A 72,089-nucleotide genomic window follows, 5' to 3' on the forward strand; every position below is an offset into this window, starting at 1 on the left:
CTAAAGTTGTGCGTGTATTACTGATATAAAATCCATCATTGTGGAAGCATATCCGTTTCAGCCTTTTAGGTTGCTGGAGAGCATCAGTAAATGCGCTTAACCAGTCCTAGAGACTTTTCCACAACATGTTTGGTAATCTATGATTTCTCACCACTTTTATAAAAGCTCATTTTACCTTTTCCCCATATTATTATCATTGTGGCCATCATCATCATGCACTACTGGCCCATTCACCATCGGGACCAGGGATCAGGGACCAAAAAAAAAACCAGAGAGAAAAGAAAAGAAAAGAATAGTAGGAGCATACTCAAATCTAAAATTCTTAACATATTGGATTTAACAATTAAATGTATAGCTTAAGAGATAAAGAAACATAATTAAAGATAGAGGAAAAGAATTAAATTCTCACGATATTTTAATATTAAAATCATTTTTATTCACCTATATAAAAATAATCATTGTTATTTACCAATAGGCTTTGGTTCAAGCAAAAAGATTTTGGCTACTTAAATACAAAGTCTTGAGTTTGAGTTTGTTTGAATGCAGAAAACACATTTGGGAGACTTGTTTCCAATTTGACTCGATAATACTTGAATCTATCTTAATTAGAAAAAGATCATTTTTACTCATAAATGAACAATATATTGGTACAGACAATCATAATGCAATGAATTGGAAGGAGATGCCTTTTAATTCTTTATAAATTTTTAACGTGTGTAGTATATATTTCTTATTGGCATTGCTGGCAAAAAAATCTGTTACTAGTATTACTTAAATTAATAAATAAATTTGAAGTAAATTGTTTCCAATAAAGTGGAAGGAGGATGCCTTTTAATTATATTCATTGATGAAAAAATAAAGCGAGGTGGAAGAGGGATTTTTTGTTTTCATATGCACACACATACATACATGGGCCTATTTTCTTTATTTTTTTTTAATTTTCTATAGAGTACTCCCTTTGGTTTCTAATATAAGAAATCAATTAAAAGAAATTTTTAATTTAAAATACTACCTTCGGTCCTAATTACAAAAGCTGATTGATTAATTTGAGAAGATTAAGAAAATAAGTTAAGTTAGTTATTTGTAATAAATAGATGTTGTCTTTTCTAAAATATCCTTACTAATCAAATATATTAGCTAGAACTGTCATTATTAGAAGAACTATATTAGGAAAAATATATAAATAGGAGAGACAAAATGGATTAGGATCTTATATTTAAGACCAAAATAAAAGTCAAACAAAATCTTATATTAAAAACCGCAGGTAGTATAAGAGATTGACGGGATAATTAATACTCCTCCGGTCCTTAATATAAGACCTATTTAATTAATTTGATTAGATTAAGGAAATTAGGTAAGTTAGTTAATTATAAGAAATGTGACATGTTTTTCCTAAAATATCACAATCATCTTTCTTAATACCCTATCTTTCTCTTCTACTTGATTATGGTTGAGGGAGTATCCATAGGTGTAATTTAGAGAAAACTGATAAATATGATAAATGGGTCTTATATTAGAACCAAAACTAATATTAGAACCAAAACTAACTTAATAATTAGATTATATATTAAGTACCGGGGGAGTAATAAATTTTCACTTTTCACCCTCGTTACAAGAAAGTGATAGTTTTAAATGCAGGAGAGATGAGATTCAATCGCATTATTTGATATTATTTGATGAGAGTAAAATATGCAGTGCTAGCCAAAAAAAAAATGTAGTACTCATTCCGGTCCTATATATAAGTTTTATTTTTAGAGAGAGATCTGATCCAAAATATAAACTTTATTTTTGAGTTTTTCTGAGCATTTATTATTATTTTTTCTAGTTTACACTTAGTTGACTGTATTTAATACTCCCTTTCTCTCAATAATATTATCCCACATATTCTCTTTGATTATTTTTTTTATTGCCTCTCTCATTTATTCTTTTAATAAATAAGGACAAATTTGGAGGAAAAATATATTTCTAACTTATTTATTATTTTTAACTAATTTCAAGTGATAGTTCGTTAAATATGATACAGTTATTTGAAGCTTATATATAGGACTGGAGGGAGTAACTTTTTATCAACTTGAAAAAAAATATAATGACTTAATTAACATTTTTGGTTTGTAAAAAAATTTAATTAATTTTTTACTACCTCCAGTCATAATTATAACAGCTAGTTGACTAATTTGAGGAGATTAAGGAAATAATTTAAGTTAGTTATTTGTAATAAATAGGTGTTGTGTTTCCTAAAATACCCTTGTTAATCAAGTATATTAGTTAAAACTATCATTGTTAGAAGGATTATTTTGAAAAAAATATTTAAATATGAGAAACAAAACGGATTGGGGTCTTATATTTAAGATTAAAATAAAAATCAAATAATATCTTATATTAAGGATCGGAGGTAATATATTATAAATCCGAAGGAGTATTAAATAAGAAAAATTTAAAAAAACAAAACATTACAAAAGACAAGGAAGCAATATTCCTGTCGAGCAACAGACTGGGATGAAAGCGCAAACTTCCTACAAGACAAGGATGTATGAGTTGGGACGTTAAAGGCAATTGAATGAATACGCAGTGGAATCACACGTAGACTTTTAAGCTGTCATTAATTAATTGAACTTTTTTTGAAAAAATGATAATTAAAATTTTCATGTGGACGTAAAAATAAAATTTAAAAAAGTTGTTAATGACATTGGGTCCAAAATAAAAAAGTTGTCAAACCATTTGTGGTCCACTTGGCCACCGACAGCGGCACATTGCTCAATCAGTGTTTTCATAAATAAGAAGTCACTAATCCGAAATTAAGAAAAGTACATGGTACCTTACAATTTCTTTATTGACGGTTAAATATGGAATAAAAGGAAGACGTGGGGACCAACAGTTTGGGAAAATTACATCTATGAACCCATATTGAGTTGAAAAGTACTACATTCCTCCAATCCAATTTCAAAGTCTATATATATATATATATAATATATAACATTATTAAATTTTTTATCATAAATGTGTTAATTTTTCTCTTCATTTATTATTATTATTTTTTAGATTTTTGTTAGAAAGTGTATTAGAATCTGAAACATTTTAAATAGGATTAAAGTTATAAAGTCATTAAACTTTGAGATAGGAGTGTTTAACTGTGTTTTGTCTTAGTATTTTGTCTTGATCCTGCTTATTTTAGGGCAAGATTTTCTCGTCCTAATAACTTTCAAAACAGGACATGGGTAAGGGTGTCCAGTTCCAATATCATCTTGATATATAATTTTTTTAATTTATTTTATTTATCAGTATAATAACACTATTGTATTAATATTCATCAATAGTTGTTTTGATTACGCTGTTTATAAGTTGTTTTGCATGTATTATATGATGTTGATTTTAGTGGACATTTTAATTTTATTTGCTTTTGTGTTCCTCAAAATTAAAAGAAACATTTTTTTCTTTACCAATTTTTAATCACTACAAACTTTTTTTCCTAAGTTTAATCTATTTTCTTTGTATAATTATTATCATAAATTTTATGCTTCATGTGTACTTGGTTTTCCAATCAAGAAAGTAAAAAAAAAAAATTTAAGAAAATATGGGACGTCCTGTCAAGTCCCAATCAGGACTGCATGTCATTAGGATGGAGCAGAACACATGATGAAAAAGCTGTCTTGTTTAACCTCATCCCATGAACACCCCATTTTAGGCAGAATTAATAATATTTAAAGTTTTTTTAGGCTTTAATGAAACACGTCGGCAGTAATTTAAAAATCAAATAATTTTGGTCCTTAAAAATAATTTGAATTTTTAAAATATTTTCATCTAAATTTCTATTAAAAAGTTACAGTTAAACATGTAGCACTTAAAAAAATAAAGTAGGTTAAGCAGGTCAAAAAAGAAGCTAGGTTAATACCTTAAAATTTTATTTAATTTTAAAAGCTAACTACAAGAGACTACACAAAATATTATATTTTTTAAAATAATATCGAATTTTTAGAAACTTACAATTACAATTAATAGAAATTTCTAAAATTTAATACTTCTCCGGTCCTTAATATAAGACCCATTTAACTAATTTGATTAGATTAAAGAAGTTAGGTAAGTTAGTTAATTATAAGAAATGTGATATATTTTTCCTAAACCACCACAATCATCTTTCTTAATATCTCATCTCCCTCTTTTACTTAATTATGGTTGAAAGAGTATCTACCAGGATAATTTAGAAAAAATTGATAAATATAATAAATAAATCTTATATTTAGGACTAAAACTAACTCAAAAATTGGGTTTTATATTAAAGACTGGAGGAGTATATTTTTAATGTATGATTACATATTTATTTGTAGACCGTGCTTCATAATAGACTTATGTTTAAACATGTCTTGGGGCCGTTTTTTTTTTTTTTTTTTTTAACTTTGCGTTAACTAGGCCATGCCATAGATCATTACAAGCCTTCTATCATATTTCCACTTCTATTAGCAACAAACACACCGGGAGAGCTATCTTCTAATATAACTCAACAATATCTTCTTATTAAATACAATCCAATTTAAAGTACTGTCAAACACTAGCTGTTAATACCTCTTATAATAGAAATTTAAATTTTAGTTCGCGCACGTTACGAGGGATTAGCTCATTTTGTTAAACCCAATCTTTGTTGATAACAATATTTAAATTTGAAAGAGTCAGTATTAGTAAAAGGTAGTTGTGAAAAATAAAACTATTATATTTTTTAGAGGGTTGAGATATAAATTTGCTTTGAAAATTTTTACTTAGGAGTGATAGGCACCTGAAATGCTTTTTTTTTTTGTGTGTGCAAATTTGTCCCAAAAATTTAAAATCATAGTAATGTTGCCCACTACAATAAGATATGTTAATGATCAACGTTAGTTTTTTAACTGTAAGAAATAATGTTGCTATGATTTTAAATTTTCATGGTAAATTTACACCCAGAAAACCTTCCAAGTATTCGGGGTTCCTAAATGAAAGTTTTCAAGATAAATTTGCACATTAACTGTTTTTAAGTCTTGATAAAATGTCATTCAAAATTTAATAATTTTAATCCTTAAAAATAATTTAAATTAATAATATATGAAAATAAAAAAAATACAAAGTGAAGTGAAATAAAAAGATATGAAAATATTATTTAAAAATGATGGTGGTGCTTGGTATGACTTTAGAGACAACAATTTACAATAAATAACATAATATATCTACTTCAAAAAAAAAAAAAGTGCAGATACGTAATTATATAAATATTCCTTGAAATATAATTTTGCTCAATCATATTTGGCATTTACAACTCATTCACAACTGAATGCGGCTCATGATGTGGTTGTGGCAGAAAGGCGTTGCACTTATTCAACGGGTTGTTGGCAATGTTATGAATGACAGCACATGAGCACGTGGTCCTTTTGGGAAACGGGAAATTGTGTGTGTATAGGCCGCACAAAGAATGCCCAAAAAAAAACCAAAAAACGTTGTGTCTCTGTGCGCGCGCATGGGGTCTGGGGTGTAATTTTAGTCAACTGGGGTACTGTGACTTTGAAATGGTAGTAAATCAGAGTGATTGTTTCTTTAAAACCTGTACACTGTGATTAAAGAATCATCACAATCTAGCTGCTGATTTGATTTAATTAAAAAAAAAAACTTTATGGGTATGGCGTGATCATGTACTAAAACCTAACTTTGATTTGTTGGTTAAATCAGTGAAAGGGTAAATTAATTTTTTGATTGGTTTGATCAAGAGTTTTAGAATTTCAATGAATTGATTAAGTTTGATTTTATATATTTTTCTCTTCTTGTTAAGCTTAAAATAACATTGTTTTATGTTAGAAAAATAGAAACAAATCCGTTAGGTTGTGTTTTTAGCACTTATTGGATTTTATGTGAATTATACATAGATGTTTCGTTTAATTGTGGATTAACGCCTTTAAAGATCATATATGAATATTTTTATATACTTTAATTAAATTAAATTATTTTAATTATAATTGGGTTGATCACAATTTAACTATAATTAAACATTTGAGCTTTTAACTATTAACCTACTATCTCAATTGATTTAATGAACAATTGGATTTATACTACACTTCTTTTTTTGTCTAGCAATAGCAACGAGCTTATGGAATTTATATTGAATTTTCAACAATTTAGACTGAATTTAGTGAAATCACAAGAGAGTAGAATTTTTTTTTCCAAATAGAAATTTTCTTTATTTACACATTACCAGTAACTAGACTTGATATCTCAAAAATAATAAAACGTGATCCACTTGATCTAAACCGGTGTGTGTGAATTGTGCACAATGACTGAAAATGATGGTAAAATTTACAGTGATAAATTATTTACAAGTAGTGGGAACTATGATTTAAAGATGATTACATAATGTTTTTTAAAAGTATTTTTTTATAAATCAAAACAAACAACTCGATATATTTACTTTATATATCATAAAATTATTTTCAAAATTATAATTTAGTTTCTATTTAAATAAATATAGCTGCCGATTAGAAGCTTTAGTCTCAATGGAGTCCAGTGAGTTCGCATTTCAATCTCAGTGCAACTACTTTACAAGCTTCTTGACGTTACGTGCGTCCTATTTTAAGAATAAAGTAGTAATAGTAATCCCTCCTTTCGATTCTTTCAATTCCCTTTATCGTCTCTTTTCATTAAACAACTAATATGCGTATCCACTTTCTCCCATATTTGAAGTTTGTTATTTATAGCTTTTATAAATAATAGTAGTAGTACCGCTTTTTTGTATATCATATTTAGATTAGATATACACACGCATATTACCTTTTGATATGTAATTTGAAGATTTGGTAATAAGAAAAGGCTAATATTTTCGCCCCTGTAATTTAAAACTACTAATTTTGATACCTGAAATTTGATTTTATTAGATAATCAGCCTAAGATATTTTGGTTCTTGAAATGAGGTTTTAAAATCTAAAATCACTGCTTCAAAATTTCAGAGAATAAAACCAAAATAAAGTCAAATTTTAAAATTAAAAATGTTATTAATTCTTAAAAAAAGCATATAATTCTAAGAGGGATTAGAAATGCTAGAAAAACTTGATTACAGCAAAAAGCCCTGAAGCTAGTGATATTGGCGGCCTTTTGTACTACAGGTTGTGGATTCTGTCCCGTTTGTAATATTAAACCATTAGTTCTTGCCTCGTTAATTAATTTTAAAAAAAAAAAGAAAAATTTGATCACTTAACCAACTTAGATTTAGATTTAAGAGTGATAAGGAGGACTCATTTATTTAAAAAAATGATGGAGGGTTTGAATGCTAGATGTTATAAATTTAAGAATCTAATTTGAGGACTATGTCCTTTAGCTTGGATAGAATTTTAACAAGTAGACCTGTAGTTTGGATGGAACCAAAAGTAAATAGATAAGAATACTAAGGGCTTGTTTGGGTGACCCTCAAAACTAAACCATGGTTTTGGTGAGATGTCACCCAAACAGCATTAATTTTGGACCAATAATCTGAAACCATGGTTTGGGCCAAAATCATGGTTTTAGAATCCAAAATCATGGTTTCAAGAGAAGTGAATTTATTCTGCTTTTGACTCAAATTGGAGAGATGATTGTACCTATCAGAGTAGATCTCAACAATAATATGACTTTAACATTTCTCAATTATTTTTTTATAAACATATTTAACATTATATCTTATAAACATGTATACACATATTAATTATTTATTAATTACATTATCTTATGTATTATTAATTATGTTGGTAAAAATATATTATTAACAATTTTATTCTTTCAAATTAAAATATATCATAAAATTTATCTTTTATATAATTATCATATTAACTTATGTTTTTTTAGTAATTTGTATATATAAAAAGTAATTCTGATAACAACTATCCAAACACTCTCACTTCTTAGAATCACTTTTTTACAAAATCTATTCTTTATAGAATCTATTCTTTCCAGAATCTATTCTCCAAAAGCTATTCTCCAAACCATAATTTAGTTTCATCCAAACACACCCTAAGAACGACAGAGAGATTTGACTCATTGAAAACTTGAAATATATTCCCTACGAATAATAAAGATTTTCTATTTTTTTATTAATAATGATACTCAAAATAAATTACTTTTGCTGTTAAAAAAATGAGGTGAGAGACATTTTTGCCAACCTGGCAGAGAATACTTGAGATTCTATATCCATAAATTAACAGCAATTCTCTTTAAATTAAATAGATCTCTATATTAATTTTAATAATAATAAAGAAGGGGGGGGGGGGGGGGAAGCGCCACCGTGAGGTTCACGTAGAGACAGGTTTCGCCCCTTTCTTTTTTCGCTCAAATTAAATTATTATAGAGGGATCTTTTTTGACCAGCATTATAGAGGGATCTGAATCGCACTTAAAGCTCATTAAAAATATATCGTTCGCCTTGATTCAGACTCATATGTGTTTGGTCAATCTTGTAATTTGAAATTTCTCTCCCTGTTCCTTCCTTGTCCTTTGCGTTACGAACCCAAAAGCTTCCAATAATGCGATTGAATTCCGCAGTTTTTCTTTGGAGCAAGTAATCCATGATGATTCAAAAAGTCTTACGAAGAACCTTCTAATCAGACTGTTCTGCTCTGAATCAGGTTCATTTTTTTTGTTTTTTGCTTTTGTTTTTTTTAAAAAAAATTTGAAGTCTAAATTTAGTTTGCTAATCAGCCGCAGGTTCAGTGTTGGATCAAGTCTCGGACAAGAAATGGGTACAATCTGCTGACTTCACAATGCTCGGTGCTTTCAGAACATCCGGATATTACCGACTACCGACTTTGTTAAATTAAAGGTTTTGAAATTAGCGAGTCGGACAAAATTATGACGGCGTCACAATGAGATTCAGCTTGTAGGAGGATTTTCAGGCATTTGAACTGCTAATCGGCCGGGAAAAATGTTTAAGTCATGGAGCAAGAAGAACAAGATCAAAGCTGTATTCAAATTGCAGTTTCAGGCAACTCAGGTAAGGCGAAGAAAACTAAACTCCCCCCTCCCTTTTGCCTCGTTCTGTTACTGAATCTAAATTATGGCCGGTGAAGCGGTTATGATTGACACATAATGGCCTAAAATTTTGAAACTCGATTGGTATAAGAGAAGTATAAAAGTTATATGGCAGTATACAGATTCCTGAAGAGACTCACCTTATGGTGCATCTCGTTTGTTTCAGGTGCCGAAAATGAAGAAGTCGGCGCTGATGATATCTCTGGTTCCGGATGATGTCGGGAAGCCGACGGTGAAACTGGAGAAAACGGCGGTGCAGGAAGGAACCTGTGTGTGGGAGAACCCGGTTTTCGAATCAGTTAAACTTGTTCAGGATTCAAAATCCGGGAAAATACATGAGAAAATCTACCATTTCGTTGTTGCAACTGTAAGCAACACCTGTATTTGTTTTTTTTTCCCCCTTACTTTCATTTTAATTGGGCCTCTGCCTGATGAAGAGTTGGTTGGAAAATTTAATCGTCCTGGTCTCTTGCAGGGATCTTCAAAATCTGGTTATCTTGGAGAAGCTTCAGTCGATTTTGCAGATTTTATAGCAGAAACTGAGCCGCTGACTGTTTCACTCCCGTTGAAGTTTGCTAATTCAGGTGCAATTTTACATGTCAGTATACTCTCTCCCTTGCTCATTATCTCACTCGTTGCGACACTCTTAACGTGCACAATCACAATCTTGCATTATTCATTATCTTAATATATGGCATACATATAAACGTTGTGGGCTTCTTAACTCTCAAATCTAATAACACTAGTGACATCAGATTGCTAACATGAATAGTGATTTCTCACATGCAAAATCATTGTTGAGACAGGTGACGATTCAGAATGTAGAAGGGTGTACTGAACAAAGGTGAACATAAACCAGAAGAGCTTGTTGATTCAATTTCACATTCAGCTGTTAGTTACAAATTTAGAAACCATATATCTTGATTTCAGAAACATGGAAGATGGAGCTCTGGAGCTTTACAATGATGGAAGCTTGAATCATCAGCTCAGCTTTCACAGCACAGATGACAGTTCTTATAATGTTGAAGTAGTGTTTCTTACGATGCTTTATAGCTAGCACTTTCTTGAACTGAAAGCATAGTTGAATGGCCATTCCATAAAATTCACATTTGTTACCTGATTGTTTTACAGGATTGTCGCTTAGGCAACACCAGATCTGGTTATAGTGAAGAAAATGCCAATTCTGAGCTAGCTTCATCGTTCAGACTGAATTATGGAACTGTTCAGGCCAGTACTAAAGAAACCCATATGCGTAGGAGGTCGAACACTGACTGGTCACCGGGCTCCACATCAGATGGAAGCTTAGGTGACTGGACGAACAGCCTTGAAGATAATCACCCAAAAGATAGATTACGAGATCATTCAGATAATGCCTCTGAAAAGCTCAAGAGTGAAATTGCTTCTCTAAAGAGGCAGGTAGAAGTATCAGGACTGGAGTTAGAATCACTTCGACGGCAGGTGGCAAAAGAAAGCAGTAGAGGACAGTCTATGTCGGCACAAATAATCAGCCTCAGAGAGGAGAGAGATGTGTTGAAAACTAAATGTGAACAGCTTGAGTCCCAGCGAAACTCCAATGATGAGACCAAAACCACAAAGACCTTACAGTCTGAGGTCAAAGATGTTAGGCTTCAGTTAAAAGCAACAAGGGAAGAGCTTGTTTATGAAAAAGAGTTAAACTCCAACCTTCAAATACAATTGCAGAAGACCCAGAACTCAAACTCTGAGCTACTATTGGCAGTAGAAGACTTGGAAGCAATGCTGGAACAGAAGAACAAAGAAATATCGGATCTCTCTTCCAGTAGAAAGTCCCGAAGTATTACCAATGAGCCTATTGACACCACAGAAGTAGATCTTTTGAAACGGAAGATTGCTGAACTGAATGGCGAAATAGACACCTATAGCAAGCAAAATGAAGAGCTAAACAAGGATATAACAGAGCTCACTTCGGAATATGAGCTTCTGAGGAAGGAAAACCTGGACATTTCTTTGAGGTTGAAGCAAGAAGAAGCACAGCAAATTATGTTACAGAATGAAAACTCTGCTTCTTTGGCTACTATACAAAAACTAGATTCACAAGTGGAGATATTAGAAGGAAAGATACAGCAGCAGACGGATGAGATTTCAGAGTGTTTGGTCTGTATCAATGAACTTGAAAGCCAAGTCAAGAGTTTGGAGAAAGAACTGAAAATGCAGGCTGAGAAATTTGAAGATGATCTGAATGCTATGAAATGTGAAAAAATTGAACAGGAAGAACGGGCAAAACAATTTGAGGAGGCCTTGAAAAAGACAAGACAAAATAATGCTATCGCATCTGAACGCTTTGAGGAGGAATATAGAATGCTTTCAGTTGAAATGTCATCCAAAATTGAGGAAAATGAAAAGACGACAAAGAGAGCAGTTGCAGAAGTTGATGAATTGCGACAGCAGAACAAACTAATGGAAGAAATGCTCCAGAAGTGCAACCAGGAGCTCAGGCTTATCACAGATCAGAATGAGTTGAAACATCAAGAGCTCTTAAACCAAATAAACTTGAAAGAAAAAGAAATGGAACAAATGTCAGAAGAACTAGAAAACAAATCTAAACAGCTTGAAGAAGCACAAAGGCATAGGAAGGAGAAAGATGAGGCTTTCTCTGTTCAAATGCAAATGCTCAGATCTGAAATTAAAAAGCTGATGGCAGGGGAGAATAAATTGTCCAAGTCAATGGAGAATGGGACTGTGATTTCAAAGCAAGAAGAGCACAGAGAAATAAATGATCTGGAGAAGGAGTTCCCGCTTAATGCCTTGCTTTCAGAATTACAAATCTTCAAGATGCAACATGACAAATTAAAACATAACATGCACAATGAGCAGGTAGAGAAAGAGAATATGAAGAACAAGATATCTCAACTACAAGGAGAGATGAAGAAGAAGGAAGCAGAATTAAACATTATGGAAAAGAAGATCAAAAGCAACAAAGGACGAGTTCCGGCTGCACATGTGAATTTGGATTCCAAAGATGAGTGTGCTGCAGCGCCATCTTCCACAAAGGCATCCACCAAGAAGACAAAATCAGAAACACTTAAGGTAATTTTCCAACTTAATTGGCGGACTTTAAATGAACAACTAAAATGAGAAATGTGTGGTAGGAAATCAGATTATATTATGGAGCTATTCTTACGAGTACATGCTACCCATTAAAGAAGAAAGTCAAGCTTATATTGTATCCATAGTCGTCAGATTTTATAAAATCTAAATCATTATACTGCAAAGCAAGAAAAAACTTTTGGTGGGAACTCTTGAAACTTTACTGCAAAAACAAGTTAGAATCGGTTGGGCAGTACTTGAGAACTGATACCGGTATTTGACTAAATTTATCAGCTGCTACTTTATTTAGACTATTTTCTAAGCTAGTGAATCAAGGCTTCTTCCAAGTTAACATTAGCTTTTCATTTCTCACTTATTTTGCGGTCATTCTGTCCTACTTTACAGGACTACATTGTTTTACTAATCTGCAAACAAGGAAATGAAACATCATCTGCATGACTGCATCATAACCACATTGTAGTCTTTCCACAACTAAAAGCATTAGGCTACATTTAACTGAAATATTATTCAACTGGAAGAGATAAATTTTCTGCTTATATTTATGTGATATTATCTATCATATTATGTGTAATCATGTTACAACTAGCATAATTTTAAATCAAAGTGCGTTGAGAATCATTGGCCCAAAAAAAAAAAAAGTGCGTTGAAAATCAGCTCCAAATTAACTTGAAACATACAGCAACTCATATTCAGATAAAAGCTTTCAAATCAGTTATTCGGCCTCTTAAACACTGATACAACTATAGATGAACAGGTAGAGAATGATGATCTCTAGAACTGGAATTAGAGTTGAAAGGAATTATCTGGTTGACGTCTCTTTAACTTTTCTCTACCCTTATCTGTTCAGTAGATTAATTCAGATTGATTTTATTTTCTTAAAGGGAACAAATGCTACAAGCGCCCCTAATGGCAAGTCTGAAGAAAAAGGAACATCTGGCAAGTCAGCAGGCGGTGAAGTTCGTGGAGCACCAAACAGAAGGTAAAAACTAAATTTCTATCTGAATCCCTAGTACCCCTTGTATAACTTACCGTTAATCCTTTACCATTATCACCCACGCAGTAAAATTTGCACACCTTGTGTCCCGAATGTCAAATATATATATATATATATATATACACTCCTCCGGTCCTTAATATAAAACCCATTTAACTAATTTGATTAGATTAAGGAAGTTAGGTAAGTTGGTTAATTATAAGAAAAGTGACACATTTTTCCTAAAACACCATAATCATCTTTCTTAATACTCCCTCTCCCTCTTTTACTTGATTATGGTTGAGGGAGTATTCATAGGGGTAATTTAGAGAAAATTGATAAATATGAGAAAGGGGTCTTATATTTAGAATCAAAACCAACTCAAGAATTGGGTCCTATATTAAAGACCGGAGGAGTATATATATTTATACTAGCATCTCATTGATGCATGTGTTTTTTACTTAATTTCATCTTTTTTTTTTTTTTTTTTTGGGAAACTTTTAACAGTGAATCACAAACTTGCTTCCATGATAATCAAAATGGTGAGTGCAATACGAGTAAACTGATGGATGAAGTAGCGATGCTAAAGGACAGGAACAAAAATATGGAAAAAGAGCTGAAAGAGATGGAAGATAGATACTCAGAGATTAGTCTGAAATTTGCCGAGGTAGAAGGTGAAAGACAACAACTTGTTATGGCTGTACGGAATCTCAAAAATGGAAAGAAGAACTAGGATCCTTTCCAATGTTGTATCCCATAGACATGCATGGGATATGAAAAAGATAGGAAATGAGAGCCAGGGTGGTCGAAGCAACTTTTTAACCAGTACTTTGCTCTCTAGTTAGCTTTTATCCAAGCTGGCTCATATATATTCATGTATGTATGTATTCAAATAGGGAGTGATAAGGAATACAACTGAGTGTACATTGTAACTTTACACTCAATTCCATTTTTTGAATACATTATACTTTCAATATTACGATGTGTGTGTGGGGGTGTTTAAACGTCAACGAATCTCTCACCTATCAAGATTTGTTTAGCCATGATTTTGATTACCTCTAGTCATACTCCATCATGATGAAAGTGTTACAAATCAGCAGGAGTTAAGTCCAGTGAAAGTGACTATTTCTCGTAACGTGATCAATTAATGTTTGAATTCTTATTAGAAGAGATGATGACATTTAATGATTCGAACATAATTATATTTAATAGAAAGATATATATCTTGTCAAAAAAAAAACTGTGTAAACGCCCAACATTGGAGTTTGATATTGACAACATAGTAAATGATTAATCATTTGGTCAAACTGGATTTGGCCAGAAAAAGAATCTGGTCAAATTAAAGACAAATATGATATACCATATTTGAAAGCTCTACTATATAAAAGAGACTGAGCAAATTACTATATTTGTGCATTTCCCTTACGGACCTACGCTGCTCACTTGAAAAGTTTCTCCCTTTATAGTTTTTCTCGGATGACAGAAATGTTAATACATTAAATTATAGATATTAATATTTTTGGAAGGAAGAGACTATAGGAATTAAAAAAAAAACCACGATTTAAAATTATGGGAACGAAAACTAAAATTCGACTAAATTGTAAGGAAAATAATAGTATTAATTCTAATTCGGATGTTGTCCCTGAAATGTTACTATTTGAATTAGTTTTAGGTGGCTATACTTTAACCTTTTTTTTTTAAAAACAAATTGTATGTGTATGGTTAAAACATTTTTCATCTCTTATAAATCCAGTATAAATTTAACAATAAAAACTTAAGTCATACATTTTTTGTGTGCTAAAATTATACATAAAATTTTCTTATTTTTATTCTAAAAAAGTGCCTTTTCTTTTATTAGCAAATTGTTAAACTTTCGCTTTTTGTTTTGACCTCAAGTTCTTTTACTTTTGCTAAAATTTATATTGAAGGTAACGTTTTAAGAGGAAAAATTGTTTAAAAAAAAGGGACTGAAAATTGCAAAATTGTAAATCAGATTTTTGTAAAAAATTTGTTGTCATTTGACATTTTGTCAAAACCTATAAAAGTCTTGTAACGAATCCTGATTTGTAATTTTACAATTTTCATGGTTTTTTTTCCCGCAATTTTCTTTGTTTTAATCAAATTTCACAGGCTACGTTGTTGGTATTGATGCATTTTTTTTTCCAATTAAAGGAAAGTTCTGTCAGATCGTTATAAGACTAACAATTTTTTTTTTGGGCCTGAAATAGATTGGGACATTTTGATTGACAAGTTATTTAAATATTTAGTTATTGATAGATTACAATGGTGTTATGGGATCTACGTACTCAAATCCATTTAGAAGAATAAAGGCTTGCTGTCTTGTTTTTGTTTTTTTTGCTAAACACAAATATTCTTTTATTAGAGACAATCATATTTGAGGTATTGTTAGATATTAAATGTGAGCATCTCTCTTAATAAGGATTCAAACTTTGATTCATCATGTTGTAAGGGATTAATCCTTTCTGCTAGATCTAAACTTGCTAGTTAAAAGCTTGTTATTATTTGGATTTCTTAGTGTTTTGCAACGTGTGTTGCGTGGGAATTAAATGGTTCGTTTTTCCATCTTACTCTCAATTGACTCCAAATCAACTCACACTGCCATGCATGTACCGAATCCGTGCATAAAATGAACCAATCTTAAGGCCTAACTTGATTCTAATGTACCCAAATAAGATCAACTTCGGTTTCACTTCAACCCGGGGCTTGGCCAGTTTCTAGTAGCCTGACCTGATTTTTTTTTTTTGTTAAAGCACGGGTATCCTCCTATTGAAAGCAATCCTATTCGAGGTACTGTCGTGCACTAAATATGAGCACCTCTCCCAGCAGGAATTCGAACCTTGGTTCACCACGTTGTGAGATACTAGTCTCTTCTGCTAGACCCAACTCTCGTTAGTAGCCTGACCTGACTTTGAAGCAGTCTACGATGAACTGGTTTGGCCAACTAGGCAAATATTCAGATGAACAAATTCTTTTTTTGTTTAAAAAAGTTTGAAATTTTTGGTCATATTTTGAATAAATGGGGAAAAGGAACATAGAGGCTCAGATCAAACTGTGATAGCTCGAAGCCAAAACAGACCATATTAAATGTTGAATCAATCTGAATTGCAATTTTTTTTTTTTGCTAAAATTAAGTACAATGTAAAACTTAATAATTTTGAACACTATTTATAAATTAAATCTTATTTATCCCATCCCTCATGTCTTAATAACTTTGAACACTATTTATAAATTAAATCTTATTTATCCCATCCCTCATGTCTTGTCTCAATACTAATAAATGGACCATTAATATAACTTCTAGATAACCAACAATTAATGCCACGTCTTATCTTTAATATATAATGTAGTTTGTAGTTCAATTTAAATTACTATCTTATACTAAAGATCAAAGTAGTATTGAAAAATATTATCAAGATGTAAACATTTCAATAAATTTAAATTAGACTATTAAAACTTAATGATCCAGAATTCTTATGGGAGAGAAAAGACAACCACCAAAAAAAGCACCACGGAATATAGCACTAATTTTAGAAGGCAAATTTCTTATTAAGTCGGCCAAAGCCAAAGGCCATTATAACTAATAACTACATTTTTTTTTCTGGATACATAACTACATGTTGTAGTTGTACGTGTACTCACCAAAAAGTACACCCGTTTCCGCATAATATAAAACCTCCATTTTCCACACGAAGCCTAGATTGACTTTTGTGTCTGATACCGAAACTTCTTGGCTTGACCTTGAGTTTCGTCGTTCCAGACCAACTTAGCTTGTCCTTGACTTTCATTCATAGCAAAAGTCAGCATCTGCGATTGACCGAATGTCAATTTCTAGCAGTAAAAAACGCCAAGCCTTGAACAAGTAATAATAGCTGCTTGAAGAGATTTACATTTGTGTGTAGACAAATATCAGCAGAAAAGTTTCAATCTAAAATACTAATTATTAATCAGAACAATGTGTGAATTCTGACGTTTATTAGAACTACCATGAGGGCCGCGAGGCCTAGAGTACAAATTCATTTATCGAGCGCAGAATTTCGTTATAATATCTGAATTCATATCCCTTTTAGAGGTGTTAATGAATTAATTGCACAGTACCAATTTAACGATTTTACATGAATTACTTTTAGAGGTGTTAATGAAGAACCAATTTAACGATTTTACATGAATTACTTTATTAAACATAATTGGTTGCACAGTTGCACAATTCATGTTATATCAAATTTATTAGAGAATTAACGCTTTTTTTTTTTTTTGCCCAACAATCAAAGCTTATACCATAGGCAGTTTTACAATTCTACATTCTGTGTTTCTTAAGTTTTGACCAAATATGATTAAGGGGAATTGCGTTGCTTGTTTAGAGATCAATTTAGGAATTCCAATATCATACTTTTTAAATATTCATAAGAAATTTCAATGTGCTTTTCGATACTGTTTGATTTAATTTCCCTTCCTGTTCCGTATCAATAACAGCAGAAAGGTAGGAGAAATTGTTTGTTTCTTAACTAATTGAAATCCTCAAATTCTCAGGACTTAGCTGTTAGCCCATAGTTATACATATCTACCAAGGCTACCACACTGCATTATATGTAAGTCTCCCACCTGCAGTGATTCTTTGTTTATTTTTGACCTTGTTTATTGCATTAGTTCAGACATAAGCAAACCATGAAGAATTTTAGTTGCACTGGCGTTTTGCAGTTATGAAATTGAGGATGTAATTTTGCACTTACTTGACCATTACGATGAAGAAGAGAATGTGGACATACCTTTGTTGCTCTCTTATCATTAGGTGTCCATGTAGGAAGCAATGAGGCAGAATGTTTCCGATTCTTGGCTGACTTCAAAGGTTCTGCACATTGCTTCTGTCTCTTCTGTTTGGGAGCGTTTTCAGTTCTACTTCCTTGATATGCAAAGGACTCAGGCGGAGGAGGAGGAGGAGGAGGAGGAGGAGGGTGTCTTCTAGTAGCAACTTCCGATGTACTGCCTGAGTACCCAAAACAAGAGACAGACTTGTCACATGATAATACTTTTTGACGTATTCTGCTCTTTTCTTTGATTCTGTTGATAAATTCTATTGTCCAAGGTGAGTTTTTTAATGGAGTAGTTGAATGAAGAGCACGTGAAAGTGGAGTTCTTCCACCCAATTGTGACATCTCCTCTTGGAAGGGTGATCCATGTAGGGTTCTCTTGTATACCGGAGTCAAATCCACATCAGAATTCTTTCCACGGTACTTGGCATCAAGAGGAGAGATCTTCATTCCAAAATTTGGTTCTGGGTTATTGTTAACTTCACCTCTTGTATCATGTGAAGAATTCCAGATATCTTTAAACCCAGGCTGAGTCATCTGATCAAAGGACAATCTTCTCACAATATTATTCTCTGTCTGAGGCAGGAAATCTGGAGAGTTCATGAAGTCGCCACCAGGAAAATTCCTCGAGTTAGCAATGAAAGAGAATTTTTTATTTAGTAGGAGATCCTCAGTAAAGTCAACAACCTCGCCTGTAATGTCCTCATCCAGCTTCTCGGAAAAATTAAGGCCTTGCCAGGTCAAATTTTTGCTCATCCTAGCAGTATCCAATGTATCATTAGGAATCAACCCTTCATCTTTAAAAGAAAAAGATGGCTGTTGTTTCTGCTCCAATATTAGGGGAGCTTTATAGCTCCAAGGATCACAAGATGGCTGGGATGCTCTGGCTGGGGTTTTCATTGGAGTGGTCATATTGAACCCTTGCCTTGTCGAGTCATTGGATCTTCCAGAATAATTTGATTGATCAGGGATACTAGGTTTGGAAAGATTAGAAGAATCCAAGAAACCATCAGCTTCTTGATGTAGTGGCTCAAACTGCAATAATTCATCTGAAAATGGTCCGAATTCTTCAGAACTCTCTGCGTGCTTTTTCCTTTTTCTTTCATAATCGACTTGATTCAAGTGATATTTATCTGAATCTGGGCCAGAAGATACAGAAGAGGAGCAATCTGTCATTATGGACTTTGAATCCTCCCGCTCCCCATATTTGCAGAGAGCGCCAAATAGCGCAACGCTTTCTTCAGGAACATGATATCTTTCCAAAACATTTATCCTGTGCTCATGCGACCACCCAAGAATCTCGGTTAGTGTGGCCCCTGTAGACAGTATAGCATGTGCCACCAAAGGATTTATTGTTGGAAATTTAGTTAAAAATGACTCAGCCAATGTTAGTGAATCAGACATTTTAGGATACAGACCCCTAGTCAACTTGGTAGCATAATTGATGCAGCTTATTATAATTTCATTTGTGAACTCTGGTGAGTAAGAGAAGAAGATCTGCAAATCAATCCCCAGGCTTGCTGAAGCAGCATAAAGTCCATCTGAGGATTCCATTATGGTTGAAATAAAGTTAATTTCTCCCTCAAAAACCTAAATTGGGAACAATGAGTTGAGATCAATTAACTGCAAAATAATAATAATGATAATAATAATAACAACAACCTGCATGACAACTTGCATATTAGTTAATCATATTTTCATCCATTATTTTGGAGCCATTGTTTGCTTCTTATCATCTACAACATGATCAGCAAAGTTCTTGCATCTTCTCCCGTGTGTTAAGTGCTAATTATCTTCCAAGCATGTAAAATGCCATACTAACCTAGCCTGGCAGGTGTACTGATATGAATAACACCGACAAGAATGTTTATGAAAATAACAGGGGAGCACTCTGGATACATTTAAAGAATTTAATCAAGTTCATAAAGATTAATGACCGAATTGCCTCAGGAAGTAGTATGAAACCAACTTATCACTCAACCAATGAAAAGGACTAAAATATGACAACTTTTCCCAACCCAATAGAACTTGCATAAGAAAAACAGGCTATAGCATGTTAGTGAAGTAGAAGGAAAGGTTTTCCTTTTGTAGACTTAGAGAAATACTGCTGAAGTATCCTAAAAAACAGAAATCCCTTTCTTCCCCATTTTATGAGCTTTAGACTAGGTTGACAAGCTTGCCACATCAAATTTACTAGGAATTCGAATGAAGCATCAAAACGGCTGAGCGGAAGCTAGTCCCCCATTAGTCATGTTTGAAGCAGGTCATAGAGAATCCATATAGCAGACCTCAAGTCCATAATTCTTGAGCTCTTCTACTCGACGCTACAGTACACTGTAGAAAGTTTTTTCCAAAAAAAGACTAGATATTGCTACATTAAATATTAAGAAAATTGTACTTACCAAAAAGCAGCCATCAAAGGAAAAGCTTATCAGTGTCAAAATATCTGCTGCAATATTTTGAGTACATAAAGGCAAGGTAGAAGAAGCTTCAGTTGCTGGAGTTGCTTTCTTCCCAATGTTTTTATAATCATACCATACCAAGCAAATTGCTGAATTGATAATGACATCCACTGGTAAATCTAAATCACGTTCAACAACTTGAATGCCTCGTTTCTCCATTGCAAGAATTGCTTGATAGGTGCTTCTTCTGGACGCTATCATTTCTTTATCAACATTTTGAGTATTCACAATGATAAGTGTTTCAGGTAAAGACTCCATGTTTTTATGACTTTGTTCAGGCTGCCCAGAAGAAAGCGGAGGCACGGAACACTCTACATTATCTGCCTTCTTTGAAAACCCTATACCATAGTTTTTCTCCAAAGGACAAAACTTCAATAGCTTTTCCAGTTTGGGATCCATCATTCTTTTGCTGGGGTTGATGATACTATGGGTCCCATCTTCCTAGGACAATAATCATTTAAGGGTAAAAGATTACTAATATACGCTTAAAAATTGAATATTCCCTGCAATCCTAAATGTAGAGCTAATTCAGGAGCTTATTTAGTCCTGGATGCAAGATCTCAATTTCCTTTGTATCTCATTATTTTTCTTCCAAACTGTCCCTGTTGATTGCACAAAGGTATTTTCTAATGCAAATGATTAAATGAGGGATATTTTAGTGAAAGCACCAACAAAAAATTTTCAGATAACTTAACTGATTTCCTTAATCTGTATAAATTAATTATCTAACTCCTACATTTGGGACTGGAAGGAGTAATGAACAACTTGTGTACTAAGAAATTATGAGCAACAGCAACTGGTACAGCTTAATCCAATGAAAAGGTGAAATGTGCATTTGATTTCCTGATTGGTATCAAGCATGGATAGACTGTATCCTAAAAACTTAGTCACAAATTTGAAGTTATTGGTCATGTTTAGCTATTTAAGCTCAGGCAAAGTAAGCAATGCATGCTCAAGCGTAGACTTACACAATTTTGACAAAATGGTTTGACGTTTGAGAACCCATTTCGCACAATACATGATAATTTGTAGCAAAGCAAGCTACGCAGGGTTAAACATTAACCTACCATTGACATTTCAGCAGGCAGCGGAATTTCAACGCCCTCACAAAGTGCTTTGACAGCAGAATGGACATCCAGCTCCACCTTGAGAAAGTGAAGATGAGGCAACCCAGTAGAGTTTGGTAACAGATTAGATATTCTAGACGAACCAAATGGACCTCCATATTCCAAAATAATGCCAAATTTGTTGAATGGGAAGAATGGAGAAATATGCCTTCAGTTAAAGGGAGAAATTACTATAACGGCATAAAATTGCAAAAATAAAATATCATTTATAATGCATAGACGCTCACAATAAGCATGTGACAAATTAAATTGAAGCAGGCTAATATGAAATCTACGTCAATAAAAAACACCCTCACATTCACATTCCTTTTTGGTTATTGTTGCTCCATAATACATTAGTCACCTGTGTCTTTTTCTAGACGACAAAATTTCTAGCTAACATGTACGTCTGAAGCCCTGGTAACCAATGCTTATACTTTAAACAAGTTATTTATCGTGCAAAACTTCTAAAGCAAAGATGGTTGAGGAAAACAATTAAACAAAGATGGCCAGTAAACCATAGAACAAGGACCAGGATTCTTGCCAATGTTTTTCTTCTATGCTACATTTGAAGAGATATCATGTCTATAAATTCTGTCTCTTACACATATTTTTAAGTATAGGACTATAATATTTTTTATTGTTTTATTATTTTTTCAAGTGGCAAAGTTCAAGTATCTGGGATCCATTATACATAAGGATGGTAAAATTATGGAAACATTTCGCATAGAATACAAGCTATGTGTTTCAAGTGGAGAAAGGTTACTGGAATTATTTATGATAAGAAGATACTTGATAAGCTTAAAGGAAAAATTCTATTGGACGACAATAAAACCAGCCATGTTATATGATAGTAAATGTTGGGCTCTAAAGGGAAAACAAAAGCATAAAGTTGATGTAGTAGAAATGAAGATGTTAAGGTAGAAGTGTGGTCATACAAAGAAAGATATGATTCAAAATCATAATATCAAAGGAAGAGTAGGCATGGCGTCTATTAAAAAGAAAATGGTTGAACATCTTTTGAGATGATATGAACATGTGCAGAGAAGGCCAGTAGAAGTGCCAGTGAAAAGAGCAGATCAGACAGTTTGGAGTCTTTTAAAAAAGGATAAAAGAAGATCGAGAAGAACACTCAATAAGGTCATCAACTGGGACCTTTTGGTTAACAACTTATCTAAAGATTTGATTGTGGATAGAGCATAATGGTGTCATCCGATCTATATAACCGACCCCACTTAGTGGTATAAGGTTTATAGTTGTTGTTGTATTATTTTTCTAAATTTTCTTTTATGTGAACCAATTAATAGCTTTGCATTCCGATTATAAGCCTGACCAATTCCGCTGGTGATTACATTTATTGAACACCTTATTAAAAAAGAATTCAAAAAGAACTCTTACATCTAGAGACATAAAGAGATGTGAATTTCCACATCTTCAAAGCCTGAGGTCTGACAAGACTTAACTTGCTAAAAAAGGCAGTCAATGCCTTCTGAAAGCCATCGGACTAAGGTGGAAGAGCGCTTATAGTTTGTAGATAGGATGTCTACAAGGAAATCAGAACCGAAGTGCTAAAGAATAGCCGGTCAAAGTGGAAAATGAAGATTTCATAGAAGGGAAATTAGGGTGCGTGCATTCCAGCAGTAATTGTAAGTAAAAATATTCTGATTTCAATTATTTTCACCTAAACTTCAAAGCTTGGAAGATGAAAAAAATTAATATTGACAAGGGATCTATCAGTACTAAATAATTTCCCAGAATTACAAGGAAACAAACCATGAGGCCTAGCATTAATTGCAGTTTAGAAAGCCTTAACGATGGCTTCCCCCCCCCCCCCCAATGATACAAAAAGGGTGATGGATCATGTTGACGATATACTGATTTTCACCTTAAGGTATGTCAATTTAAAAAGGATGGAAAGAGTTTGGGAACAAGATTTGAAGACAAAAGGAGAAGAAAAATTAGTTATAAAAACAATCTATAATCCTTAGAGTCATCCAGAAAGAGGTATATTGCTTGGTCAAGGGGATAAAACAGTTTTTAAAAAAAATAAAAGAAAAGAAAAAAGAGGCATATTAGGTCTCATTATTAGAATAAGTTAAAGGGTAACTACCGTCTTTCTTTCAGAGCTATCCAAATTATACAACCCACCCTTCCTTCTTTTTTTTTCCTTTTCAGGGAACAACCCACTCTTCTACTTACTAGAAGTGTTTTCCCAACATCTCACGCAATAAATTTATAATTAACCTAATTTGATCAAAATAACTTCATTTATCATCTATATAATATAGCGAGCATTAAATATTTGTTTGACTAAGATAAATAGTCATTTTTATCAATGCAGAATAAATTAGATTCAAGATTTTCAGCACAAACAATAAGAATGACACGGAAGTTCATAAATAACTTTTTAGTTTGTATTTTTAATATAAGAAAACAATATAATATTTAATTACCATGTCACTTTAACTACTACAAGAGAAGGAAATGGTGTATTTTCTTGCATGCATGCATAATAAATGTTAAGTATTCTGAAAACATAACTTACTTGTATGATACAATCAAGCAGCTGGAATTCACAAGGTTCTTCAATTTTGAATCGGTGTCCTCAACCGTGTCATAAGCAGATGGCTGATTTGCATGAGTATTATGGAGTTCATTAAATGATAATCCTATGGAGATAAGAAGACATTTCAGTGACCACCAGAAAACTTCTTCAGTCACAATCAACACTTTCAAACCATCCTGTTTGATGTTTGACCGCAAAATTTTGTCAAAAACAGCTAGTGCAGGATGTGCTAGAGTAATTTTGTCACCAATCTTCTTGTTTTCATCCTCAATCAAGGATTGGAGGAAGCTAAATCTTAATTTCAAGTAGTCCAAGCTTTGACATAACTCGTCTATGTACAAGCTAGCTGGACGCAGGCCATAGAAACACAAGTACCAAGCAGCCTGTTTTATTGCACATAACACAACAAATGCCATATTTTTGCCATTTTCATGTAATTCCATAAGCTTGTGTTTTGGAAGTTTAATCAATTGAAAATGATCCATGGATGAGTTTTGGTTCAGTTCTGTTTCACTCTGCAAAACGGCCCAGTAAAATTTTTCAAAATTCCCAAGTAAAACTAGAATGCTATCAGATAACAGAACATTGTGGAAATCAATGTTCCATCCTTGAGATTGTAAAGTATTGTTCCTACACGTATGCTTAAAGTCAGTGCAGGTAGCCTTTAAGACACCACCATCTGCATCGCTAGACTCCACTGCTAAGCTACAATTCCTCCTTGCAGTTGCTTTCTGAGGGTTTAAAAAATAATCAAGATGGCTGACTTCTGATGTAGATTTGAACAACAATGAAGCCCTCTCAGCATTTCTTTCAGCTAACTGTTCTCCAATTTCTTGCTTGGGAGATCCACCATCCAATTGATTGCTTGAATCCCATAAGGTATGATTCTCAGACTGATAGGCACGATCAGAAAGCAACTTCTGCAACCTTTCACTTTGTTCTATGCAGCATCCATCCAGGACATCACTCAGAGAAACAAGATCAAAAACTAATTTTTCGTCATTGAAAGATTCTTCCCCAAAGACTCTGATGTTGAGCTCTTTCTTGGCCCACATGTTCTGAAAATAGTGATAGAGATTGAAATTTCTTTTTTCTTCCAGTAAATCCCAGTCCAAGTATATACTGTCAGATGCAGATTGGGGTTGAGTCTTCAAATTGGAAAGCCTTTCTTCAATGAATACATACAGAGATCTCATCTTTCCATGATCAGAGAGAGCAGGTACAGGCAGTGGCTTGAATACATCATCCACTAGTGCTATCTCATTAATAATAATCAATTCATCAAGATTCTTGAAATTAAAATCTTTCTGAAACATAAATTCACTTGTTACCGGATCATCCATCAACTTTGTGTTAAAAAAGCTTTCAAGTATCTGAATCGAATTCTCATCAGTAAACAGGATTTCCTGGAAAGTAATCATATCTGACTGTGATTTCCCTGTCAGGGAAGGATTCCAATGAAAGTTTTCGGTTTCCAACATATTAATAAAGTCTGTTTCGTGAAGTATGTCAGGTAATACTACACTCTGCTGTGATAGACAGTCATCTGAAAAAAAGTTCATAATGTTATAGTTCATACCACCCAAAATCTCCTTGGGCTCAATGACAGGAAGTGTTTCATCCATTTGTTGAGGTCCAATGTCATCAAAATATGAACCCACGTTTTCCTCCATACATGAGATTGTCGAAATTCCCAGACTTTCCTCATCAACTTCCAGAATCGTAAATTTTCTTTGACCTGATTTCGGCGGATTTGGAAGAGACATATAATCATCTGAGGAATACGTATTTTGGACCCCAAAGTACTCTGAACTAATATGCTCAACTACGGATATTGAATGCAGAACCTCATAAGGAAATTGCATTGAGAGCCCAGACTCGAGCATTTCCTGAAAGGAGAACAGACTCGTATATTAAACTTGGTGATAATAATATTATGAAGAGAAATTGCAAAAGGTAAGCTGTAAAATCTACTTTATATAGGGAAGCACTGCAAGATTCCAAACCTACATCAATTTGGCAATTCAAATCAAAGATTTTTATAGGCATGGATCATCTAATTCAATGACCAAATTCCTTCTATGTAACTGCTTCCGATTCAGATCAAAGATTTTAACTCCGCCTATGTTGTATAGCCGGTCCCAAGCCCGGATAAAGGAGGAGGGTTGTGTTAGGCCCTCGACAGCCAACGTAAAAACCCGTCGAATCTCATGAATATGGATCAACGAAGTAATTATGCTAATGCTAGGTCGTTGCCCAGATGTGACGCGCTGTATGGCTCGAGTACAGTGAGAAATGAGCTAGAGCCGCTGCATCGTCGCCCGGATGTAGTGTTAAATGAGCAAGGGCTACCGCACTCTCTTGGACGGAGGCGGCTAAAGAAGTTAGTTCATGAGACTGAGATTAGATTTGGCACTTGGAATATTGGGACGTTAAATGAGAAATCTATGGAAGTAGCAGGAGTTATGAGGGACAGAAGGATTAATATCTTATGCCTCCAAGAAACCAAATGGACTGGAGAAGCTGCCAAGGAACTTGGAGAGTATAAACTTTGGTACACAGGAAAGGTGAGCACAAGGAATGGGGTTGGTATCATCGCTGATGGGACATGGAAAAAGAACGTGGTAGAGGTTAAAAGGTTTGAGGACAGAATAATATCGCTAAGAGTAATTGTTGGAAAGGATACTATCAATATTATTAGTGCCTATGCACCTCAGGTTGGGGCAGAGACACACCTTAAAGATAAGTTTTGGGAAGATATGGAGGGCTTGGTTCAAAGCATACCACTCGAAGAAAAAATTTTTATCGGTGGGGACCTTAATGGACATGTTGGTAAAGAAGCAGGACAATTCAGCGGGGCCCATGGTGGTTTTGGTTTTGGGGAGCTTAATAGTGGAGGACAATCTATTCTCGATTTTTCTCTTGCATACGATCTTAAGATTGTCAACACTTGTTTTAAGAAGCGAGAGGAGCATTTAATCACGTACAAAAGTGGTGTCTCAAAATCACAGATTGATTTCTTTTTGGTTAAGAATCCGGACAGAAGATTGTGTACTAATTGCAAAGTGATTCCAAGAGACGGGGTGAGTGCTCAACATAGAGTACTTATCCTTGATGTATGTTTTAAGAGTACCAGACAAAAGTACCATCAAGTGGCAAAACCCAGGATTAAGTGGTGGCAGTTAAAAGGAGAGAAGCGGGAGTTATTCAAAAGGACTCTTTTGAAGGAAGGGAATTGGGAGTTGCAGGGAAATGCAAACATGATGTGGGAAGAGATAGCTACAAGGGTTCGTTTGGTAGCTAAAGCAATTTTGGGAGAATCCAAAGGTCCTGGTCAAAGAGATAAGGAGACTTGGTGGTGGAATAAAAGTGTGCAAGAGAAAGTCAAACAGAAAAAAGTCTGTTTTAAGGCCATACACTTGTGCAATAGTGTAGAGAACCAAGAAAAGTATCAGTTGGCTAAAAAAGAGACAAAGAGAGCAGTGAGCGAAGCACATACTAAAGCTTATGAAGGGTTTTATCAGGAGTTAGGAACAAAGATGGGAGAAAGAAATATTTACAAGATCGCGAAGCAAAGGGAGAGGAAAAAGAGAGATCTGGACCAGGTAAAGGATGAAGATGGTAAAGTGTTAGTTACTGATGGTGATATTAAGGACAGATGGGAGGCTTACTTTTACAAGTTGTTTAATGAGGGAAGCAATTATGCGACTCAGGACTTGCAGGACTTGCTAATTAACAAAGATGATCGGAATTTGGCTTTCTACCGCAGGATACGTATCGGAGAGGTTAAGGCGGCTCTCAAGAAAATAGACAATGGAAAAGCCGTTGGGCCTGATGGTATCCCTATTGAAGTTTGGAAATGTTTGGGCGATGAGGGAGAGGTATGGCTAACCAAGCTTTTTAATGAAATTCTACGCTCTAAAAATATGCCGGATGAGTGGAGGAAAAGCATTTTAGTTCCTATTTACAAGAATAAAGGAGACATTCAAAACTGTGCAAGCTACAGGGGGATAAAACTTATGAGTCATACAATGAAGTTGTGGGAAAAAGTGATGGAATATAGATTGAGGTTGGAGACTTCTATTTCGGAAAACCAATTTGGATTTATGCCAGGGAGATCCACATCGGAAGCAATCTATTTACTAAGGGGGTTAATGGAGAGATATAGAAGTAAAAGAAGAGATTTACATATGGTTTTTATTGACCTGGAAAAGGCTTATGATCGTGTGCCAAGAGAAGTATTGTGGAAGGCTTTGGAAAAGAAAGGTGTACGGGTTGCGTATATCAAAGTCATACAAGATATGTATGAGGCGGTAACTACCAGTGTAAGGACGCCTGGGGGGGAGACAAAGGACTTCCCTATTAAGATTGGCCTACATCAGGGATCCTCTCTGAGTCCGTACTTGTTCAACATTGTTCTGGATGTTCTAACTAAACCTGTTCAAGAAAGAATCCCTAAGTCCATGCTCTTCGCGGATGATATAGTTCTTATGGCGGAATCAAAAGAAGAGATTAACACTAGTTTGGAGTTATGGAGAAGGACTTTGGAGTCGAAAGGTTTCCGTTTGAGCAGAAACAAAACAGAATATATGCATTGTGATTTTGGAGGGAGGCAAGGTAATAGGGATTTGGAGGTGAGGATGGGAGAGCAAATTATTCCTCAAGTATCAAAGTTTAAATACCTAGGATCCATTATACAGGAGGATGGGAAATTGATGGAGACATTTCTCATAGAATACAAGCTGGCTGGTTAAAGTGGAGGAAAGCTACCGGAGTTATTTGCGATAAGAAGGTACCTGAGAAACTTAAAGGAAAATTTTATCGGACTGCTATAAGACCAGCTATGATGTATGGTAGTGAATGTTGGGCAATAAAGGGAAAACAAGAGCACAAAGTCGGAGTAGCAGAAATGAGGATGTTGAGATGGATGTGTGGTCATACAAGAAAAGATAGGATTCGAAATGAAAAGATCAGGACAAGAGTCGGTGTGGCACCTATCCAAGAGAAAATGGTTGAAAATCGCTTAAGATGGTTTGGACATGTGCAGAGAAGGCCTTTGGAGGCCCCGGTGAGGAGGGTGGATCAAACAAGATGGAGTCCCATAAAAAGAGGCAGGGGAAGACCGAGAAGAACGCTGAATGAGGTCATTGAACGAGACCTCCTAATCAACAACATATCTAAGGATTGGGTTGTTGACAGAGCACGATGGCGTCGTGTGATTCATGTAGCCGACCCCACCTAGTGGGATAAGGCTTGTTATTTGTAACTGCTTCCGATTCAGCTGTTGACTTCGAAAAAGGATACACAAACAGAAAAAAGGCTGATAAATTATTTACATGCTTCAAATGCCATATAAAACCAAAAGGAATTGATTGTTTTTATCGTTATTCCAGAAATGCAGTTGCGACTCCATAACCTAGCATTGAATTGTTCGCACCACCATGCAGAACAGTTCCAAGGTTAGGTTATGGAGTTCCAATAAATAATGTATGCTAGTGAACCCGTTTGTATTGAAGAAGATTGCATTGCTAAAAATCCTAAAATATAGAAACTACCGAGAACACCATCTGTCCAGTAATATATCATCTACATCATGCATCTCATAAGAATAAGAAAATATCTCTGACGTCATTTACCTGTAGCACTGAAGAAACTTCATAGAATTTTTCAATAATATAATTCAAAGGAACTAAATTCGGAATGATACATTCAATTTAAATACATATTGCATTAACATTTGGTTCTTATAAGTTATGATGCGTTATAAAGCATTTACCAGATTATTGTCATTCTCCGATGTTTCATCCAGTATTTGCATCACCACCTCCTCAGGAAAGCAGGTACTTCCCTTTAATACACAAAGGAAAATGGTCAATTTAAAGATTCAATAACAAGATAGATACTCAGGTAGTCAGGTGCTCCATATATCTATCTCACCAGAAGTACATCCAGCTCAGGCGTTTCAAATTGAGTCATATCACATATGCCTTCATTCTTTTCAATAAGAGCAGTGCTTTTCCTCTCCTGAGAACAAATTCACTAAAATTTCAGGAAAGCAACATGCAGGGGCAAAGAACGTAAAACAACACCAGCACTTTGAAGGTAAGTCCTGTACGTTTAAGAATCCAATATCAGCTCCAGAATCCAAAATTCGGCAGTTCTCCATCGCATTCTCTTCGAATACAGCCACCAGTTCCTGCGCCGGCGGAATCAAAATTACCAAAAAGCATTATTCAGGATATACCTTACCAGGTTTTATTTAACAGTAAAAATTCGAAATTAACGAGTAATCCAATAATAACAGAACACGTAAATCTATTTCAACTAAAACAAAACCGAAACTCATTTTTCCACATATGAAACTTTCCGACATCAAAAAGCACGAGAATCCATCAACACCGGTCTTCCAAACGGAAAAGATGATATAAAATGTGGAAATATGATAAAGAGAAGCATCAGTTTCTTACCTGAGAAATCGGAGCTTGAGCAAGTCCAAAGCTGGATAATGATAAACAATTGTGATTGGAAGGCATGTCTGCCTCAAAGTATTGGAAATCAACATCGATTCTGTGAGGAAGTACGCCGGACAGAAACTTGGAGAGAGCACCATCAATCGAAAGTCCCTCGATGTGAAGGGAAGCATGGAGGGTCGAATGGAAGCGGAGGTGGTCTTGAACGGTGGAGGGAGGAGGAAATGAGAGGCAAGGGACAGGGAGATGGAGGAAGGTTAGGGTTTCTCTGGATTCGGATGGAGCGAGACTGAAGTAGTCGATATTGAGGAAGCGAGATCGCATTTCAGGGGGAAGAAGAAGGAAGACTCAGAAAAAAGACTAACGAAATCAAATTTAAATTGGCGCTTTAACAGCTATTTTATCGGGTTGGCGCTTTGGAGCCCCGCTTCTGCGCGGGTAAGAGCCATTGGATTCTCCATTTGACCTTACCACGCGAAAATATTTGTTTTTATTTTTTGATTGAGCTCAAGGCATTCACTGTCAATACTATTAGTAGTAACTCATCCTTTCGCATTTTGACCTCCCAAAAACATTTGCTTTTAATTTTAAATGTAAAACTCCTAAATTTATAATTTTTTAATAAACTCTAGTACCTTAGATTTCATGTAGTTTTTAATTGGACATTTTAGAAATACCAACATACATTTTTTTTACTAATAACTTAACTAATTTTTTTTATCTTTGCAAATTAGTGGATCATCTAACTCTTGTATCTATCATCAGACAAAGTAAAATGAAAGAATTTAAAACTTAAATTATTCTGAAGGCTTAGAAGAATTTTTTTTTAAAAAAAAAGTTTTGAGAGCCCAAAATGAAATTGAAAGTTTTTTTTTTTCAAAAAAATCAGAATATAAAATGGAATGAGAACGAGAGTTGGAAAGGAGTCGTAACTAAATTTTTGTTACCATCCATTGTGTGGGCTTTAGATCTAGAGAATTTGAACTCAACGCTTAAGAGTAACTCAAAAAAAATGTTTGGTGTCATTGGGTTAGAAAGTGCCAATTAAAACTAAGCTTTAGGAGTAGGTTTAGTGCGTGAAAAAAATAATCAATAGAATCACCGGTGAATCTTTATTTGGCATGTAGATTTAATGATGGTAAGAAAATTTCTAGATAAAAAATATTTAGGTCAAGTTTTTTATATATATTATATCAAGATTTTCAATCACACGTGGTCATATGTTTTATTTTTCTCATATATGTTTATAATTAAATGATCATATTTAAAAAATATGACACATAACCAATTGTGATTAAAAAACTTAACACGATGATAAATACAAAAAATTTAACTTAAATATTATCCTTTTAAAATATCATACGACTATAAATAGGTTCAAATTTTAGGTTCTTAAGGTTAGCCTTGAAAAAATTGGAGTCACATAAGTATTTGTAATAATATAATATTTCTCACGGCATACACCCCTTATCCAAATGCTAACAAAATACTCCATTTGTATTAAGAGTTAGATAACTTATTTTATATATATTAAAAATTAAATTAATTATTTATAAGAAATAAGTGTTGATTTTTTTAGAATAATATTTCTAATCATCTGCATATCCCTTGATAGAGTTTTAAAAAAAATTATAAATTTGACAAATAAAACGGTATCTTGTCTTATATTTAAAATCAAAGCAAACATCTTGTCTAATAACTCTTATATTTAATATTGAAGTTAGTGTATTTCCACACTTCATCTGTACCTTCATAACCATGGCCTCTCTACATCTGTCCCTCACACCCATGGCCTCTCTATTCATATCATAAGCATTATACGTACACAAAACAGTTAGTACAGGAATTTTCTTTCTCTAAATTTTTTTTTTCCAAATTCTACATAATTAGCCTTTATATATTGTTAATAACATGGTGTCATAACTGACATGTAAATTCTCCTCTAAATAAAAAGGTCACCGGTTCAAATCTACCGAATGCATGAGCATATAAATATATATAATTGTATTTTAATAACAATTTAAAAAAAAAAATGGCCTACATATATCTTGAGCGAGTGGCATGAAATCGTGAAAAACAGATGAATGAGAGCGACAAGGGTGGGTGATGATAATTGCTTCTTCGTCAACCTTTATTGGCCAAATCTCCTTGAATTTCAATTTTTTATTATAATTTTTTTCTGTTAATAGTTGGGCATAGGGGTGCAGATGGGTAGGGTTGGTCCCTGCCTGAAGTAAGAGGGGGCTGTAACGGCCCTGTCTATAGATGTCCTAATCATTTTGGATAGGGTATGGGCAGGGCTGGGTAGGGCGGGCTTCATTGCCCAAAGAATGATGCCCTGCCCTCATGTCACAAGGGGAAAAAAAAATTCTATACACACCTAAAAATTACATTTTATAATTCTACATTTTAACACATTAAAATCATCCATAAATCATCCAAAATAAATGAAATCATCCATAAATCATCCAGAACAAGTGAAATAATCCAGAAATCATCCATAAATCATCCAAAAGAAGTGAAATAATCCAGAAATCATCCAAAACAAATCTTAACAATTATCCAATTAAATAACATCAATAATCCATTTAAAACAAGACAATGCCAATATTATAATTGAAGCTTTGAAGTTCAAACAGCATCACTCTCCACAATTTCCACAAAAAGATGGAACACCTAAAAAAATACAAATAAAAATAATTATAACTTTAACATATTAGAAACAAAACAATTAAAAAAAATGTAATTCTAAATTTTAAAGAATGAATAGATGCACCTTACCAACATAGCTAGTCATGCTTATAAAATGACCATTCAATCACCAATAGCCATTCAATTATCCCCTCCATGTGTAGTAGCATCTAGGGAAAAAAAATCAAAAAACAATTACATTACAAATTATGAAGTAATATAATAGAGAGATATATATATATATATATATATATATATAAGTTAGAGGTTCAGGCAAGAAAAAAAAGGATTACTAGCAAGTTGAAGGATATTTTCTGTCTCATCAAAATTATCAAAATCGCGAAGCTTTTCAACAAATTCAAACATTGATTGCCCAGGTCGTAGCCAATCTTGGCTACAAATTAGTTCTTTTGTCATTTTAGAAGATAAAGAGCTCCTACTGAGCAACCACACGTCCTCTAGTGCTAAAGGCAGACTCAAAAGCGACCGTAGAAACTGGTATAGCCAATACATCTCGTGCCATGTGAGAGAGAATTCTATATTTTTCTGACTTAGCTTTCCACCATAACAATATGTCAAACTCAGTTGCAGAAGGGATTTCATCTCTCGAGTCAATTGCTATATATCTATCTAACTCAGTTTGAGGATCTGTTGAGGTTCTCTGTTTCATAGATTCCAACCACTTATGACCTAAATCCTCTTCACCACCACCATCATCATCATCAAAAGAAGGCAACAAAGTTGCACCTGATATACTTGTGGAGATAGCCCTTGATTCAACAGAAACCCCAGCAAAATACTCATTAAACAACCGATACAAACAATCTTTAACCCTCTCCTTCATAATTAAACATATTTCAAGATCAGTGTAAAGAATATCAAATATATGATTCACATATACTAGTTTATATCAAGGGTCCAAAATGACAACCACAAAAAGCAAAGGATTCATATTGTCTGCTTGACCCCAATACTTGTCATACTTCACTTGCATGCTAGTGCTCATTTCTCTCAAGAAGTTATTAGCATTATTCATGATATTCCTTTGCAGCATTTTCTGAACACGAGCAATCTGGTGGAAACATTCATTTGATGATATAGAAAGGGATCTTGAAAATTTCAATGTTATCTCATAGAAGACCTTTAAGAACTTGATGAAGATTCAAGCATTATTCCAATCATCAATAACAAGACCAGTAAAGTTATCCCGCTCATGCCTAGCAGAACTAGAAGCATCATGCCTAGAGCTTGTGTTTGAGCTGAAATATGAAATATAATCGTCATCTTCATCACGCATTTGCTCAAATACTTTTTGAACTTTCATTGCAGCTTTTAACATTAGGTATGTTGAATTCCACCGGGTGGTTACATTAAGGCACACAAGGCTTTTGGTGTCTATTTTTTCAGTGTCAGCCCAAGTTTTGAATCTTAACAACCATGAAGGAGAAGAACGAACATATCTAACAGCACTTCGAATGGCTTCAAAGCTGTCTTTCATTTCTTTAATACCTTCATCAACCACCAAATTTAAGATGTGTGAACAACACCTTAATTGTAAATAATCACCATCACAAAGCAAGCCCTTCTAACTCCTTAAACACATTTTAAGATATCACAAAGCTGAGGCATTATCCACAGTTATGGTGAACACTTTCTCAATCTTCCAATCCAACAAGCACTGCTCAATGGTCCTCCCTGTGGTATCACCTCTATGATTTTTAATCATAACAAAATTTAGAATCCTTTTGTGAAGCTTCCATTCATCATCAATAAAATGTGCTATCAAGCATAGGCGGTTAAAATTCTGATTTGATGTCCAGCAAATCTGTGGTGAGACAGACACATTTTGCACTTTGTTTTAAGAATTTCTTCAATATTTTAACTTCTCCAATGTATAATTGCCACACATCTCTTCCAATTGTTGTTCTTGAAGGGATTGGAAAGCGAAGTTCAAACTCATTTAACAATTTCCTAAATACAGGCTTCTCCAGAATTCTGAATGGTTGTTCATCACAAATAATAAATTCAGCCAAAGCTCTTCTACATTGCTTCTCATCATATACATGTGAAACCAAAGATTTTCCTTGCCCAGTTGTCCTACCCGACAAAAGAGTCAACAGATTGTTTTTTATCTGTAGTGGTCTTATATGGATTCTTTGAACACTTTGGGATATGTCTTAGCAAAGAATTTGTCCCATGGCGGTTTGGATCAACCTTATAAGTAGTATGACAATACTCGCAAGCTGTTAAGTGCACTCTATTAGTTTCTTATGTTAGCAATCTCATGAAATATTCCCACACCTCTGATGTGTGCTTAGATTCTCTTTCCTTTCTCTTGAACCCCTCCTTTCAACATTTGTTTCTTGTCTCGTAGAATTTGTTTGTGTGGGAGTGGGAGTAGAAGAAGGAACCACAGGATGAGATAATTGAGCAGGAAGAGTTTGGTTAGGGGCAGGAGCTTTATTGGATCTATTGGGATTTGGTGTTTCATTAGGTCTTGGAAGGGTTGGTGTTTGAAAAGGGGTTGAAGCACCTTGAGACATTCCACTAACTGGTTGGGATGGTGATGTAATAGAAGCTTCTTCATCCATTAAAGTTGCAATACAATAATACTGATACAAAAACAGGAAAAAAGAAAGAAAGAAAGAAAACTTTAGTGATTAGGCAAAAAAAGTCGTTGCAAATCATTAATGTCTTCACATTGTTATTTGTTTATCAACTTCATTATTCCATGTCATGTTATGCCTTCTTTGCACTTTACATCGTTTCTTCCCTCTATATGCATACTCATTAAGATTTATATCCATATGATCATACTGAAGATAATTCATATAACAATTTATCAATTAGATCACCTTTTATTCTCTCTCTTTCTTCTTTATCTGTTGGATATGATAGCTTCATTATTACTTTTGTGATGCATTTGTTTCCTTGTTCAGTTAGGATTCTGTATCAGAGCATTTTTATCTACCTATAATCCAAAATATTTTTGTATTTTGCACATTGAAAGTAATGACTCAAATTTGAACAAAGAAGCAGGACAGAGACGTTCATCTAACAGAAATTATGAAGCTATATATTACAATTCAAGAACACATATGCCTACATAACCTATCATAAACATCTTATTGTACAATATGGTTTGCAATAATGAGCAGAAAGTGAAGGACATCTTAATTTCATCATCCTTTCAAAATTGTAAATAGACAAATCCCAATAGACAAATCAATATAGAAAAATGGAGCAACTGAAATGGAAATGAAGACTGACCTGAGATGGGAGAGACGTACCTTGCTGTGAGCTACTGTTTCTCTTATTCTGTGATGCCCGAGGGAGACTGAGATTGAGGAAAGGGTTGCCGAGAGACTAATGGGTTCAATGGGCTGCGACGGAGGAAAGGGTGGCAAGGAAGTGGAGACCGAGGGAGAATAAGAGGGAGAGGGAGATTGAGATTGAGAAGGAGGGGGAGAGAGTGAGACGAGACTGAGAGGGAGGGGGAGACCAAGAGGGTGACAAAGACGAAGACTGAGACTGAGAGTGAGAGGGAGAGGGAGATGGAGACAGAAACCGAGAGGAAGAAGGAGAGTAGATCGAGATTGAGAGGGAGGAGGAGACGGAGTTGGAGACCGAGAAGGAGAGCCAGAGAGGGAGACTAAGAGACCAAGAGGGAGAGCTAGAGAGGGAGACCAAGAGGCGAGAGAGTCGGGAGAGTAGAGAGTTGGAGACTCTGGCACAGTGTCACTTAGTCTAAGAGTGTGAGAGCAGAGGAGGGAGTCGCGATTAGGGGGGAGGCTAGGCTGGAACTTGGAAGGGAAAGAATGAAAGAATTTAAAAAAAAAAAATATAAATTTATCTCGGGCAGGGCAGGGCACCGTGCCCACGGCCTGGCCCTGCCCATGATAAGCCCTGACCAAAAAATGCCCTTTTTCTTTTGGGCTTCAATTTTTTAGGCTGGGCCAGGCCAGGCTTTTTTTTCTCTGGGCTCGAGCAGGCGCACCAGGCTAACAAGCATTATGAACACCCCTAGTTGGGTGTTAAGCTTGAATATAATTAATTGAAGGAATGCATGGTATAAGAAGAAGAATATAAAAGGATGCGAAAAGTTGTGATAAGTGATAATTTGAAAAGACAAAAATGATTAAAAAAATCATAAAATTGGTCATTTATAAAGGTAAACTTGGAAACAGAGATCCAAAGACACTCAAATTCGTTAGGGAAGAACAAATTTAAATCCAAAATGAATCAAAATGGTGGGGGTCATATGGTGACAATAGTTCGTGAAATTTGAAAAGAGAATTTTGATTTGTACACATTGATTCACAGAAAAACTAAGCCTTAAGTAGAGATTTCAAATTTTAGTCTTTTTTTTTTGCTTTATTGTGTTGAGATATTGTGGGTATTGCAGCACCTCATTTGATTTCTTGATTTTGTTTTGAGTTTCAGGCTCTGCCCCGTCTTGTTCCAAAGCGGGGAAAAAGAAATTTAAGTCAAGGCAATTCTTTTTGAAACAAAAGCAAAATGATCTTAAGAGCGTCCTCTCTCCTAGTGGGAGCATTTTCTCTCTCCCTTGTGAGAGTTAGTTACGAAGGTCATCATCAGAAGTCGTGACTTCTTGCTTCGTAGTGCCATTGCGGCGGAGAAGAAGGAGAGAGTTAGTGTGTGCCTCGTCACCCACTGCGACGGGGAAAAATTGATTGGATCCTCTGTTATACTCTGTAACAGAGGCTCAGTGAGATTGCATTTTATTGAAGGTGCTCTGGAGTCTGAAGTGAATGGTGATGTTAGAAGGAGGTGAAAGTGAATATTTGAGAGGGAAAACACATATGTAGAGGTCGATCTAAATTCGATTGACAAAAGCGATCACAATTAGATTGGTGGTAAATTAGTTGGAAAACTAATCACAGATAAGAATCTGAATGTACCTACTATCCTACAGATGATCAGGAAGGTTGGAGTTTGGAGCGAAAGGAAGATTTGGAGATCGTGGAGATTAACCAAAAGGCTTTCATGTTTGAATTTAGACGTAAGGAAGATTACATGAGAATCCTATGCAGAAGGCTTGGTCGGTTAATGGATGGCTCCTAAACATTCAATGCTAGAGTGATGACATGGCTTTAGCAAGATTGATTTTGAGCAGTGCCCTTTCTGGATCCAGTTTCAAGATCTTCCAAGAGTTGCGATGAACGTAGAAAGTGCTAGGAGACTTGGTAGAGCAATAGGCGAAGCAGTTCTAGTTGAAAATCTGAGGAAGGGAGATCTACTAGTGCGGAGTTTCTTAAGAGATCGAGTACTTATTGACTTGAATGAACGGCTAGTCACTGGAATTAATTGCGAAGACTTGTAAAGATCCAACTTGGGTCAAAGTGAGGTATGAAAGATTGTCTCATTTGTTCTTTTTTGTGGTAGAATTGGACATGATATGAGAAATTGTAGTCACCGTGAGAACACTGATGAGAATGTTAATGCACAGTATGGAAATTGGTTGAATGTGCAAGCTAGTAGAAGGTTAGATGATATTATAGTCAGTTGTAAAAAGAATTGGGAGGAGATTGAGGAAAATGGATCTATAAGGAGACATGGAAAGAGTGTTGACCTTATTGATAATCTGACCAGTAAAAGTGAAGATGGTGAATTGTGCTCAAAGACCTGCCTGACTGTAAGGAATAGAGTTAAGAATAACAAAGATAATGACACATATTCGGCTGATAATACTGGTATGGAGGGAAATGTGTCAGATAAAGAAAGTACATAATCTTGACAGTTCAGTGAAAAATGTTGATACTGAAAATGCTATAGCAGAGAAAAACATAGAGGAATTAGACAATAAAAGTGGGTTGGAAGGTGAGAAGGAAAGGCTGTGGAGGAATTGAGTAACATACGAAAAGATGTGGTAGTTTATGGAAGCATCTCTCTTCTTGCTGGAGTCGTGGAAAGCTTTGAGAAAGTCAGATTAAAAAGAGGCCTAACAGATGAAATTGATGACAGAATTTAAAAGAAAAAGAAGGTGTTGGAGGAGCATGTAAACAATCAGGTTGAGGCTGTACAGAAGCCAATTATTAACAGAAATAGCAGGATGAATGTACGAAATGCAAGGGGAATGGCAAGGAAAAGAATTGTAGAGGAGAGTATGGCAAGGGAGAGGAGAATTGTTAAAACTCCTGTTAAAGGAAGGGTATGAAGCTGACTTGTTGGGAGAAAGCTGCCTGAATTTCTTTAAAGGCTTTGGTGGTTGGGCTACAGCCACTAAGGAGCCATAAGTGTTTTATCTTGGAACTATCAAGGTTTGGGGGTTCCCTTGACAGTTAGAAACTTGAAAGATGTTGTAAGAACTAAAAAACCCCTTATTGCTTTTCTTATGGAAACCAAACAAAAAAGTGTGAAAGTTGATAAGCTAAGAAGAAGATATAGATTTGATGGTAGTTTTTTGGTGGAGTCGAGTGGTAGGAGTGGGGAATTGGCTGTTTGGTGGTGTGAAGATATCAAAATGGAGTTTTTGTTTGGCTTAAAAATTTTGATTCATGCGAGGGTTGATTTTGTAAAAGTTGATGTGCCTAAATTCATTACCTTTGTCTATGGCCCCAATGATGAAAGGGAAAGATTCAGAACCTGGCAGACCATTCGTGAATTTACAAGAGAAGTAGAGGGTGCGTGGTTATGTGTAGGCGATTTTAATGACATTTTTGATCAAACAGAAAAAAGTGGTGGTAACCCAAGAGCAACTAGAAAAATAAGAAACTTCCAACAATTTATTACAAATTGTGAGTTGATTGATTTGGGCTACAAAGGCTTATCATTTACATGGTGTAATAGAAGGAAGAATGAGGAATATATAAAGAAAAGGATAGATAGAGCTCTTTGTAATATTGAGATGAGGGAACAGTTCCATAAGGCTCAAGTCTTCTATTTAGAGCCGGTGGGACCTATCCACTCTCCCTTAATAGTAGATCTTTGCTATAAGGAAAGTAAGACGCCTAGATGCTTCAAATTTGAGCAGTAATGGATTACTCATCCAGAATACCCTAATGTTGTTGAAAGGGGATGGAGCATTGGTGGATCTAGGAAAGTTGATGCTGTGAAGGAAGTTACTTTAAGGTTGAAGAATTGTAGAAAAGAGCTAAGAAGGTAGAGTAAGGTAGCTTTTCCTAATAATAGGAAATTGATTGAGGAATTAATGTTGAAAATTTCTCGATGTTACCAAGCTGATTATTCTGAGGCCATCTCTGAAGAAATTAATAATCTTGAGAAAGAAATTGATAGAATTTGGAGAAATTAGGAGATCTACTGGTGGCAAAGGTCAAGAAACTCTTGGCTTTGTGCAGGAGATATGAACTCAAGATTTTTTTCATCTGACCACCATTTATAGAAGACAGCAAAATGTAGTTTTGAGAATTAAGGATGAAAATGGGATGTGGCTAGAGAAAGAAGATGAAATTGCTTCCTGCTTTATGGATTACTATAAAGACCTGTTCAAAGCTTCTGGTGCCAGGAATTTTGATAATGTACTTCAATTTGTAGACTGTTGTGTGATTGATAATATAAACAATCTCCCTCTTACAGCAGGTTACATGTGAAGAAGTGCAGGAAGTGTGTTTCAATTAGGAGGAAATGAAGCTCCTAGTCTAGACGGCTTAAGTGGAAAATTCTATCAAGTCTCTTAGTCTGTGGTTCAAAAGGAAGTATGGCATATGCTCAAGGGCTTCTTTGAAGGTAACGTGGAGATTGATGAGTTGAATGTGACTAGCATTACTCTAATTCCTAAAATTGACAAACCAGAGGATGCAAGTCAGTTTAGACCTATTGGCTTATGTAACTTTGTGTATAAGGTGATATCAAAGATGTTAGCTAATAGAATTAAGTCTTGGCTGGATACTTGCATTTTGAAGAGCCAAGGTGCTTTTGTGCCTAGCAAAATGATTCATGATAATATTTTGGTTGCTCATGAAATCTTTCATTATCTCAGATGCAAGAAGAATTCTGTGAAGTTTGAATTTGCTCTAAAAATGGATATGAGTAAAGCATATGATAGAGTAGAGTGGGATTTTCTGGAAGCTACTCTGCTAAAATTTGGCTTCACTGATAGATGGGTAAAGTTAGTGGTGAAATGTATATCTTTTATGAAGCTTAATATTTGCTTGTCTGGAAAAAAGGTAGCAGACTTGATTCCCTAAAGAGGTTTGAGACAAGGGGATCCCTTGTCACCATATTTGTTCATTTTAGTTGTTGAAGTGATGTCTAGAATGATAAGCAAGTATGCAGAAAGAAGAATGCTTAGAGGAACCAAATCACTAATAATTGTCCAATGATAACACATAGTTTCTTTACTGATCATGTGTTATTCTTTATGAATGCAAATTATGGTAAATGTAGAATGCTGGCTGAGATTCTTAAAGACTATTGTGTGGCCTCGGGACAGCAAGCAAATTTATCAAAGTCTAGTATTTTCTTCTTAAAGAATACCCCTGAGAACATTCGAAGAAGGGTGTGTACTACCTTGGGTGTTAATGATCTGGTAGAGCCAGGGAAATACTTAGGAATCCCAAACTTGTGGGGAAGAACAAAGAATCAAGCTTTAGCTTATATTAGAGAGAGGGTGGGGAAGAAAGTACAAGGTTGGAGTGGAAGATTACTCTTTTAGCTGGCAGAGAGGTCATGATTAAGGCTGTGATTAGTACAATACCAATATTCCCTATGAATGTATTTAAATTCCTGAAGAAGACCTGTAAAGAGTTGGACAGCATTGTTTCAAGATTTTGGTGGAGTGGGGGTGGTGAGGAAAGGAAGGTACATTGGAAGGCTTGGAATCTTTTGACTGATTCTAAAAGTGTAGGAGGTATGGGATTTAGAGATTTTGAGGTTATGAATGAAGCTCTGCTAGCCAAGACTGTGTGGAGGGTTTTGAACTGCCCTGAAAGCTTGTGGGTACAGGTCTTAAAAGGAGTTTATTTTCCTAACTCCCTTTCTTAGAAGCAAAAAGAGGAAGTAAAGCATCCTGGGCATGGAACAACATTTTAGAAGGAAGGGAGTGCTTGAAGAAACATTTATGGTGGAAAGTTGGTGATGGTACTGATATTAATATATGGAACGACAAATGGGTGGAAGGTTTGGAGAGTAACTTAGCCCATATCAGCTTTGTTCTAAAGGTGATGAAAAACTGTCATGTTGCTGAATTGATTTCTAATGGCTCTTGGGTTGTTGAACGATTGAGAGGAATCCTACCTGATGAAATTCTAAGGTTGGTTGAGCAAACACCTCTAAATGATTGTGGTAGGAAAGATAAAGTGGTGTGGGAGGCAGCCAAGAATGAATATATATAGTGAAGAAAGGCTACCGTTGCACTAAAAACGAGAGGAAAGCAGTAAGCAATAGGGCAAGTACTTCCAGATGTATACCTGATAAATTGTGGAAAAAGGTATGGAAACTAAAGACTCTACCCAAAATTCAGCATTTTCTTTGGAGGTGCATTGTTCAAGCTATTCATGTTTCAGCCTCTTTATATAAAAGGAGGTGTAGCATAACTGAATTGTGCTCAGTGTGTGAAAAAGAACCTGAAACTGTGGAACAAATGTCGTTCTTCTGCCCTTGGACCAGATGTGTGTGGTTTGGGTGTAATCTGGCTCTTAGAACTGATGAGGGGAATATTTGCAGAGTTGAAGATTGGTGTTCTGAGATTTTGGTTGGAGAAAGGAGGCTGAATGACTACTAAACAGCATATATTGCTTGGTTAACCTGGTTAATATGGAAGGAGAGGAACAGATTTATTTTTGAAAAAAACAAGCTTGAGCCTCTGATAGTCTGTAACACTGCAAGTAAGGCTATAAACGAACTCTGGTCTTCTAAAAGATGGGGTGAAAAGAAGGAAATTGGAGTTGAAAACTTTAAAGGGTGGTCTCCTCCTAATCCTGGTTTTGTGAAAGTAAATTGTGATGGAGCTTTCAATGCAAGTGGTGCATTATCTGCAGAAATGAAACTGGGAAATTCTTGTGGGGCTTCTGTGATAAGGTTAAACCAGTCACAGCTGAAGTATCTAAAATTTTGGCAGTGAAGAAAGCAATTTCTTTGATTAAGGAGCTTGGTATTTGTACTGGTACTATAAGAATAATTATGCAGACAACTCAGATTGGAGAGGCAAATGGGATCTTCTGGAAATTATTGAGGCCTTGTTTGATATGAAGGAGGTTGAGTTTTCCCTAATACCTAGAAAGGGGAATAAGGCAGCTGATTGTTTGGCTGTGACTTGCTGTAAGGGTGTGTGTCCTATTAGATGGGTGTTCTCACCATCACTCCCTTTAATGACCATTTTAGAGCAAGATGCTCGAGTGGCTACTGGAAGGTCTGATTTTGTTGTTGAAGATCTAGTGTTTGAAGCTGACAGAAGTAGGGTTGGTTAGTTTTCTCTGTTGGTCCTAGTTTGTTTTTTTCTTTTCTAATTGGTGGCTTTATTTTTTCTGTTTGGTGAGCTGTGTGTTTTGGTAGGTTGTATGCTTGGGTTGTTTTGAGTGCTTTTTCTCTTTGGCTTCAACTATTAGTGTGTGTATTCTGTTTTTTTTTGTGATTAATAAAATGGACTCTCCCTTTTGGTAAAAAAAAAAAAGCAAAATGAGCTTAAGCAAATAAATAGATACAAACATAAAGGGTTATAATATTACGAGGATAAAAGCTAGAATATAAATAGAAGAAAAAAGGAGTAACTAATAGATTTAATAGAAACAAAGCTTAGTGATGTCTTTAGTAAGATAACAAGAGCCTCCCAATAAATTAATGAAGGTTTGGTACTTTTTTTCCCGATAAACCTAAGCTAAAGTTTCATATTTTCTTCCCGATGAATCTCGCATTGATGCCTTGTCCACATATTGGTATATTTTATTCTCTCTCTCATTGTCTTTTCATCCTGCTTGTGTTTTGTTATTCCCGTTTCATAACTCTTTTTTATCATGCGTCTCATGGTGTGTTATATATTCAGATACTTTATGTTATTTTATTTTATTTTTCTTCAAGCTCTACTGCTCCCATCAATGTTTAGTGATTTTGTAAATCCTACAACTCAGAGCTTCATTCTTTTCCATGGGGGTGTGTGGGTGTATATATATATGTATGCTTTATTTTTATTATTTAATTTATTCCTCTTTAACCACTACCTTCATCCCTTTTGGTGGGTGTATTCATATAGTTATATCAACAAAAAAAAACTTGACCCCACGTTTTTAACTCCAACACTCTAGAGGTTTGAATTTATATATAAGTATATTGTGGCAAGTACATTCTTAGCTTTTTATGCATTGATACCTGCCATAAAATTTTTTTTATATTGATAACACACCCAAATATAATATATATGTGTGTGTATATTGTTGTCTAAACCTCTCTCCTTGCTCTGCATATCTAGCACCTAGGTGCCATACCTATATTATATATTTACATATATATATTACTTTAACTTGTTAAACTTAAATATTTTATCTCACAGAAACTCTATTTTGTTATAATTAATAGGGAAAACTAATTTAAAAGTCCTTATTTATCTTCAATTTTGAATTAGGTCCTTATATTTATTTTTCTTTTTATTGAGCCCTTTGATTTTTTATTGTTGGATCCGTTAGTCCCTACAGTTAAGTAAAATGAAATACTGTTAAAAATCTCCGTTACCTTCTGTCCTTCCCACCATATCACCTTCTCGATTTTGTATCTACTCCTCTTTTTTCTTTTGCCCGGTTTGCGATCCTCACAACTCCTAGAAAGCAAATTCCCATCTCATTCTAAATTACATATTATCATAAGCTTTTTATTCTCTTCTTTGATTTCAAAATTAAGATCCTCAATTGACCAGAAAATAAATAAATTTTAATTTTTTTACTGTGATTTTTGGGTTTCTTCTTTAGTAAGGATGAGAAAGTGAAAGGAGAAAATCAAGCTGTTTATCATGTCTCCTTACTGTAACTTCCAAATTCGTTGGCTATACAAAGGGAAAAATCACTGCTTATTATTATCATTATCTCCTTCTCTGACTACAAATGTTTCAACACCCCTCAAAATTCTATAGCTGTATTTGAAATTAATTTGTAATTTTGATCATTCATTTTAATAGGCATAACCTTTCCGTAAGGTTCAAAGTACTCAACGGGGAAAATTTTTATAAATGGTCTGGAAAAAAAAGGTTTTGAAACCCACAAGCGCCCTAGCTCACCAAATAAAAACTAAGAATCTGCGAAGCTATGACGTTCTTCTACTGGCTCGGTGCGATGTTTACCATTCTCACATTCAACATATTATTCCATCTCAGATTTTTAGTTATGTAAAAGCATGTCAGATTTGTTATGCAGAGGCGAGAGGGAACAACGAGGCTAGGAGAATATTGGGGAAGGAGATGATGTAACGAAAGGTTTTAACAGAGTTTGTTCATATTTAACGGTAGGGACTAATGGATCTAATAGTAGAAAATTAAAGAATCTAATAAAAAGAAAAATAAGTATAAAGACTTAATTCAAAATCAAGGAAAACCATAAGGACTATCAAATTAGTTTTCCCTAATTAATATTGTACCTAGCTTTAGTTACATTAGTGGGAGTTATTTTGTGCTTGTGAAATCTTGGTTTAGAGAGTAGTCTTAGGATTTTAGAGTGATTCTAGAATAGTTCCAAGTCATCTATTAATAGATATTATGTGTGATTTTGTAGACTTTTTTTGAGAACTTAGAAGTAACTTTGTGTGATTACCTGTAAGTTAAGGAGTAGCAGGTAACTCTAAAAAATTTTCCATATACATATGTATTGTTTGTGAATATTATTGTTGTTAGATATCTTACAAATTAATTATTTTAATATGAAATGTTTATATATGTTTATAGAGGATAAATATTGTGTTTCCAAATAAAGAGCTTTGATACACCACACACACACTCTCTTTTACATAATAAATATTGAGTTTCCTGGTTAATTGTTTTTAGTATGAAATGTGATTAAATAATATCTATAATAATTAAATATTTTGATAGTTATGATGATTGAAACATAAGGAATTGTACTATTGATGATTTGTATGAGATTTTGACTCTTTTTCTGTTATGGAATAGCAATATGTTGGTTGAAATATTCTGTTATAACATTATTTATTATGGCATATGCATTTTGTGATGGGTTGAGGTTAGAAGGAGATTTGTAGTTTAATTACCACATGGTATGTCATCACTCAGTGCATAGTGAATGGTACTTGTCAGGCCCCTTCTCCCATGTTTTCATTTGGCCAAAATTGTATTGGAGTTATGGCATATATGGCACCTTCTTAGTTTGTTCTTTTAAAGAGGGGAGTCATAGTTCCGACTTGCATTCTATACTTTTGGTCAGATATATCTCAAGTACTAGTGAGGTTGGGACAATCTAGTTAAATGGATTAGTTTTGATTGGACTATGTGTTTACCCATGGTTCCAATCAAGGAAATAAGGATAGACAGTAATATAAGAGAGGTTGTATAATGCATATATTGTTATGAAATGCATGTTGTGGGTGAATATTTATTGGATATATTATTGATTTAATGTTAGAGTGCTAGCACAATGTTAAATATTTGACGTACAAAAATACAAATTTATATATATTTAGTGTTGGTAATATATATGTGATTTGTGTGTATATATATTAGGGATTTTAGTTGTTATGAGATGTTAGATTTCATCCATTCCATTAACATTTTCAGATGACGAATCTAGTAGAAAGCAAGGGAAGGATCCAATAGAATAAGCCATGAAGGCTCCTTTGTGCTCGTTGAACACGTTATATTATTTTTATTTGTTGTGACTCTAAGACTTCTATCATTTTATTTTGTTAAGGTGCTTAAAGGATTTATTTTGAAAACTATGACATTCTTAGTTGTTTGGAGATGCCCATACTCTTTTTGGTTGGTTTAGACACTAGAAATACTTATAGGCTATTTATGAAGTATTTTTGTTAATTATATAAATTATATGTTTGAGGTATTACAAGGGGCGAGTTTCATGGGCAAATATGCAACCAAACCTTTTGAACAATTGTCTAATCTTTTTCGTTCTCTCTGTCACTTGATGTGAAGTCAAGTTGCAATTACATGCAACATGTCCAATCCTTTCACAATGTCAACAAATTCTAAAAATTCTCTTGTATCTATTTTCCACCCAAATACACATGCCATTATTAAGTTAGACAAATATAGCCAAAAGGAACAGGAGAGATGTGTCAAGTTTAACCTTTTTTTTTTTTAAAGAAGCATAAATTCATGGCTCCTTCTAAATGAGCATCAACTCCAAAAACTCTCTAAAAAAATTCCCTAAAGTCACTATAAAAAAACATGTATTTTGTAGCAGTTAAAATATGACTTTTTCTAGTTGTTAGACAAACCGCTAGAAAATTAAGTGCTAGAAAGGGATTTCTAGCGGTTGTGGGAACCGCTACACAGTGTGGTTAAAACGCTAGAAACTTTCTAGTGGTTAAAATAACCACTAGAAAAAACAAGTAGCGGAATGGGAATCATACGAAATTTCTAGCGGTTTATAACGAAACCGCTAGAAATCGCTGATAAATTTCTAGTGGTTAATTAACCACTAGAAAATTCTGAATGAAATTTCATTTTGCTTGGAAACAAAAATTTTCATTTTGGCACCAAAAATTTCTAGCAATTAATAACTGTTAGAAAGTTCGGAGGAAATCAAATTTTGCCAAGAATCAAAATTTTGGAATTGGTACCAAAAAATTCTAAGCAGTTATGAACCGCTAGAAAGTATATTCCAGGCCAAAAAAATAAATTGAGATGTTTGATTATTAAAAAATATAATATTATAAATTTAAAAACCATTAAGTAGATTATATTCAAGAATTTTTGTTAATATGTATAATTACTAATGTATTACATTTTATACATTTGAATTTTGTTATAAATAATAAGTAATTAAGTTATGATTGTGTCAAATGAAGTGAATTAAATTTAATAAGATAGTTGAATTAAAGATGAGATAGTTTATAATATTGAATTTAAACTATTATGTTGATAAGTGCTTGAATCAGTTGAGGAAGATATGACAAATGTGAAAAAGAAAAATCTGAAAGAAAAAGAGAAATAAATATGTTAGTAAATTATAAATAAAAACAAACAAAAGATATTAAGACTTATAAAATAAAAATCACCTTACCATATAATAAAGAGAAAAAAACCACCATATGAGAGAGTAAGAAAAAAAGAGAGAATTATAAAGAAGAATGGGGGGAGGAAGGAAAAGAGATGGGGTAAATGAATGAAGAGGTGATGTGCTATTTATAGAGATTAGCGAGACATTTGTAGCAATTTTTTTGCAGTGTTTTGATTCATTTTGTAGCGACCTTGCATTTTCTAGCATATGGTAAAACCGCTAGTATTTGTAGCGGTTATATAACCGCTACAAATTGTAATTTTTTACTTTTTAAAAAACTGAACCAATTTTAATTTATACATATTTATTTATGAAAGGCAAATTTTTTTAATGATAAAAATTTTTGAAACTGCTATTCTTGATCATCATCTTGTCTGAAAAGAGATATTAAAAAAAATTATTTTAGAATTATAATATATTTAGAAAAAATTAGTAATTAGTAGTTAATTATTTAAATAATTTAAGAAAAGACATATACTTGATAATTGCCAAATTATCGTCTCCTTAAGGAAAGAAGTTTTCAAAATTCGAGGGTTGGAAGGGTTCGCTGTCATAAATAATGTCACCATCACCCATATCATAAAGATCCCGTGGCTTGAGGTGAACGATCATATTCTAATCTTTATGTTTCTCGTTCTCGACATAGTAAACCTGGTGTGGCTCGGAAGCAAGAATATGTGGCTCATCATCTTCAGATTCCCCCATATGAATAAGTCTAGAGAAATTAACAGAGGTGATGCCCAAGTGGTCAGTAGTGAGTCCTTGTGAAGTTGTTGTATTTGCCCAGGAGCACTTGAACAGAGTTATGGTGAAAAGCTGGTAACTCAACTCAATGATGTGAATTAGCTTTCCATAGTAAGTGACGCCTCCAAAGTGCATATCGCCGTCACTACTGCTAGCATAACATCTCGTCCTGAATGTCTCGCAAACTCCAGAGTTTTGTGTGAGCAATCCCTGGTCACGTCCAACCGCACAGAACTTGAAGTTGTTGACATTATACGAGGTAAACCTTCGTGCATGGTCTAACGGAACAAGGGAAAGAGCTTTGAATTTATCTATGTATAAGCTGTTGTCATTACATATTCGACGTGTAAACCAACCAGGAAACTCTTTGTGTACTCTTTTATCAATGTTAGTAGAACGCGCACGCCCCCATAGCTGCCGCCTGAGGTAACTTCTAAACTCACTATAGTGAAGTGTAATTTGTTAGAAGAGCCCATGAGAAACAAATATAAAGTGTAAAAGTTAGTGAGCTTATATAATACTTACTGCATGAAGGGTTCAACTTGGTTGCAATTTATCAAAACATATTTGTGTGCCTGTAGTTTCTCTATGGGAGTGGGTCTGAAGAATTCATATCCTCCAACTGGTTTCTCGATAGGAGGAAATAAAGTTGACATGGAAGGACCAGGAGGAGAATCATCTATGCGACAGGGCCGTTAAAAGATGTCTCCATGTCATCAAAGTACCTAGAACAGAAAGTTAGGACCTCATCTCTGGAATAACCTTATGCTATTGAACCAGGCCATGCCTTATTCCTAACATATGATTTTAATTTTCTGAGGTACTTTTAGGTTAATATTCCATTAATAATTGCGAGCAAATGAAATGACAATGTGAAATTTAAAGAGGCGGCCGGGGATAAAAGATAATCAATTGTACCTCTCTATAGGGTACATCCATCGATAGTGAACTGGGCCAACAACCTTTGCTTCTCGAACAAGGTGGACAGTCAAGTGAACCATAACAGTGAAGAATGATAGAGGAAATATCATCTCCAAGTGATAAAGTGTAAGGATTATTTTATTTTGCAACTGATCAAGCTCTTCCGCTATCAAGACCTTCGCACACAGCTTCTTGAAAAATGAACACAATTCCACAAAAACCATTGATACATCAGAAGGAAGTGTGTTTTTCAAGGCCAATGGAATTAACTGTTGCATAAAAACATGGGAGTCATGACTTTTTAACCCAGTAACCTTTCAAGCCTGCAGATCGATACACCTTGAGATGTTGCTAGAATATCCATCTGGTACTTTTATGTTCTTCAGCATCGAAAGGAAGATATCCTTGTTCTACTTCGTCAAGGTGAATTTGGCTGGTTGAAACTTGTCGTTTTCATCAAGCTAAGCCTTTTCACGAATTCCCCAAGCCTATAAATCTTTCCTAGCTGTGAGATCGTCTTTAGACTTTCCAACTTCATTGAGCAATGTATATAGCACATTATCGCACGCATTTTTTTCAATGTGCATAACATCTAAACTGTGTCGTAGCAAATTAGATTCCCAATAAGGAAGAGTGAAAAATATGCTTCTCTTCCACCATTGCATAGGTTGCGCATCAGATGTGCCACGAGATCGTCGTCCCAATCGTTCGGGATCCACATTCTTGCCAAACTCGACATAACATCTTCTAACTGCCGCAAAATATCTACACCAAACAAAGTAACAGGAGGATCTCTCTGCTCCTGTTTCCCATCAAAGCGAATCCGTTGCAATCTAAATCTGTGCTTGGAATCGAGGAACCATTGATGTCTTATGAAGCACCACTTGCGACTGTGTGGAAGGTGACATGGCGCAGAATCAAAATTACACTCAGGACAGGCCAACTCAGTATGCACGTTCCAGCCGAACAAAGTTCCTAAACCGGGAAAATCACTTATTGTCCACATCAAGGCTGCATAGAGATTGAATAGTCGCTTGTCATATGAGTCATATGCCTCAACACCATTCGTCCATAGGTCAATCAATTCGTGTATCAACGGTTGCAGGTATACGTCTATATCATTTCCCAGTGCTTTCTTGTCAGGAATAATCATGGAAAGCAAAAAGGAGCTTTGCTTCATGCATATCCCAGGCGGTAGATTGTATGGAATTAACACCACCGGCTAGATATTATAACTTGTGCTCATTTTTCCGAAGGGATTGAAACCATCGGTTGCCAATGCAAAACGTACATTTCTAGGATCATTGGCGAAGTCTGGAAATTTTGCATCAAATGTTTTCCACGCCTCTGAATCTCATGGGTGCCTTAACCTGCCATCTAGATTTTTCTCAGTCACATGCTACCTCATGTGCTGAGCCATTTTTGATGCATTTACATTCTTTGGAACTGTGGTTTTATAGGAAAGTATCTAAGGAAATAATGTATTAAAAATTTCAAATATCAAATATTTAAATACTGAACAAGTAACACATTATAATCAATTGTATTGAGAATTTCAAATATCGAATATTTAGAGACGGAACAAGTAACACATTATAATAAATTGTACTTGAGAATTTTGGTTGGTTTCTTCTTCTGCTTTTTCCCCTTTCGTACTGACTTATAGCGAGACGTCTTAAATCTCGTACAAATCTCCTTGTTTGCATCATCTCCCCAGTACAACATACAGTCGTTTGGGCATGCATCTATCTTCTTGTAGTTCAAGCCAAGCTTGTTAATAATCTTCTTTGCTTTGTAAAAAGATGAAGGGAATTCAGCTTGAGGGAAAGCATCTCCCAGTAATTCCAACAGCATGGACATCGCCTTGTCAGTCATACCACACAAGCATTTGATATGATACAACCTCACCAAGAATGACAACTTAGAATACTTTGTGCACCCAGAATAAAGAGGCTTGTCAGCTTCGCTCATGAGGTCAAAAAAATTCCCAAGCAGTTTCATTTCTAAGAAACTCCGGTTAAGGCCCCTCTACTTCATCTTAATTGGGATCCTCACTTTCGTGAACACCAAAAGCATCACGCACAGCATCGTTCACGGCATCGGCTTCATCCACTCGAACTCCCATTCATGAAACTACTGGAACTGACTCAGCAACCATATCTGGTCGTTCCTAATGTAGTTGCCAAAATACATACTCTTGTGGGAAGGGCTTAAAGATCAAATGTTCTCTAACAATATCTCTGGGATGCCACTTCTTGAAATTACATTTAGGACATGCACACTAAATCTTACCATTTACGGCGGTATTGGCGAAAGCAAAATCCAAGAAATAGTTTAGAGTAGCCAAGTATTGAGAAGTCGACCGGTGCAAGTTGATCCATGACCTAGCAATCACTAATGTTGCTGAAATTTCGTGAACATATGACATAGGAAGCTCAAAGAGAAGTTAAAATGAATTTCAGATGGAGTTCTTCAGCTTATAAAGGAGGCTGCCAACGGATACATAACGGTCAAATTTTTGTAGCAGTTCTAAACCGCTAAAAATTTCTAGCAGTTTTAACAACTAGAAATTTGAATTCAGAAGCATTTTCCTGTAGTTGTACATTTTCAAACGGTTCAAAATCGCTAGAAGTTTTGAGCAAGGAGGGAGATTTGAATATGACAATGGTTATATATTTTCTAGTGGTTTATAACCGCTAGAAGTTTTGAGGGAGGAGGGAAATTTGAATTTCTGGTGAATTTTTTTATTTTCTAGCAGTTTATAACCGCTAGAAATTTCAACGGAGGAGGGAAATTTGAATTTTCAGTGAATGTTCTAGCGGTTATTAACGGCTAGAAATTTTTTTATTTTCTAGCGGTTTATAACCGCTAGAAATTTCGAGGGAGGAGGGAAATTTGAATTTTCGGGAAATGTTCCAGCGGTTAATTAACAACTAGAAATTGTTAACACTTTTGAGTTTTGTCGCGGTTTATAACCGCTACAAAATATATGTCAGAATAAATTAATATTTATTATATTAAATTTTACAAAAATATTAAAAGGTATCAATAATATATGTATGCATAAAATTTAAAAAATTCCATGATATGTTAAATATTAAAATACATATTCCAAGAATGAATTTTAATGTTAAAAGAATATATGTTTAGCATGTTTTATATAGTGCAACAATATATTAAGTAATACTTGATATAAATAAAATTATAGAAATAAATAATAAAAGTAAACAAGTAAACATAAAATTTAAATAAATATCCATATAAAACATAAGATAATAAAATCCAAATCCAAATAAAATCCTACATAAGGAAAACAGTGGAAATCAGGAGTGAGGGGCAGAAGCAACATCATTGTGATCGTCAGCCGCTGGATCCTCCTGCTGGTTCTGCTAGGGTTGGGCAAGCAGCTAATCGTGCTGGGGCTGGACTGGCTGTTGGTTGTGCAGGGGTAGGACTGGTAGTAGGTGTACGTTAGGGATCACAGGAATCAGGATGTTTGGAGCGATAGTGATCACCACATCACGCATGGCCATAGCAACTGCCTTCAACTGGTCAAGCTGCAACTGGAACTAACGATCACGCTCCTCCATCCTGGCCTCCATCTCTCGCCTGAGCTCTTGTCGCAGCTCGTCTGCAGATGAGGAACCCGACTGCTTCGCTCTTTTGCTCGCCTGAGAGCTCCCTGCAATGTATGAAGGGCCAGCGAAACCTGAGCAGGGCAACCTAGTCGGTATGGGTCCAAGACCGAGCCTGCTAACTCGACCAGGTGCTGCGCTCAGCCACAACCCGCTAAAAGTGAGGTGATGGGATCCAAGGCAGACCCCTGAGACTCACGCAACTCGGCATCGACCTGAGTCATCCGCGCCTATCAAAATTAATATAAAGATATTAATTAGTATGAAACAATATTTATACTGTGATATGATATTAATATTTAATTAATTACTTATCGCCATCTTCTCAACCTCATCCGACGTAGGCCCGTCTCGAGGTCTGTATAGAATCGGCCACATCTTGCCATAGGTAGGCGTGTATCCCCCTCCTGCTGTGTTATTTTCCTCTGTAAATGAAATGAAAGAAATTATTAATTACAAATTAAATACTTATACACATTTAACAAATTCTTTTCAAGTACTTACAATCTCGTCATAGGTAATAGCAAAGCTCCTGGATCCAGCCCTATGACGTATTGTCTGATGCCTAACACTCCCAGTATTTCTCTGAGAAAGAGCTTGAAACAAAATATAAAAAAATTAAATTAAATTAGTCAAATTGGATAAAAAATAAAAAAAATTATAATTAATGCAATATTATCATACCATCTGGTCAGTCGACATCCTAAAATAAACATAACTCGACCAGTCTTGCTCCAGGACTCCACCAGGTATATCTGCCAGTATCTCTTGCAGGGGTCTCGTCCCGTCACCTTTCTTCTCTAGTCACAGGTCAGCCTTCCTGTTCTTCCATGCCGCCCCTAGTCTCTTGATCGTATCCGCCCTCAACTCCTCTCCTAGTATAAATTTACTCTGTAATTAAAAAAAAAGAATTATATTCATTTCGCTAATATAAATAAAAATAAATTAAATAAATAACATATTATAAACAAACAATAAAACAATTTAAATAAAAAATATATATTCATTTAACTTATTTAAAAAAATTATAAATAAAAAATAAATTATATCAATAACAAATCATAATCAAATAATTAAGTAATTTAAATAAAAATATATTTTGAATCAACTAATTTAAAATTATTATAAGTAATAAATTAATGAAATAAATAACAATTTATTATCAAACAATAAAGTAATTTAAATAAAAAATGTATATTCGTTTAAATAATTTCAAAATATTATCAATAAAAATAAATTACAGCAATAACAAATCATAATCAAACAATTAAGTAATTTAAATAAAAATATATTTTGATTCAACTAATTTAAAATTATTATAAGCAATAAATTAATGAAATAAATAACAAATTATAATAAAAAAATTAAGTAATTTAAATAAAAATATATTCATTTAACTAATTTCAAAATATTATAAATAAAAAAAATTACATTAATAACAAATCATAATCAAACAATAAAGTAATTTAAATAAAAATATATATATTCATTCAACTAATTTAAAAATATTATAAGCAATAAATTAATTAAATAAATAAAAATTTAAATACAAACAATTAAGTACTTGAAACAAAATAAAATATATATATATACTCATTTAACTAATTTCAAAATATTATGAATAAAAATAAATTATATCAATAACAAATTATAATGAAACAATTAAGTTATTTAAATAAAAAATATATATTCATTTAACGAATTTAAAAAATATTATAAATAACAAATTAACTAAATAAATCAAAAATTACAGTCAAACAATTAAATAATTTAAAAAATATATATTCATTTACTTAAATTAAAAATTAATAAATAATAATTTTATATTACATTCATCATTTTCCAACCTTGTTGATTCTTCTCCTGAATGGTTTTCTTCCAATCCTTCACATAAATGGGGAACAGGGTCCACTGCTGACCAAGAAAGCACACATACTTGTTATACAGCTAGCCATCTTTCTTGATCGGTTAGCCTAATTCATTCAGTGGCACAACCACCCGTCTGCTAGTTGTCATAGACTGCTCTCTGACTGTCAGCCTCCAATAGGACCTGTTCCCCTCAGAGTCTGTAAAATTTAATTATGAAATTAATTATATATTAATGAATTAAAACAATTTCTATATAAATTAAATAGTTGCCAAATTTGAAAAAGTTAAATAAATATTGACCCTCAAATTCCACTTCAAAACCGGTCTGGCGTCTAGGAGCAGGATGCTGCTCAGTATGGGGATTCTTATTCCCTTGAACCTGCTCCTCCTCCTCCTCACCAGCATCACCATGGGGTTGTTCATCCCCCAAAAAATGAGCCTCCTTAGTCTGCTGGGTATCATCATGCTCCATAAAGCTCAGGATATCCTCCTTGTTCAGATCATAGTCATGAATACTCAGGAATGACTCGCCAACATCATGACCGCCACCACCACAATCCTCACTAGGTCTTGCTCTCTCAGGATCAATCGGCTCCTTCCCTGGTCGACAACTCATCCTAATAATAGCAAATAGTAATTGTAATAAAAAATATATTTTACAACTAACAATTATTCAAAATAAATAATCATATCAAATAATAATTATTTCTATTAACTCTAAATAATAATATCAAATAATATTAATTGAGAAACAGATATTCTTATATTTAAATTTCCCGTTAACTCATAAAAAAAAATACAACTACTTCTATTAACTTTATAAAAAGTAGCCTACTATAAAAAAAGTTTCTATTAACTCTAACTAAATTAAGCTAGTCTATCAAAGTTAATATAAAAAATATAATAAAATAAATAAAATGAAGAATAAAAACAAAAATTATTTATAAATAAATTACTATTCTTACCTGAAAATATGGATCTGCAACTAGATCTGGATCTGGATCTGGATATATTTCGTGGAGAGAATTCGGCAGAGCTGCACTTCAAAATTCGCCAAACAGTGAAAATGACGCAGTGTCGAGTATATATAGGCTGTAATTTTCTAGCGGTTTTCAGGAACCCTAGAATTTTCTAGCGGTTTAAGCAAAAGTGCTAGAAATTTCTAACTGTTACGCTGCATCACCTCCTGTATTCAGCCACGTGTCACAACTCCTCGGGAAAAATAAAAGCTTTCTAACGGTTTCTCTTAAAACCGCTAGAAAATTTGTTGAATTACTAGCGGTTTACTAATCGCTAGAAAATAAATGCTAAAAGTTTGGCGCAAACTTCGCGCCAAAACACATGAACAATTCTGGCAGTCACTTTCTAGCGGTTTACTGATAACCGCTAGAAAATTGTGGGGCCCACACTGTTTCTAGTCAAAGCGCTATGAATTTCTTGCGGTTTTCTGTAACTGCTAGAAATGTTCCGCTGGTAATTCTACTTTTTTTTGTAGTGAGTTTTTGCAACCTCTAAATTACAATATTCCAAAGCTAAACCCCATATTTGAATGCAAATTGGAATCTTTTAAAAGCAGAGTTCATCAAGGATTTGGTTAGGATTCCATTTTGAAATAACAAATGATGAAGTGTCAGGTGCCTATTATGTACAATGAAATCTTGATCTTCCTTCTTTTCAAAGTGAATAAGATATGCGTTCTCTTTTTGGCTAACATCATCCAGTTAACCATGTAAGACCTAAACCGCCTCTATTATGACTTGTGAGCCCTTAATAGACTTAAATTTGCTCTCTAAGAGAACACCACAAATACAGTCATCTAGAAACTCATTTTCCATGAATGAAAAATGATTCCAATCCAAATCAATGACCCATTATAGAACACGAACCATAATAGTAGTTGCAATTAGTAATAAGATAATAGGAATGAAGAACATGAGATATAAGAAGCAAATTCTAAGCGATAGCCATGCAATTTTGAAACAGAGTCAGAGTACTCAACAATGCCCAAACCTTGAGTAATGATGGTCGTTCCTTGCATATCTGATGGGTGGAGGTATAACAAATGTGTAAAGCTGAGGGCTGGCTACTAGTGAACCATTTGATTTGCTTTTTGTCATGGTGAAGTTTCTAGAATCAGAGAAGACGATCTCTCAAGCACTTTAAATGTTGGGTTCTCTCAAGAGGATCAAACTGTTTCGTGTGCCCTAAACCCTGTAGCATCTCTATAGGCTATCTTTTTGGGCTTTACAATCCGGCTCTGATGCCATGTTAAACGAAGCCCAGAAGAATGGAGAGAACCAAACTCTCTATTATTCTATAAGAAAACATTATGAGTTTACACTCAACACAGAGTTCAAGAACCATATATATTAGGCGTGTACAACACACACTATGAAATGGGCTTTGAGACTAAGCCTAATACCTATAACTTATGTAAAACAATCCAATACATAGTACAATACTTCTAACACCATTGAAGATAGAAGACATCCATATATCTGAGGTTCTCATAATATTAATTTCTCTCCAAGTTTCTCATTTCTGATCTCTTTTACTGGACTCATCGTCATCTCCTTCTTATTTATTCCTGTGTTTAATTTGCGTTCAATTAAAAAAAAAAAAAAAGCTCTACTTTAGTTTCACTCATTTCCCCCTTCCTTTTCTGCAAAGTAATTTCATGTCAAACGCGACTATATATACCAGTTTGAATCCTTCTATTTATGTACAATATTATGTATTGGTTTGTATGCAGGTGTTGAATTAACTAGCTCGATCATCTATGATGAGGATGCTTGTACAATGTATTGATAAAATCATTATTTATATATTTAATGCGGACAAAGACTATAGGGAAAATGAAAAAAAAAATCCTGAGATTGTCAATTCTCAATTGTAAAAACTAAAACTTGAAAATGATGTGGAGGAAAATAAACCTAAATTAGAATTTTAAAATTAAAAAAAAAAGATAAAAATGTCCCTTTATTTTATTTTTTTTTTAAAAAAAGAACTTCACCCCTCACTAACCGGCGGCCGACACCACCAACATATCAACTCTAAATCTCCTCTCTTCCTCATTAGTAAGAGGATTACTCAATCTTCCTTCGGGCAAATCTGGGATCCATCGATCAATCCAAGTTCTAATATCACTACCAGTCCCGACGCTCCAAAACAAACCTTTATTTAATAGATCTCTACCTTCAAGATTGCCGACCCAGCACCACGGTGCTTTTTCTCCTTTCTTAGCTCCCATAAAGCTATCATTTGGAAAATAGACGTCTTTTAGAATCCTGCGCCAAAGATCATTAGGATTCTGCAACATTCTCCCAGCATTTGTTGCAAGCAAAGCAAAAACATTGGGTGTCTTTGGATTACCAGCGGCAAAACTGATTTTTGTAAAAATGAGTTAGGGTAAAAGTTAGTTTGAAAAGTTAAAACTTGTTTGGATGGATAATAAAAAAGTAAGCTTAAATGTAAAATGACTAAAAATATTATGAGTTTTTATATAAGATTTAGTTAACTAATTTGAAAATAAAAAAGCTAAATAAATTACTGTAAAGAATTTATATTTATTTATTTTTAAATTGATTTGCTTTACTTATAAACCAATATGTAATCTAATAATGTACATAAGTATTTTAGAGAGATCATGAAACATATAATATAATTAAGTTATTTACTTAGCTTTTTCAACATGTTCAAATTAATCTATTAGAGTCTTATATTAAGAATCAAATGTAATCTATCATATGTATACAATTTGATAAATTTGAGAAAAATAATACATTAAATTAATTAAATTTTATTATTTAATTTTTTTCAGAAGAAAAAAAATCAGACTATTAGGTCAAGATTAAACCAAACCATGGTTTGGAGAATAACTTCTGAATAATAGATTTTGGGAGAATAGATTTTGTTAAAGTGAGAGTGTTTGAATAATTGTCATCAAAAGTAATTATTATATGTGTAAATTACTAAAAAAGGTATAAGCTAATATGATAATTATATAAAAGATAGATTTTATAATATATTTTAATTTGAAGAAATAAAATTATTAATAATATATTTTTACCAACATAATTAATAATATATAAGATAATGTAATTAATAAATAATTAATATGTGTATATATATTTATAAAATATAAGATTAAATATGTTTATAGGAAAATAATTGAAAGGTGTTAAAGTCATATTACTGTTGAGATCTACTTTAACAGGCATAATTATACTCTCTAATTTGAGCCAAAAGCAAAAAAGGTCAAAACCATGGTTTGCTGATTTTCTCCTGTTTGGCAAATTTTTGACTCAAATTATAGTTTGGGTCCCAAAACCATAGTTTTGGCCATTTGCCAAACAGGCCCTAAGACCCATTTAAATACTTTCATTTTTCTTCTTATCTTCATTTTATCTTCTTTCTCCACGTTGGTAACAAGCAAAAGCTAAAAAAATTTACTTATGCTGCAACAAGCTTTTCATTAGGGAGTTAGATCGGAAAAAAGTTGATCTAAACAACACTTCATCTGTAACCACACCACCAACCAGCGTTCTACAGTTTCCAATACACTTTTTTGTGTTCAAACGGTGATCTAGACATGCTCACTAGGGGTGCACGTGGGCAGGGCTCGACCCCTGCCCGATGCCCAGCCCGAACTATGTGCGGGCCGCAAAATGCAGTTCGGTGCCCAGCCCTGCCCATAGAAGCCCTAACCATTTTGGGCAGGGCATGGGCAGGGCGGGGCAGGACGGGCTTCATTGCCCAAAAACCGATGTCCTGCTCAAATCATAAAAAAAAAAAAAACAACTCCACCCATATCTGAAAATCACATTACATAATTCTGCATTTTAACACACCAAAATCATTCAGAAATAGTCCAAAATAAGTCTTAACAAATATCCAATTGAATAACATCAATAATCCATTCAAAACAAGATTCAATATTGTAATTGGAGCCTACAAAATTGAACAGTTTGCACTTTGCATCAATCTCCATAATTTCCCAAAAAGGATGGAACACCTGAAAAAAAATACAAATAAAAATAACAAAGTTTAATATATTACAAAGTAAACAATAAAAAAAATATACTTCTAGATTTTAAAGGAAGCACCGATTCACCTTGCTAGCTTAACTAGTCATGTTTATAAAATGACCCTCCAATTACCAATAGCCATTAAATTCTCCCCTCTAGCTCTAGGTGTAGCAGAATCTAGGACAAAAAATCAAAGAACAATGACATTACAAATTATGAAGTAAAATATGAGTTATTGAAATTTGGGGGCAAAAAAGATTACTAGCAAGTTGAAGGACATGTTCTGTCTCATCAAAATTATCAAACTCCCGAAGCTTGTCAACAAATTCAGACATTGATAGCCCAGGTTGTAGCCAATTTTGGCTACAAATTAGTGCTTCTATCATCTTAGAAGATAAAGAGCTTCTATAATGATCAACCACACGTCCTCCGATGCTAAAGGCAGACTCAGAAGCCATTGTAGAAACCGGCATAGCCAATACATCTCGTGCCATGTGTGAGAGAATTCTATATTTTTCTGAATTAGCTTTCCACCATAACAATATGTCAAACTCAGCTGCAGAAGGGATTTCATCTCTCGAGTCAGTTGTTATATATCTATCTAACTCAATTTGAGGATTTGTTGAGGTTCTTTGTTTCATAGATTCTAACCACTTATGACCTGGATCCTCTTCACCATCATCATCATCATCAAAAGAAGGTAATGATGTTGCACCTGCTGTGCTTGTGGAGGTAGTCCCTGAGTCAATAGAAACCCCAGCAGAGTACTCATTGAACAACCGATACAAACAATCTTTAGCCCTCTCCTTCATAATCAAGCATACTTCAGGATCAGCATAAAGAAGATCAAACATATGATTCACATATGCTAGTTTATACCGAGGGTCCACAATGACAGCCATAAAAAGCAATGGATTCATATTGTCTGCTTGACCCCAATACTTGTCATACTTCACCTGCATGCTAGTGCTCATTTCTCTCAAGAAGCTATTAGCATTATTTATGATATTTCTCTCAAAAAGCAATGGTTTGGATCAGCTTTATAAGTAGTATGACAATTCTTGCAAGCTGCTAAGTGAACTCCATTAGTTTCTTCTATTGGCAATCTAACAAAATATTCCCAAACCTCTGATGTGTGCTTAGTTTCTTTTGCCTTTCTCTTTGTACCCCTTTCATCAATACTTGTTTCCGGTGTGACAGAATTTGTTTGTAGGGGAGTAGGGGTAGGAGAAGGAGCAAGGGGAGGGAGGACAGGATGAGATGGAGGTTGAACAGGAACAATAGGGCTAGGGGCAGCAACTTCACTAGGTCTATTAGGATTTGGTATTTGATTAGGTCCAATAGAGATTGGTGTTTGAAGAGGGGCTGAAGTAGCTTGAGACCTTCCACCAACAACCGGGGATGGTGATGTAATAGAAGTTTCATCATCCATTGCAGCTGCAATATCATATAATTGAACAAATTATTTTTTAAAAATATATCAATACACAAATAGCAAGAAATTTTAAATGAATAGGAGCAGAAATTTCAAATGAATCAAAGCAGAATCAAATAGCATTATATCATACAAACACAAGTGGAGACTGAAGAAATACTGTGAGAAATGAATCATGGCAAGAAATTTGAATTGATACAATAATACTGATATAAAGTACAGCTCACGATATACCATTTCATTTAATTGATTCATTTAAAATGATTCCGCTATTCCAAATACTAAAACGAATTATTAAAAAAAAATCGAGCAATGCTTGGAAACTAAAACGAACATGGCAGTAATTACAGATGACTTTGCTATCCCAACTCTGCCACTCATTTCACGGTAGAAGCACTAAATCTGAATATCTCATGCACCTCAAACTAAAACGAGCATGGCATTACATGAATTTTTTTTTTTGAATAGACACGGCAGGCATGAGCTTGTAGATACAATTACAAAACACAGCATTAGATGTTGAATCTGAATATCTCATGCACCTCCATAGAAACAACATTATATGAATTGTGAAACAGAAAATGAGAAATAATCCAAGTAGAATCAAATGGCACAATCAGGCGACTGAATCAAACCAGAATCAAATACAATCATATGTTACAGAGACATGCGTGGAGACTGGAGAAAGGAATCCGTGCTGTCGCAACTCACCAAGTGGAGATTGGAGCCGTGGATCAACGAGTGACCGAGAGACGTGATGGTGGTTGAGGCGTTGAGCTGGAGTATTCGGCGAGCTTGAGATTGAAGAGACAGCGACCGAGAGATACCGAGAGACTACTCGACGAGCTTCAGATTGGAGAGATAGCAAGGTGAGGTGGGAGACTGGGAGTGACCGAGACCGACAAGGTGAGGTTTGTAGAGCATAATATTTCTCCAGATAGTGAAAAAGGAGGAAGAAATGGTCTATAATGGTCTATACCGAGAGACTACTCGGCGAGAGGCAAGATCCAGGCGAGCAACGACTCGTTGAGCTGGAGTATTCGGTGAGCTTCAGTCTTCAAATCAGAGACAGCAGTGAGCAGTCACAGCACGCGGAGGTGGGAGACTGCACTGGGAGGGAGCGACTGAGACCGAGAGGCAGGGGAGAGACCGAGCGACCGAGACCAAGAGGCAGGGGAGCGACCGAGACCGAGAGGCAGGGGAGAGACGAGCGACCGAGACCAAGAGGCAGGGGAGCGACCGAGACCGAGAGGCAGGGGAGAGACCGAGAGTCCAAGATCGACAGGCAGGGGAGCGTCGAGGCGACTCAGAACTGAAACTGGGGGGGAGTAACCGTGTTGCTGCGTTGGGTAAATGGGTAGGGTTCAAATCTGAATTTCTGATGAAGTGATGAAAGGAGGACTGATGGAGTGGTCAGGGGAGAGTGGAGAGCCAGACTGGAGAGTGGAGAGTGAAAGTGAAAAAAAAAAAAACTTCCGGGCAGGGCCAAACGGGCAGGGCAGGGTACCTTGCCCGCCGCCCGGCCTGCCCAAAAGTGCTCTTTTTTTGTTTGGGCTACATTTATCGGGCCGGGCCGGGCATTTTTTTTCCAGGCTCGGGCGGGCACACCGGGCATGCGGGCACTATGAACACCCCTAATGCTCACTGTCAATACTAGCAGTGGATTGCATACGTGGATGGACAAGGGTGAAGCAATCATGAATAATATATATATTAATCTTAACTCGCTATTAAACTCGCAATTAAGTTGTAAAAATGTAAATATAGAAATATTGTATTTTCATTTTGCATTTAATCACTTAAAAATATTTAATAATTTACTAAAATTTAAAAAAAGTACAAAATTAATTTGTAAGTCTTATAGTTTCATCTAATTAAAATCAGGTTCCTATAATTTTATTTTTCATTTCATCAGGTCCTTCTAATTTCTTTTGATTTAACTCAAATCCTTGTAATTTTTATTTCTTTTTATCAAGTCAGCACAAATTTCTAAATTTTGGTTTTTTTAAGAACAATATTTATTGTTATGATTTTTTAAATTTTTTTCTTTTTACTAATACGTAATTTTTTGCATTATAAAATTTTTATTCGCAATCCTTTCGTTTCGTTCAATTTTATTTTTTGCATTTTAATTGATAAAATTTTATTTTACTATTTTCTTAAAACTACATTTCTACTTATTTTATTGTTATTTGAAATCTATTTGTTGTATTCGCAATTTTTTATTTTTGTCTTTTGATCAAAATTTTAGGTGAGTTTTGTCCCACAACTCATTAGGATCAAGACATATATTTAGGTTCAAAGTAACTTTTTATTGGCTAAAGTATGCTTTTAGCCTTTTAATTTTATGTAATATTTTAATTTGGTTCTTTAACTTTAAAATGTATACTTTTGACTTTTTATCCTAAAATTGTCAACAAAAAAATAATATTGAGATTTTAAATGTTGATAAAATATTTTTAAATGATAACTAATAAGTTTAATTTCTAAAATAATCACGATTATTATGAAAATTATTATTTCAGATTAATCATTTTAAAATCAAATAATTAAAAATATACTTTTTAAGGTAAAGAAATCAAACTGAAATCTTATATGATGTTAAAGGACTAAAAGTATAATTTAGTTTTTTGTTATTATTAGTTGGAATAGTTAAGATCTAAATAAAAATATACTACCTCCGGTCCTAATTATAATAGTTAGTTGATTAATTTAAAGAGATTAAAGAAATAAGTTAAGTTAATTATTTGTAATAAAGATATGTTGTCTTTCCTAAAATATCCTTACTAATTAAATGTATTGGTTAGAACTATCATTATTAGAAGGACTATCTTGAAAAAATATATATAAATATAAAAAATAAAATGAATTAAAATCTTATATTTAGAATCAAAATAAAAATTAAAAGTGCCACGTGATCACCTCACAACCGCTTGATATTTGGCGGACCAAAAGGAAACACCGGCCTGATCAATGAATATAAATTAATTAATGTCATCATAACTGCCCCTCATCGCTGAGCTGACTACGTCACAGGATAGGAACACGAGCGAGAGAGAAAGAAAGTGAAAGAACTGAAGAATACATCGATGATGAAGAAAGCCATCGTCATGATCGTCTTCATGACGATGATCATGATGCTCACAGCAGAATCAGGAGGAAGCATGAACTCATCAGAGAGCAGTGGATTACTTCTTCGTTTTGATGAAGCTGATATGGCCGGGCTCATGAGCCCTCATCACTTTGCCAGGATGCTTTCTAATGATCCCAGTTCCGTCACTGGCGGCACCAACCAGGGAGGCAAACCAGCCGTCCAGTGTCCTCCAAACGGACCCTACACTTCTTGCCTTTCCGGTTCCAACAAACCTTCACAGAACCCTTACTGTGTCCCCACAAATAGAGCTCCCGAATGCCATAAAGAATAGAAGATCCATATCTCACAGGTTCTCATAATATTATTGTCTCTGCAGGTTTCTCATTTCTGATCTCTTTCACTGGACTCATCATCATCCGCTTCTTACTTATTCCTGTGTTTGATTTGTGTTCAATTAGAAAAAAGAGTGCTACTTTAATTTCACTCATTTCCTGCTTCGTTTGCTACAAGGTAATTTCATGTCAAACGCGGCTATATATGCCAGTTTGAATACTTCTGTTTATGGACAATATTATTTACTGGTTTGTATGTATATGTTGGATTAACTAGCTCGGTCATTTATGATGAGGATGCTTGTACAATATACTGATAAAATGATTATTTATATATTTAATACCGACAAAAGCTATGATACTTTTAAAAATAATACTGTTATTCTTTCGATTTTTAATATAAGACCTATTTAACTAATTTGATTAGATTAATAAAGTTAGATAAGTTAGTTAATTATAAGAAATATGACATATTTTTCCTAAAATATCATAATCATTTTTCTTAATATCCTTCTCCCTCATTTACTTGATTATGGTTGAGGGAGTATCTATAAAAGTAATTTAAAAAAATTGATAAATGTGATAATAAGTCTTTATATTTAGGATCAAAATTAACTTAATAATTATATTTTATATTAAAGACTGGATGAGTATTTAATAATTAAATTTAGTGTCTTAAAAAAAGGAAAAGAAAAACTAATAGTGATCCACTAGAGTTTTGGTAAAGATCACCGCAACTCTGTCTGCCAGGCTTTTTATAATTTTGAATTAGGTCACTATATTTTTATTTAAATTAGTCCGTCCGTTAATAATTTTCCCACGCACGCGACCCGTAAGGAGCGTAGAGATTCTTGCTCTCTCTCTCCCGCCTCGTAGCTCTCTGCCATCTTTCACAGCTGCTTCTCATAGCAGTCGTCTTCTGCGGTCTCCATCACACGTCCACCGCTTGCTCCTCCCACCTCTCAGCCTCCCCTTTGCTCTCTGTGAAAAATACGATCAGCGTATGCTCACTTTGCACGGAGCATCTTGTTCTCTTCCATCAACTTTATAGTGTCTTGGTCCAGCCCTTGGCTTGCAGGTACCAACACAGTGCGTAGAAAATTGGAAAACATGAGTGGATTTAGCACTAATACACAATAAGATGGTTTCACAGTAACAGAGCAGGTGGGCCAGGGCAATCAAGCAAATTAATACAATGAATTGGCATTTCAATCTCAAAGACATGATTTAAAATGTAAGGGAAATTAAAGAATCGATTTCTCATATGACGTGTGATGATTGCAATGAGCAAAAAGACAAAGCTTACTAATGGCTGCTCTGTTTTCCACTGGGTGGGTACTCAACCCTCTGTTTTCCATTTCCAATAAGAGAGGCACACACAAAGCTTACCCAAACACAAGCCTCATTGCGCACACGAAGGACAGAGATCGACACAGAGATTGGAGAGATAAGAGGGGTAGAGAGAGAAAATGGGGTTGGACTGGTGGAGACTAGAGAGAGGACGAGCCGTTATGGTGATGAGAAGTGGAACTCGTTGAAGGAGGAGCCCCGAAACATGAGAGAGAGATAGGAGGCGGGGCAGACAAGAGAGAGAGAAAGCAAACCTAAACTATAAAGTCAATTAAAAAAAAAATGAAGACCTTATTCAAAATCTAATATTTAAAAATTCAACTATCATTTTTTTTAAATTTTTTTAAGATATTATGTTTTATATTTAGGATTAAATTAAAATTGCAAATCAAATCATTAAGGGAACATGGAAGTTACAGCGTGAGCTGTTTACTTTTTTTCCCCTAGAACTAGAAATGATATATGTCCATGTTTTGATCTGAATTCTGAAATCATACTTTTTTCAACTATATTTTTGGTGTTATGCAGATGCGTCTGGCCTTTTTCTTGGTATTCTTGGGGAAAAAAAAGAAGAAAAGAAGAAGCTGATTTTAGAGGTATTTTTATGTTAAAAAATTTGGTAATTATTTTAGAATAAATTAGAAGGTACATTTTTTATAACATCACTTATTCTGTATTTCCGTCCCAAATTCTTATTGTTGATATTTTTAATTTATTTTTAAATTTTAAATTTAATTTAATGACTAAGTTAAAAAATTAAGAAGCATTTCAATCGGGACATCTGAATTTCTTTTCTTTTTCTTTTTTTCAGTTGAGATCAAGAGGAGCACACACTTGGTGGGAAAATAACAAACATACCCAAACACTACAACACATAAAACGAAAATATCTGAATTTTTCTTTTTGAATTTTTTTCCTTTAAAAGTTTCTCTTTTTCTTGATTAAATTATTTTGGGCTTTTCGAGCCAAATGCTGTAAACAATAATATTAATTATCAGGATATTATATTATAAAAATTATTTATCAGGATACTACATTCAAAATAGTTTAAGACAAATGTGATTTTAAAAATACACAAAACTCGTTTTTTTAAAAGAAAGAGTTCTTTAAATAATTTTTTGTAATTTTTTGTAAAAATGGTGGTAGGACAGCTGCCGCCTACTTCCTATAGCTTGACCTCCCCTTTCCACGCCTCATCCCACTTTCCTCGACAATCAAAACCCAGTTAATTAATTTAAAAATTAAATATCTTACTAAAAATACATGTGATATATGCTAAAGCCATCATGTAATATATACTATAATTAAATAATTTAACATTTTTTTAATCATATAAGATATACTATAATTTAATAATTTAATAATTTGTTAATCTTATTTAATTAGTTAATTGGATTTTATATTCAGGATATGAGGTAGTAACAATTTAAAATTTTAATATTTCACTAAGTTTATAACAATTTAATTCTCATTATATTTGGTACTAAATTTTTTCCCAACTAATTTATTTTACTTACACCTTAATATATAGTCTAATGATCTATCTAAGTATTTTAAAGGAATCATGTAGCATATGTTATAGTTAGATAATTTAGTGATATCTTTAATTTTTTTGAATTAGTTAATTAGATTTTATATTAAAAATTGTATGTTTTAATTAACTTATTTAATTCTAGTTTTTAAATATATCATATTATATATAAATTAAGATCATAATAATTTGTGATGTGTGTGCATGTGTACGCGGGAGAATGAGGGAAAACGTGACGGGGGAATTAATTTATTTAATTTTAGTTTTTAAATGTATCATCTTGTTCATGCTTGCCGACGGCTTCTGCTTTAAAATTGTCGGTCACGCACTCACTGTTGGCTGAAAAAGACCTCTTTTATGAGAAAGCAGGGATAGAAATAGTCATATATGGTACGCCCTTGGCCCTCCATTCTTAAATATAGAATTTACTTAATTAATTGACATTCATTGAGGAAAAATGATTAAATTAATTAATTATCATTAATATATAAAATTATATAATTTTTTCTAAAATATTTTTTGCCAGATTATTTTTTGAAAATATTACCTTTTTTAATGAGAGCATTAGATGTAGAAAAACTAAGAAAAATAAAGAAATTAATAAAAAATAATATGAAAAAATATTAAACCAAGAAAATAATGTAAATCAAGATCTTGTGTGTTTTTTTTTTAATATTTTGGACAAAAAATCCTAAAATTTACATTTTCCAAAACCTGCAAACCGTGCACATTATTGGTTTTATTGATGGCTTTTAATACATTCATCTTGCATCTATTTTATGTTTATTGGTGACTGTTGAGTGTTCAAAATGTATAGAAGAAACCTTTGATCAACCCCACCTTCATGTTTAGGGGCATTGGATGATGAAAGAAGCTTTAGTGCTAATTAATAACTTTTGTTCACTGAGTGACGAAGTGCTCAGTTTTTAATGAAATATAAGTGTATAAAAGAATACAGAGACAATGATGTGTTCCTAAAATGTTATACTCCCTTTCTAGAGCATTGAACCCGCGGGGGGGACCAAAAATTAGGTGTCTCTGCTTTTTCCAAAAGCAGATACACAAGTCAATAATTGAGAAGAAGAATGAATTATTAGGAGAAAGAATTAAATTAAAGGGATATTTAAAAAGATTAAGGAAAATTACTTATTAGAACCAGCTAGATTCCGTTTGCCTCAAAAGTTGTTTGCAAAGAACGTGAATCACATGTACCCTAATTTTTTTTTTTTTGAGCTGACACATGTACCCTAATTTAAGTTGTAAATTTTTGGAAGATTTGTAAATCTCAAAAATAAGTTATAAATTGTATGTCAAGATTTGGAAATTAAATAAATATTTTTATTTAAAAATATAAAGAAATATATATATATATATATATATATATATAAAACTTGTAATATGGTTTGGATCTGCTAGCCAACTCACAAAAAATAGCAAGTTTTAGCCAACCCACAAATAAAAGAGTATTTTTAAATCCATTATTATGATTATATATTATATATCACTTTCAACATGTTTTATACAAACTTAGAAAAAATTTTAACATTCATTAACTCTCATTTCAAATGTAACAACTTTTAAATTTTATCCTTATTTAATATATATTACACCCATAAGAACTAAGTTAGCACAATAATAAATGAAAAGTAAAACTGTACATTTGTGTGAAAAATTTATCTCTATATTTTATAAATAGAACTAAAAACCTTATAAATAAGATCAAAGGAGTATATCTTATCTAAAAAATTAAAACAAATGCTTATATAATTTATTTGGTGCTTTCAATTAAGTGTTTGATGAAAAAAATAAAGTTTTCATTATTTTTTTTGCATATTGTATAAAAAATTTTAAATACATATATTTTAAGAATTGTTAATAGTTGTTGGGGGGTTAGGGTTGGAATTTGGCCAACTTGCCTGTAAAACAGGCTTTTTTCATCCTAGCACGGGTCAATTCACAACACGATAGTTGGGTCGTATTATCACATCTATATATAAATCTACATATAATATTCAGACTCTTATAAATCCCATGATTACTTTGAATAATACCATTTGATTTTAGGATTCCATAAGCTTATAAAACTCATTCTTTTTCCCCCTAAGAGGCAATGCTTGGCTTCATTTCATTTTGCTTATACTCCCTTCACTGAGTTTTATGATATTTTTGTCTACAGACTGTGATAAGCCCATTTAGCCGGGCATGTTATAAGCTTTGTTATGTATATAGACACACATAATTGATATAATTGGTGTCATTAGATTAAATTCAAAATTATTGATTCTAACTTAACTAATTCTCCCCGCATATAATTTTTCACATAAGCCCTAAATACTAAGTTCATAATCCTCCAATTAGAATATCTTGGGCCCTGAAGTCGAACCACATTCATTACTACAGAATTTTGCTGATTTAATGTTTTTTATGGTACTAAAGGGAGTTTGGGAAACTCACAAAACACTTGAAAATTTGCTTTTTAAGTTTGTCTAAATAAAATTTATTTCAAATATTACTTATTTTGTACATCTGAAAATTACTTTCAACCTCTAGCTCTCGCGCAGCGCGAGGAGGAGGCTGATGATGAGAATTAGGCCTGTTGATATTGTTTCGTTTTTGTCCTTTTCTAAAAAAAATCTGATTTTGTTTTGTTTTTGTCCTTTGATGAATGCAGTTTTCATTAAAAAAAAATTACTTTAAAAGATATGCCTAAGTTCTTAATCCTCCGATTAATATAAATGTAAAATAAAGTGTGAGAGAACTTGAGGCGTTAATTTGATGGGACCCACGTGGAAAATCTATGTGACAATTTTGTTGCGGAATCCAATGAGTGAGGACGCGGGCAAGAGTCTCCGTCTGTCCTGTATCGATTGGCTATTTGTTCATCCCTCCCTAAGTGAGTGACTGTGCCTTGGAGCGGAAACGGGATAGATAAGGTTAGGTTTCATCTTTAACAAGTCATGTCTGTATTGAATCCTGTTAGCTCAAATCTAACACTCTGACTTGTGGCCTGTGATAAGTTTTATGTTCAGTCTAAACCTAGCATGTGTAAAAATTTAGCTTAGGATGAAACCTGTTAAAAAGTCTGTAATATTTTTTAAAATTTCAAACATACTTAAATCAATCCAAAATTACAATAACTTAATGCAAATTATCTAAAATACAAACATAAAAATTATCTAAAATATTTAAGTGAAAATATTTAATATTCAAATGGTAGTATATTATTTTGTTCTTCATGGTTTAAATTATAGTAATAAATTGATTTAAAAATGATTTTTTTGAGAAGAAGATGTAGTTGAAAGCCATAATATAAGATAAACAGAACCCAAATTTATAAAGAGATTATTTTCCATAGTCCATTATTGGTGATGTGAAGCAGGAAAACTTTGTAGTTTTGTATATGTAAAAGTTGAAAATAATAAACATGAAATCATCATTAAGCGGGCAGGATTTGAATGAACAACATAATAGGGAAAACAAACATGTTTATCAAGAGAATAACTAGTTTTGTTGTTGCCGAGGCCTTTGCAAATTCAAGGTATATTGAAGAGTAATCTAAACATAATCTTATTCAAGATAAAAATACAGCATTAGGCATATTATAATATTAATCCAAGTATAATCTTATTCTAAAGTTAATTACAAATTTACAATTATAACATTGAAAAAAATGTATAGTAGGCCTAGGCCGCCTAACAGGCTTAATAAGCTTGTCAAGAAGCCTTAACTTGGCCTGTTAAAAGAAACAGGCTTGACTTTGCTCCTATTCGGAAATAGGCCAAGCCAGGCTACAAGTTGTTGATAAGCCGCTTAACCTAT

General features: G+C 34.0%; 3 protein-coding genes and 1 long non-coding RNA gene across 6 annotated transcripts; 1 reads left to right on the forward strand and 3 right to left on the reverse strand.

Moving 5' to 3' along the window:
* Positions 1-8,561: 8,561 nt before the first annotated feature.
* Positions 8,562-14,072, forward strand: LOC114761054 (golgin subfamily A member 4-like). Of its 3 annotated transcripts, none has more exons than XM_028950365.1 (9): positions 8,562-8,599; positions 8,679-8,964; positions 9,169-9,369; positions 9,478-9,600; positions 9,809-9,846; positions 9,933-10,029; positions 10,134-12,068; positions 12,971-13,068; positions 13,570-14,072. In XM_028950365.1, the coding sequence occupies exons 2-9, from the start codon at positions 8,896-8,898 to the stop codon at positions 13,793-13,795; spliced, it is 2,787 nt and encodes a 928-aa protein (XP_028806198.1). In that variant the 5' UTR covers positions 8,562-8,599; positions 8,679-8,895; the 3' UTR covers positions 13,796-14,072. The 3 variants fall into 3 exon arrangements, with proteins under 3 accessions (XP_028806198.1, XP_028806199.1, XP_028806200.1); XM_028950366.1 differs by having other exon boundaries at positions 8,583-8,599; positions 8,673-8,964; XM_028950367.1 differs by lacking the exons at positions 8,562-8,599; positions 8,679-8,964; positions 9,169-9,369 and having other exon boundaries at positions 9,504-9,586.
* Positions 14,073-16,767: 2,695 nt separating this feature from the next.
* LOC114761028 (protein SHORTAGE IN CHIASMATA 1-like) lies at positions 16,768-18,275 on the reverse strand. The gene is made up of 2 exons (XM_028950337.1): positions 17,847-18,275; positions 16,768-16,887 (listed from the first exon to the last, which is right to left on the reverse strand). The coding sequence occupies exons 1-2, from the start codon at positions 18,231-18,233 to the stop codon at positions 16,777-16,779; spliced, it is 498 nt and encodes a 165-aa protein (XP_028806170.1). The 5' UTR covers positions 18,234-18,275; the 3' UTR covers positions 16,768-16,776.
* A 5-nt stretch (positions 18,276-18,280) lies between these two features.
* On the reverse strand, positions 18,281-29,994 carry LOC114761040 (protein SHORTAGE IN CHIASMATA 1-like). Its single transcript, XM_028950347.1, has 8 exons — positions 29,960-29,994; positions 29,799-29,870; positions 24,002-25,911; positions 21,418-21,625; positions 20,291-20,791; positions 19,307-19,478; positions 18,412-19,204; positions 18,281-18,332 (listed from the first exon to the last, which is right to left on the reverse strand). Exons 2-8 carry the CDS (start codon positions 29,838-29,840, stop codon positions 18,281-18,283), a joined length of 3,678 nt encoding a protein of 1,225 aa, XP_028806180.1. The 5' UTR covers positions 29,841-29,870; positions 29,960-29,994.
* On the reverse strand, positions 29,994-30,610 carry LOC114761058 (uncharacterized). The gene is made up of 3 exons (XR_003742111.1): positions 30,490-30,610; positions 30,138-30,218; positions 29,994-30,046 (listed from the first exon to the last, which is right to left on the reverse strand). It is a non-coding gene; the product is annotated as an uncharacterized LOC114761058 (long non-coding RNA).
* Between the last annotated feature and the right edge of the window lie 41,479 nt (positions 30,611-72,089).

This window comes from Neltuma alba, unplaced genomic scaffold (genome assembly GCF_004799145.2).
Source record: "Neltuma alba isolate B1F8T4 unplaced genomic scaffold, ASM479914v2 tig00011067_pilon, whole genome shotgun sequence".
Taxonomy (NCBI): Eukaryota; Viridiplantae; Streptophyta; class Magnoliopsida; order Fabales; family Fabaceae; genus Neltuma; species Neltuma alba.

Bases quoted from the DNA above. Each gene is read 5' to 3' on its own strand.
- LOC114761028 (XM_028950337.1), bottom strand. From the start codon at position 18,233: ATGTCACAATTGGGTGGAAGAACTCCACTTTCACGTGCTCTTCATTCA. The intron at 16,888-17,846 runs GTATGTCCACAT...GGTCAATCGCAG, and splicing joins ATGATAAGAGAGCAACAAAG to ATGCTGACTTTTGCTATGAA.
- LOC114761040 (XM_028950347.1), bottom strand. From the start codon at position 29,840: ATGCAAATACTGGATGAAACATCGGAGAATGACAATAATCTG. The intron at 21,626-24,001 runs GTAAGTTATGTT...CTTTAACTGAAG, and splicing joins TGCTTGATTGTATCATACAA to GCATATTTCTCCATTCTTCC. The intron at 20,792-21,417 runs GTAGGTTAATGT...TTATTGTCCTAG, and splicing joins TGCCTGCTGAAATGTCAATG to GAAGATGGGACCCATAGTAT.
- LOC114761054 (XM_028950365.1), top strand. From the start codon at position 8,896: ATGTTTAAGTCATGGAGCAAGAAGAACAAGATCAAAGCTGTATTCAAA. The intron at 9,601-9,808 runs GTCAGTATACTC...TTGTTGAGACAG, and splicing joins ATTCAGGTGCAATTTTACAT to GTGACGATTCAGAATGTAGA. The intron at 12,069-12,970 runs GTAATTTTCCAA...ATTTTCTTAAAG, and splicing joins CAAAATCAGAAACACTTAAG to GGAACAAATGCTACAAGCGC.